Here is a 72,089-nt window from a genome sequence, read left to right on the forward strand (position 1 = left end):
AAATTCCCTGAATTTCAATTTCTTCTTAGCGACAGAAAAATTCAAAAGATCCAAGATGGCATCCGTGATCTTTTAAGCTCAAGTCTTTAATTTTAAACATTTACTAGAATCCAAATCATATAATGGATTTTGGAATAAGGATTCTAGATATATGGTTTAATAGCATAATTTTACCCAGTCTGGGACAGGTATTTTTCTGACATATACTGTGTGTGGTGTCGCTTATTATGTATAGAAATTTCAGATTTGTCATTTGCTCCATATACACGGGTCATACCAAAAACACAGCAACCTACTTTTTAACTCAAAGTTGAAGAGCTGCAAAGACGGGAGTAGAACCATTAAAATGAGCGACATTTTGTGCTTCAGAATTTATTTTTCTACATTGTAACTTTTGAAATATAACTTTCAAAAATCATAAAAATTAGTCAAGTATTTTGTTTTTTATTTAAGAAAATCAAATTTTCCAATTTATAGCGATTAAAAAGTTTTCATTATTTTGAAAAAAAAAAAAAAAAAAATCTCTAACCGAATTAAATTGTTATCCTTGAATGGTTTTAAATTTCAGATTTGTCATTTACTTCAAATACGAGGGTCGTTCCATAAGTAAAGCTGCCTATTTTTTAACTCAAAGTTGAAGAATTCCATATTGTCTAACTATCGTGATGTTTTTCCATTTTATACATTCCCTTATTAGCTTAGTAGTCCTTGTCTATTGTGAACGGTTTTATGACTATGGTTTTAATAAAAGGAGAGAAAAAAAGAAAAAACTACTTACAAGTGGCAGTGCATCTGTTTCGACCGACAGATGACGAGATTAGGAAGAGTAAAGAAGAAAAACGGGAGTTCATAGATGGGTTCTTTGTAAACGTAACATTAATTTGCATATGAGGGGAATAGTGGCTATAAGAAGGACAAATTGGAGAGGACAGTGAGTCGACTTTTTGACAGCTAAAAGAGTGAGCACAGATATTGAATGTTGATGTTGTGAAGTGAGTTGAGGAGTTCTGATTTTTTTTTTTTGCATAACAATGACGAAAGATTGTTTCCAAAAAAAAAAAAAGAATTCAATAAATTTTCTGGTAGTTAATGCTTTCTGTTCTGTTATTGTATTTATGTATTTGTTTGGATTTTCCAAAAAGTTTTGTAAATTATGTGATTTTCTCCCCTTGTTGCCTCGAATTGAACTCTTCCAAAAAAAAAAAAAGAAAGAAAAGGAACAACCAAAGAAAGCTAAAATGCAGGAGTCCCTCCACCCCCCAACAAAAAAAAAAAATTATCAAATGTTTAAGTGACTTGTTGAGTTAGATTTTTGTTTCAGATTAAAGAAAAGCCGGGTTACAATTTCAATTTGTATGAAATTGAGAAAAATCTGAAACAAGCAATTAAACCAGCACGTTACTGAGGACTCACCCCAAAGCATATTCACAATGTATTTTCAGTACTTGTAAGGAATGGCATCTAGGGGATTTCAGTTCTTATGGCGTCAATTCTGAAGTAAGTCAGTCCCGGAAATGACTGAAACAGTTTTGTGATGTTCATCAAAGAAGCAAGCAGCCACGTGTTTGTGCTTTGTGTGGCTCTACAAACAATAAATAAATAATCAACACTCACATCAGAAACATTGCGGGCTGAGAAGAAAGAAAAATCCAAAAGATCCAAGATGGCATCCGTGATCTTTTAAAGCTCTCTATCTTGCACAGTTCTTGCATGGTCACATGACATACCTGCTAATGAGGCATGCTGGGCATGATAAAAGCAGGTCACTGAGAGGAGTTGGGAGAGCGTTCAGACCTGTGTACAGTGAACAGTGCTCTGCGTCTCATCAGACCTTTTGATACAACCCGTGTAGTGAAATTTGCTTTGCGTCTCGTTAGACCTTTCTTTTTGTTTTTGCTACAAGTTTATGATTGTTGAAAATCAACAAAAAATAATAAGCAAGACAAGTAACACTAAGCATAAGAAAAGTTCTCCCCAAAGGGAGTGCAATCTTGGCGTTCGTCGGAAAACTTGCATGTCTCAGCAATCCCAAGAGCTAAGCCGGCAGGAGATTCGTCTCCTAGTAGGGCCACCTATGCCGGACAGGTCAACAGGTAGAGGCCAGACTAAAAACATGCCACCTACCTTCTGGGAAGGTTGGGCATGGGGTCAGCATTTTCACCCCGAAAAAAGAATTCCTCACTACAAAAGCATCTACCAAGACCCAAGAAGCTTCGGTCTTGGGAGAAGGTCCTGCACCTGCAGAAAGTATGATGTGTTGAGGTCAAAGCCGAAAGGATGCTTCAATGCTGAAAAAAGAGGAAAAGATGTTGACCAAAGAACACCTGGAGAAGAGACCTGGAGGAGGATGCCAAGCACACCGGCTCCTCCTGGGGAGAACTGGAGTGAATTGCCCAGAACTATGGATGTTGGCAGAATGTTATGGATGGCCTATGCTCCTCTAGGAGCTCAAGGCTATGATGATGATGATGATGATGATGATGATGAAAAAGGTTAGATCAGGTTTAAGATTTAAAATTTTTTTAGCCCTTCAAAAATAAAATAAAATAAATAAATACATAATTGAAAAAAACTTCGTAAAAAATATGTAGGCCTTAAAATCGTAAACTGTTTTGGTAATTTCCAAAAACAGACTCAGGATTTTCTATCAATACTCAGAACTGACTCTATAAGAAAAGAAATCCTTTATGTGTTCAAAATTTTTTTTTTTAAGGCAGACAATACTAAATCATTGACAGGTTAAGGTTCAGTTAATGTAAAGATTAGGGTTTCAAAAAAATGTTAGCCCTTCAGAAAAAAAAAGAAAAGAAAAAGCTTAAAACACTTCTTCAAAAATAAAAATATGGTCTAGCAATTTTCAAAAATGACTAAGGATTCTCTTACACTATTCAGAAGAGAAATCCTCTGTGAGTTCAAAAAAATCAAGTTTGAATAAGGTTCAAAGTTACAATTAGAGTTACAAAAAATGTTAACCCTTAAAAATAAAAAAAAAGCTGAAAATACTTTCTCAGAAAAAAAAAATAAATAAAAAATAAATAAAAATAAACTGTATCAGCAATTTCCAGGACTGACTCGCGATTCTCCATCAATAACCAGATCCAACTCCATAAAAACTTAAATACTCTGGATGCCCATTCCTAACAAGTATCATATATTTTTTTTAAGTTTAATGAGGAAAAGGCTTGGTTTTTATTTTATGGATCAAGATTTTCAAATCTCATCCAAAAATTATAATTTGTTTTTTTTTTTATAGTTTTTCTTTACATGTAATTTTAAATAGTATGTACATTTATAAGTGACAGACTCATGAATATGCCTATAAATCATAGGATTAAATCAGTTAAAAAAAAAAAAGCATAATTTTTTTTTTTTTTTGCTTGTGATTTTTTTTATATATATTTGATGTTTTAATATTTTTTGTAACTTTTTTTTGCATTTTCATGTGACTTTTTAATTTTTTTCTGACATTTTGATATCCTGTGATTTTTGTGTTTTTTAAATGTATATACTTTTTTGTGATATTTTGACTTTTCATGTGAGTATTCAGTTTTATTTTGTGACTTTTTGATGCTTTGTGTTACGTTTTTATGTTTTATGATTTTTTCGCTCTTTTTGGCTTTTTTTTTGTGACATTTGGCATTTTCACGTGACTTTTCAATTTTATTTTGTGACTTCTTAAAACCTTTTTTGCAATATTTGTTTTGAGAGTTAACTATTCTGTATTTTACCATTAAAAAACAAAAAATTACAAATCGTTTCAACATGTTGAAGCTAGCCAAAAACTTTGCTTGATGGCTCTAAGTATGATCTCAGCACATTTTATGTGTTACTTCTATTAGGAAATCCAAAGTTTTCTTGATTTTCTTGCCAAATTCATAGTAAATAGGTTACATTTTTAGTGAGACACTCAGTATATAAATGTAAACCTAATAAATAAAAATGAATTTAGTCCATTTCTTGTATTTTGCTTAAAATCTGAAAAATCGATATTTGATTCTACCTAGCTCATTTGTTTTTTTCTTCCTTCTAACATTGATTTTTTTAAAACTTTTACTTTTCAAATTTTATTGTATCTGCTATCAGGAAATCCAAATTTTTCTTATCTTTCTTGTCTGATTTATAAATTAGGAGATGAGTTACGATAATACTGAGACACTATAAATTGTTATAAGGGCATTATTAGACTAGATTGCTGTTCAAGAGAGATGGAAAGTAATTATAGGTTATTTGTGTGAGCATTAGGTGTGGTATTTTGCATGTGTATTGCATATGTGTACTGAGTTGTGTTGTGTTCGTAAGAATATGCAGTTCATAATTGATGGGAGCCTGCAATTGCCAATAGAACTCCTTGTATAACTGTTGCCCATGTGACGGAAGCTACCAATGGAGAATCGTTTGACTTTAGACATCTTTTGTAGACAAAACTCTCGACGTCGATACAATCGTGTTCGGGGTCGCAACAGTGACCTTTCTCCATGCACGACCCCCACTCGTCGGCGCAGCATCTTTGGTCGGGCCCGCAAATCAGCCGGTCGTTACAATGGTAATGGTAGATGCAGGCCGAGTTGATTGTGTTCTGCGTGCATCTGTTGTTCGTGCCAGGGTGTGCCTGCTCGCAAGATTTGCTGCAACATTCAGAGTCATGTGAGCAATCCTCATTAGACCATTTGCATTTCGCACCTGCAACGAAGAAAGTAAATTTTTGTTTTTAACAATGCAGATCAATGTTTGCCAAAAACAATCTAACTTTTTCTCTGAGGTCATCTATATATATAAAAGCGAAAATGTGTGTTAGTGTGTGTGTGTGTGTGTGTACATTTTTGTGTATGTCTGCCAAAGGCTTTTTTCATCGGGCTTCTCGGTCGGCTCACTCCTTAAAACTTTTTATATGCTATCTAACTCATAATATCTACAGCTTAAGAACGGGAGTCGTGGCTATCTTTAATTTGCGCGACTTTTACGTGCTATTTTCGTCTTCATTACGCTTTTCAGTATAAAAAAGCGAATGATGGAGCGGGGGAAACAGAAACTAGCTTGCAGCGCAAAACTAGCTCAAACATCACGTGACTTAACTTTCTTGCACCTGTCAATTTCACTTTATAAATGTTAACGCCGGGTACCCCCCCCCCCCCGCTAGTCTATTATATAAAAGGCAAAATGGGTACGAGCGTTTGTGTATGTCCATGAAAGGCTTTTTGCTTCAAGGTTCTTATACTTCCCAGATCATAATATCTCAGATTCACAAACGGACATCGTCTCTATCTTTTTTTTGATCGAGTTAAACAAAATTTCCACCGTGCTGTCATGTTGGCTGTTTGCTTGTTTTTTTTTTGTATAAATAAAGTGAAACTATTCAAACGTAACCGCCTGGCCTTCGCTCGAGTAGTATCTGTTCCGTAATTGATCTTTGGTCAATGTAGGGGAAACCCTTCATACTGAGACAATTACTATTTATTTGGATACTGCCAGAATGACCCCTTTTGGGGGGAGCTGCTTTTCCCTCCACATTAAAAATAACATCATGTCTAATTTGCTCTTGTGCAAAGTTTAAAAGCAATGCCATGTCTGCAAGTCATCTTTTGTTCGACTACGTTAAATTTTAATACTTTTATGCTTCTGGTCGCATTATGGAGTAGCGGTAAGATGCCAAATTCTCTTTCACTTTCTTTTCCACCTTCGCGTCACGGATTCGAGCCTGCCTGCCTGCCTACTACCACTTTTTTTTTTTTCTTCAACACACACCTACAAACCCCCGGGCTATACCGAACACCGAGGCTAGTCAGATCTAAACTTCACATTACACACCCATCATTCACATTCAAAACTTACATTACACACCCATCATATCATTTTTATACCAATTCTCTCCATGCAATGCATGTCTTCAACCCTAACTGGTCAGTTTTCATTTCTATGCATCATCACACTGCTAATGCTTGATGTCTATCCTGGACAATCCATACGGAAAATTTGGACAATGTTCGGAAAATTTTCTACTCTGACAGCTTATTTCCTGAAAGTGTTTGCCTGTGGAATTTCCTTCTTGTTCCCTGTTTCCTTCACTAATACTATCTAATCAGGCTGTTTGAAGATATCAAATTCCTTTAGTCAATGGTGATAATGCTATGCTGGTTAGTAATGACACATATTCCTTGAACTTAATGCATCTAGTACTAATTCTTGCAATCACACATACTCCTCTCTGTGCTTGTTACCTCATAAGATTGTCATCCTTATAAGTAAATGCAGCTGCCATTTTTTTCCCTTATTCTTCTTGTCTGACATGAACACTGCATACTGTACAGAATCAGGTTTGTACTAATTTTTAATCAAGCTCTTCTTGCTTCCCTCTTTGCTTCCAGATACACATACTTTTATCAACTGATTCTGTTGTTTGCGTTTTTCTTTGATACACTTCTCGACTTTCTCATTTCATTGTCATGTCACACTATGCTGAGAATTTCTGCAGATTGCTTGAACAACCCTTCATCATTCTTCATCTTATTGGCAGCTTTCTGTACCATTTCTATTTGTCTTCATTATTTTATTTTTTTTTTTAAGCTATCTTGGATACTTCATTCTTCTGGTCATTCCATTGTAGTATACCTGGAAACCAATCTTTTTTTTTTTTTTTTTTTTTTTTTTAATTACATTTTCACCCCAAACAAGGCACATTGCCACTTTGGTGTAGGGGGCTACTATCAGGGGCAACAACTACTGGGGTACTATGTAGGGATTTGGGCAGCAAGATGTTGGTTCACGTTGCACTTGAACTTCTGCACATCAGTACAGTTGGGGAAGCAGGGACCTGGAATGGAATTCCAAAGTCTAGCGGTTCTGGGGAAGAAACTATTGGAGTAGAAAGATCTTTTACATCTAGGGATCTCTACAGTGTGGGGGTGGGATTTTGCAGCCTAGAGTCTGTCTGTCGAGGGTGTTCACGTCGTGAGGGCACAAGTGCTTGCAGTTCGTCAGAGCATTCACCATTAAAATACTTGTAGAACAGGCAGAGGGATGCAACGTTTCGTCGATGGGACAGAGGCTGAAGCTTAGATGCCAGTTCAGGGCCTATCAGATTTGCGACTCTCTTTTGAACCTTGTCAAGGAGCGAGAGACTAGTAGCCGATGCACCAGCCCAAATATGACAGCAATACTGCATACATGGGCAAATGGTTGCCTTATAGAGGCACAGGATACTTTCGGGTGTTAGTAGTTTTCTAGCACGGTAGAGAGAGCCCACCTTCCTTGCAGCGGCCCTGGCAATGCTCTCGATGTAATTGTTCCAACTCATGTTTCCTGTGAACGTTAGGCCAAGGAGCTTGAAAGACGTACTCTAAGATAAAGAGTCATTGACCATTGCTATAGGTGATAGAGAAGGTTTCTTGTAATTATTGAAGGAAACTAGTTTAGTCTTGGCGGCATTGAACGTGACCATCTATTTTTGTCTCCATTCCACTACAGATTGGAGGTCATCCTCTAGTGTTTCTGCCATTTCTTTAGATATGTGTTCATTTGTTTTCCTGTTGTGCCTGTTATAGAGTGTGGTGTCATCTTAGACTTCTGCTTTTTTTTAGGATAGAAACATGAACAAAAGTGACAGTGACACACTTTCAGCACCAATTTTAAGCCTCTATAATCATGACATCATCTATAAATATAAAAGCGAAAATGTATGTGTGTATGTGTGTTCGCTTTTTGTGTATGTCTTCAAAAGGCTTTTTTCCGGCGGATTCTTGAGGCCGTCGCTCATTTTTAAAACTTTTTATATCTTGTGTAAATGATAATATCTATGACTTAACAACGGTGGTCGCCTCTCTATTTAATTTGCCCGATTTTGAAACGTTAATTATTCGACATCTTCGGATCTGCAAGTGTTGCATTCGTTTTTCGGTATAAAAAAAAAATCGAAACTCGATTCGAAATACTGGACCAAAGCCAGACCGGCCTGCGCGCCCTCCGGGGCCCGGGTGACATGATCAAAGTGTAGTATCTGTTCCGGCAGATACTGCAAGCTATGACTAGCTATGACTAGCAAAGACCAGATGTGGGGGCAACCCCACATGCTTGACCTTTAACCAGCTCCCATTTCCCACCTCTCGGGAGCTGGTCCCCTTTTTCCCTTCCCCCTCCCTTCACTCCTCACATTAAAAATCGGCCTTGTGCCTAATTTGCTCGGTGGGGGAGCAAATAAATACCATCTGTTCCGGCAGATGCTGCACTTAAGATAATTTGTACCAGTCAATGGAGGGGAAACCCTCTATACTGGGACAATTATTATTTTTGGTAACCAGAGTGCCCCCTTTTTGCCTACTTTTAGGGGAGCTGGTTTTTACCTCACATTAAAAACGGCCTTGTGCCTAATTTGCTCAGTGGGGGAGCAAATAAATACCATCTGTTCCGGCAGATGCTGCACTTAAGATAATTTGTACCAGTCAATGGAGGGGAAACCCTCTATACTGGGACAATTATTATTTTTGGTAACCAGAGTGCCCCCTTTTTGCCTACTTTTAGGGGAGCTGGTTTTTACCTCACATTAAAAACGGCCTTGTGCCTAATTTGCTCAGTGGTGGAGCAAATAAATACCATCTGTTCCGGCAGATGCTGCAAGCTATGACTAGCTATGACTAGCAGAGACCAGATGTGGGGGCAACCCCACATGCCTGACCATTAACCAGCTCCCATTTCCCACCTCTCGGGAGCTGGTCCCCTTTTTCCCTTCCCCCTCCCTTCCATCCTCACATTAAAAATCGGCCTTGTGCCTAATTTGCTCGGTGGGGGAGCAAATAAATACCATCTGTTCCGGCAGATACAGCAAGCTATGACGAGCTAGGACTAGCAAAGACCAGATGTGGGGGCAACCCCACATGCCTGACCCTTAACCAGCTCCCATTTCCCACCTCTCGGGAGCTGGTCCCCCTTTTTCCCTTCCCCCTCCCTTCACTCCTCACATTAAAAATCGGCCTTGTGCCTAATTTGCTCAGTGGGGGAGCAAATAAATACCATCTGTTCCGACAGATACTGCAAGCGATGACTAGCTAGGACTAGCTATGACTAGCAAAGACCAGATGTGGGGGAAACCCCACATGCTTGACCTTTAACCAGCTCCCATTTCCCTCCTCTCAGGAGCTGGTCCCCTTTTTCCCTTCCCCCTCCCTTGACTCCTCACAATAAAAATCGGCCTTGTGCCTAATTTGCTCGGTGGGGGAGCAAATAAATACCTACTGGCCCAAAGCCAGACCGGCCTGCGCGCCCTCCGGGGCCCGGGTGACATGATCAAAGTGTAGTATCTGTTCCGACAGATACTGCAAGCTATGACTAGCTAGGACTAGCTATGACTAGCAAAGACCAGATGTGGGGGCAACCCCACATGCTTGACCTTTAACCAGCTCCTATTTCCCTCCTCTCGGGAGCTGGTCCCCTTTTTCCCTTCCCCCTCCCTTCACTCCTCACAATAAAAATCGGCCTTGTGCCTAATTTGCTCGATGGGGGAGCAAATAAATACCTACTGGCCCAAAGCCAGACCGGCCTGCGCGCCCTCCGGGGCCCCGGTGACATGATCAAAGTGTAGTATCTGTTCCGGCAGATACTGCAAGCTATGACGAGCTAGGACTAGCAAAGACCAGATGTGGGGGAAACCCCATATGCTTGACCTTTAACCAGCTCCCATTTCCCTCCTCTCAGGAGCTGGTCCCCTTTTTCCCTTCCCCCTCCCTTGACTCCTCACAATAAAAATCGGCCTTGTGCCTAATTTGCTCGGTGGGGGAGCAAATAAATACCTACTGGCCCAAAGCCAGACCGGCCTGCGCGCCCTCCGGGGCCCGGGTGACATGATCAAAGTGTAGTATCTGTTCCGGCAGATACTGCAAGCTATGACTAGCTATGACTAGCAAAGACCAGATGTGGGGGCAACCCCACATGCCTGACCTTTAACCAGCTCCCATTTCCCACCTCTCGGGAGCTGGTCCCCTTTTTCCCTTCCCCCTCCCTTCACTCCTCACATTAAAAATTGGCCTTGTGCCTAATTTGCTCGGTGGGGGAGCAAATAAATACCATCTCTTCCGACAGATACTGCAAGCTATGACTAGCTATGACTAGCAAAGACCAGATGTGGGGGAAACCCCACATGCTTGACCTTTAACCAGCTCCCATTTCCCTCCTCTCAGGAGCTGGTCCCCTTTTTCCCTTCCCCCTCCCTTGACTCCTCACAATAAAAATCGGCCTTGTGCCTAATTTGCTCGGTGGGGGAGCAAATAAATACCTACTGGCCCACGGCCAGTGGTCTCTAGAAAGCTTTGTAATGTTTGGTCAATGTCGGCTTCGTCATATCCGACGGTTGCTTTCATTTCGAGACAAGACACTCCCTCCTCCTGTTTATTTCCAAAGTTAATTAAAAACAAACAAACCGGTTTATTGACCTCATTAAGAACTGTGCCGCAGAAAATGTTAACTGCTGAATAGCTATCACGTACCATCGCCGCATGTGCATTAAGCTTTTTCGTATAAAAAAAACTGACTCGTGTTTAATAAAACACTGTCCCGCACTCAAAGTTCACGTCAATAACTCGTAAAAAACGGGCACCTGTTTTTTTTTTTTTTTTTTTTTCACACTTTACTATTTTCCAACTGTGCGTCAAGGCTTCGTTTTTTTTTTAACAACCAACGATTTTTCTTTTTATTTACCAAAACCACACACACTTCCAAACACCCGGGACGCCGGGTACCCCTCGCTAGTCTAATATATTTTACCTATGACGTTTTGAAGTAAAATAAATGTACTCACCTGTCGCAACATGAAAAAGAAGGAATAAAAAAACAGGAATTTGAATCACTTTAGAATCTACCATTTTGCAGGAATTAAGAATATCCTCATCGTTGCATCTTGTCGCTCAAAGAATAAAGGATTTTAGAAATTTCAACCCGGAATCTCATTATTTGGTCAAAGACCTTTCCATCATTTCAGAATCTAAAAATAGAAAAAAATTAAAAAAATTAATACTGTGACACAATACATTGAAAAAGAAACGTCGGCTTTGTTTTGTAATAACTTGAATTGCAATACTTGACACTTTACGGTGGTTTTTACAAACTTTGAATGATTAAAAAATATGGTGTGTGACTTGAAAAGGGAAGTGTGCATCTTTTTTATTTTGGAAGTCACTCCAGAGAAGACATGAAGGTTTGTTTTTATGTCATATCAACCGTTTTCGAGTTTTTTTTTTTTAATGATGATTTCAGTAATGTTTATAAAAGTTTTTATATTTCAAATTCTTTATATCTTCAAATATTTGTTGATCGTGTTTGGTTTGGTTGTTTTGTTTTATGGCATATCAACCCCTTTCCAGGTTATTTGATAATGAATTCAGTAATTTTGATAAAAGTTTTTATACTTTGAATTCTTTATATCTTCAAATATTTGTTGATCGTGTTTGGTTTGGTTGTTTTGTTTTATGGCATATCAACCCCTTTCCAGGTTATTTAATAATGAATTCAGTAATTTTGATAAAAGTTTTTATACTTTGAATTCTTTATATCTTCAAGTATTTAGTCATAGTGCTTAGTTTGGTTGTTTTGTAGAGGCAAATTGTTTTTGGGCTTTGCAGAATATTATTAAGATTTGCAAATCTGGGGGAAAAGAAAAAAACCAACAACATTAACGTTTGGTGCATTTTAGATCAGGAAGCCAGTATCTTTCGACAGCCTGATCTGATAGCACTAGATATAAGGTATAAGATAAAATTTAAAACTATTATTTTAATCTGCAATTCACATTTCTTAAAATTGCCTTTTATAAAAGACGTTTCCATAATTTCAGAATAAAAAAAAAAAAAAAATTAATAATGAGTTATCTAAGGCAAAATGTGTGTGACCATTTCGTGTATGTCTTCAAAAGGCTTTTCTCACACATGCTCCCGGGGTCGTTACTATCGCTTAAAACTGTGTATATCGGTCCTAGATAATAATATGTAGGATTTGGGAATGCATGTAGCTTATAGATTTATTTATGTCGACTTTTACAAAATTATTGCTATTTTGGCTTCTCGCGTGTTGATTGGGCTTTTTAGTATAAATAAACTGAAACTAAGCTCAAACGGACATTCTCGGCATAGCGCCGGGAAAAACGTCCAGCGTGACTTCTATCAAATGGAAGCCGCAGAGTTAACTTTTATTGCGCACGCCTGTTTTTATAATTAAATAAATAAATTCAAACCTGCTTAAAGTTGTCTGTCGCCGTGGCTCAATGGTTAACGGAGCACTTTTCTTTTTTTCACACATTGATTTCCAACTCAAGGGTACGGGTTAGATTCTCATACTCACCTACCAAAACATTTTTTTTTTTTATTATTTAACACCCTTCCCCCGGAGTTTTGATTTACCTCAAGACACCCGGGCATCGCCAGGTATCCCCCGCTAGTACAATGAGAAAGCAAAGTTGGCTTTGTTTTGAAATAACAAACGTCATCGAGTCGCTATATAACTGGGTTGTGTGCCAAGTGAGGAAAGGTGCCTGTTTCTTTTTATTTTGGAAGTCACTCCAGACGAGACATTAAGGTTTGGTTTGATTGTTTTGTTTTACGGCATATCAACCCTTTTTGGTTATTTAATGCCAAAACTTAATGTATGTTAATTATAACAACATGTACCAAAATTTTAACATGCTGGAGGAGCTGTTTTGCATGAAAAATAAATATTTAGATCTTGGAATGTAACTATACTGTTATTCTTATATATATATATATATATATATATATATATATATATATATATTTGCATGGCTACCCGGAGTTGCCCAGGTGGAGTGAGCTTGTATACTAAGGTTATTAAGCAGAAAAAAAATTATTCAATCAAAATAGCAGTTAGTTCCCGTGCGACAGCAAAATGAAATAAAAAAAATAGCCGCAGTAGGCAGGCTCGAACCTGTTACGTGAAAGAGGAAAAAGACGTGAAAAAAAAGCTAATGTGTTATGATGTGACAGGCCTTCGAAATAACGTTTTATAAACGTACGTTGAGATTGGTAGGCTTGCAAAAATGTCGATACAAACAGTGACCCCTCCTTGTAAAAAAAACAAAAACAAAAAAAAACGGCCCAGTTGACTAACACAGAATTAATTTTTTTTTTTACCAATTTTTAAATATTTTTCGTCCGAGAGATTGATCTTTCTAACAATAGCAATTTTGTTACGTTGCGTCAATCAAAAGTTTTTGGCAGACATGCAAACACACACAAACACACATTTTTGCCTTTTATATATTAGAAAAATAACAGTATAGCTACAGCTGGAACAATAAAAAGGCATTCATTGAGTTTTGACTATTTTCCAAATTTACAAAAATTTTAATATTCATTGAGTTTTGACTATTTTCCAAATTTACAAAAATTTTAATATTCATTGAGTTTTGACTATTTTCCAAATTTACAAAAATTTTAATATTCATTGAGTTTTCACTATTTTCCAAATTTACAAAATTAAATAATTTACATATGAAAAAAATTATTTTTTTCATTATAAAAAACTTTATTTATCAGAAAGATTTTTTAATCCATTATGATTGGTATATAAAAACCGAATACATTTTAAGTAAATGATTAACTTTATATATATACATATATATATATATATATATATATATATATATATATATATATATACACACAGTTTCTATTGAACACTGTTATTACGGCGGACTCTGATTGTCCACCTACTTAGTATAAATATGAGAGGCGTTTAATAACTAAGGCCCTGACCCACTTCCATATTTCTGATTTAGTTGAAATTTTGCATGTGCAATGATTTATAACTATGTATTGTGTAACAAATTACTGCACTTGTGATTTCTGATTTACCAGTGTTTAAAATGGTATGAATGTAGTTTATTAAGTGTCACCTAGTGGTTTGATTTTTTAATTTGAAAGGATGCACAGAAGAAAAGTATGGTAATAACGCCCCATTATATGACCTTGTAAAAACGCTGGCATCATGAATTCAAACGCTGGCATCAGACATCTGTGGAAACAGGCCCCCCTTCTGCCATTGATGAGGCATCTGTCAGTCAATTTGAGGCTGCCATTTTGGAAAATCGACACATGACTATTTGCCAAATAGCCCAAGAGGTCAAGATTAGTACACAGTTTGTGGAAACTATCATTCATGACCATTTGGATATATATAAGATGTCTGACCGATAGATTCCGAGGATGCTGAAACTTTTCCAAAAGCGAAAACGTGTCGAGTTCTTGAGGATGAATTTGGAGATGTGTCACGAAGATGAGTTCAGGTTTTTTCAAAGATGGATCACGCAGGATGAAACCTGGGTCTATCACTTTGATCCAGAGATCAAACTCCAGTCTATGGAAACACTTGGACTCACCACTTTTTTTTTTTTTTCCAATGAAATCACCACTTATCAAGGCCTAGAGACCACTAGAGGATAAAGGTTAAAGAGTGTACATTGATCAAAAGGACAATATCATAGTAATCGTTAGAAGTGTAAATTTGGTAAATTGGATTACTTAAGAACTTGTTTATATAGCAAGAACTTGTTTACATTGGACTTGAAGCGGAAACACTTGGACTCACCACTTCTAAAAAAAAAGGCATGGGTACAGGCCTTTATTGGCAAGATCATGTTTGTAGTAATCTGGGATTAAGACAGAGTAGTAATGACAGATTTCCTGATAAAGGATACCACAATTACAAAAGTCTATTATGCTTCACTTTTGAGGAAATTAAGAGAAGCTAAGAAAATCAAGAAATGGGGTAAGATTGGCAAAGGTATCTTCTCCTGCAAGACAACACTGTTTTACAATGTGCATATTGCCAGATCAAAAGCATAGACATGAAATTCTCCCTCATCCCCCTACTCACCTGACCTTGCACCCTCTGACTTTCACTTCTTCCCAGCCATGAAGTTGTTTTGAAAGAAAAACATCTCCAAGATGATGCAACCTTGATTTCTGAAGTCACATCATGGTTGAAAGACCAACCTGGGATGTTCTACAAAAAACTGTCTCCAGAGCTGCATTAAACGATGGATAGAAATGTGTAAGTCTGTTATGTTTCACTTTTGTAGAAATTAATTAAATGTTCCTATTTAGTAAGACACAAGGTCGGTTTTTAATGTGGGGAAAATCCAGCTCCTCCAAAAAAAAAGTCCATCATTTGCCCCAACCCCCATTTAGTCCCCAAAGTCCCCAAGGCCTTAACATATTTAAATTTGAGTTCAGCACTATGCAAAACTGCTAATGTGTATGTCTATACACAGAAAATTTTGGACAAATATGGTAAAATAGTTCCAAAAATGGAGTTTTTTTATTAGCCTAAAAGAGCCCCTGGGGCACACCCGAGAGTTATCGCGAAGTATAGACAAACAAAATTATATAGAAATCAGTTAGTTACAACTTTTCAGAAAGTTTTATAAAAATCCAAAGCATCAATTTTTTTTAATAAGCACAAAAGTGTCAATTTTAGCCATTTTAACCCGAAAGGCACCCCTAGAGGAGCAACAGGAGTTTTTTTTCGGAAAATCCTTTCTGTTACATTTTTACTCATATCATGCTTAATGTTTGTGCAAATTTCAAAAAATTCTGAGGCGTAGTTATTGAGAAAAGTGCAGACAGATGAACGGACGAATGGACAAGGGTGAATTTACAGGTCCACTCTCCTTCGGGGGACAAAAATAAAAATACAAAGAAGTGGGCGAGGCAGTCCTTTCTTAAAGAGAATCAAATGCTTTCTATGGAAACATTAAATGGCTGCAGAATTTAATTATTAATCATTTTACTGGAAAGAAATATTGTTACATAACCACAGGTGTAAGGAGATACAGGATGGTTCATGAAATATAAAATATAAAAAATAAATTAAAAAATAATATACATTATAATTAAGATTTAATAAAATTTTACAAATTAGATTTCATAAAATTTTATAATTAAGATTTCATAAAATTTTATAATTAAGATTAAAAAAATTTTATAATTATATTTAATAAAATTTTATAATTTATATTTAATAAAATTTTAGAATTAAGATTCAATCAAATTTCATAATTAAGATTAAATAAAATTTTATAATTAAGATTAAATAAAATTTTATAATGAAGATTTAATAAAATTTTACAATTAAGATTAAATAAAATTTTCATAATTAGATTTAATAAAATTTTATAATTAAAGTTTAATAAAATTTTATCTTATTATTTTTTAATGAAAAAATGAAATATCAAATTAAAATGGAATTTTTATTTGAAAACTGAAAAGTGAAAAACAAATAATTTGAATAAAAAAACAGATATTACACTTTGATCCTTGCCCAAAAGCCAATTATTTTAGCATAAGTTTCACGTTCAATATTACAGTAGCTTCAGATTACGATTTTTTTCATTCCGTCTTCGATAATTGAAAAAAAAAAAAAAAATAGATTGCAGGGTGATAACATATGTATGAACATTAAATCACCTTAGCATATCTCTCATGTCACATAAAAGGAATTTTGTATGCGTGTGTGTGTGTGTGTGTGTGTGTGTGTGTGTATGTGTGCACCTATGTGTGTGCGTTGTGCATGCATGCGTGAGTTCATTCCCGTGGAATTGAAAACAGAATGTACTTTATGTGCCTGGCAGTGTTCTTAGAAAGATTTTGTGTTGGAATGTCTTCGATAAGTATCGATAATAGACGATCGAAAAAAAAATCAAATGAAAGAAGAAACACGCAATTTTAAGTAAAGTTAACACTTTACACAGCCTAACATTACAAGTGCATTTGAGAAGTTTTATTACCACACAAGCGGAAAGGCCTAGCATATAAAATTAATAGTAGGTTCTTCGGTATGACAGGATTTCATTCGAAATGAATGTTTCTGTTGTAGAGTATAATATACATATATAAAAATAGTTTTATAAAATCAACAGTAGGTTCTCTACTGTGCAATGTAAACTAAAGTCAATGTGGGGAGCCATGTGAAGCTTCTTCCCGGTTCAACATGGTAGGTCCCCAACTAGAGCAGGCGATCAATCTATTTGATTGAAAAAAATGGGCGATTTCACCGATTTCAATGGCAATAAAAATATGGGAGTGTGAAATATTCGTTGATCATTATTCAATCCCGGGCAACGTCAGATCTCCCTGCTAGTTATTATATACGTAGATTTGAATATTAATCTCCTCCCTTCTCCCCTTCCTGTCAGACCTAAAGCTGGACTGGTCAATAATACATGACTTTCCCCGCCCCCCTCATAGCGTGGATAATATGAGCGTTGCAGCTTTGACTCTTCCGTTCTGATAAACAATTAGAACAAATCCGCACTGCGTTCTGCAGTGTGATGGATCTTTCTGCCAATCTACTTACTGAATTTGTTTGAATTTTTATTTTATTGTTATGATAATTTGTTGATTGCCTTGTTTGCATACAAGGCCATTCCGATAAGAGTCCAAGCGATTGCGCAACTAAAGATTTTTACTGGTGTTATTTTCTCATTTATTAATGGCTGTATAAGGGTCTATACTAGCGTTAGGATGATTAATTGAAATAAAAAAATCGTAAAAATCAGAACTTTTGGGGGTATCGGAATCGGTATTAGAATCAGAGAAAAACTTGTGTCTACTTTCCGGTACCAAAAACGATTTTTTTTAATTGTTTTTATTTATTTATTTTTATTTACAAAGGAGCCACTCGAGGATAAGGGTTAATGAGTGTAAGGTGGTTAGTGAGACAACAGCTCAGCGGTCATTTTTAGTGGAAACTGAGCATAATTCGACTATTTAAGGGAGTGAGATAGCAAGAACTTGTTTACATTAGACTTGAAGACGACCATTTAAGGGATATTTAATAATTGATGTGCAATACCTATTGTTAAAAATTTACAAAAATCTGACGTATCTACATTTTCACGTCTCTGAAACTTAACCTCCTTTACATAAAATTCAAACTAAATAAAGCCTACATCTACACCTATGAGTTGTGTTCCGAAATTCATAATGATCAGTTAATTGGTTTAGGAGTGAATCCGGTATATACCTACGTAATTTCATAGAATTTGAGTAAGTTATATTCACACCAGTCAAGGGTTCTTTTTTTGGGTTTTTTTTAACAATGGAGTCACCACTTATCAATGTTCCTATTTACAATGCCTCCCCACGGGACAGAGTTAAACACCAGGGTCGTTTTTTTCACGTGGAGAAAAGGAACAAAAATAAAAATTGTCTCAGTCGTGAAGGACTTCTCCTCCACCGAGAGAAAACAAGAAATTGAAGTGTAGCATTTGAAGAACAGATACTACACTTTGATCTTGACCCAAAGGCATGTAATCGTTTTTGATCTATTCGTTTGAAGTAGCTGAGTGGTTTTGGGAACAATAATCTAGCAAATTGCTTTACTGAGCATTTGCAGTTGTGTTATGTAATTGCCGGGCAATGCCGGCTAGAAAGCATTATTCAGCTATCTATCTATCTATTTAGTGAAATAACAAAGTTGAATCGTGGGAAACAATAATTGAGGGAGCATTGCAGTTGCAGAAGGGTCACAGGGTCATGGTGTGACATGTATCAAACTCTGTGACCAATCAAGTTGCACTGGAAAGATATGCAAATGGAGACCAGATCTGACTTGTCAGAGGTTCCGGATTTTGGTAATTTAGTTAATTTTAGTTGAGTTGGGTTCAGGACATCGGAGAGAGAAGATGTATTAAAGCAAGTCTCCCCATAAGGCGGTGACGGATTACAAATGAAACCACAAGCCAAAGATCGCTATTCACTCCAGTCTGCCGTAACGAAAACACTTTGTCTTGTGTCCATGTCTTGCATGCGCCTTTGATTTGATGATTTTGAACCAGCTTCACTCAAGACGTTGACGAATCCTCCCAGAAGACACCAGCAGAAGACAGGTATGTTGTCATGTATATTCGTATTATATGTTCTCACAGACACACACACACACACACACAGATAAGACGAGCACACCGTTAAAATAGACATTTACTAGATGATCACAGGCCTGATAAAAAGAGTTAAACAAGACAGTAAAATAATAGAACTACACAGCTAAAGAAGTTACAGAACACACAGATAAGTAGATAAGAACAGACTCTCATTACATTATATAACATCAAGGCCTGAAGGCCACTCAAGGATAAGGGTTAATGAGAGCCACATGGTCAGCGAGACAATAACTCATTGATCGTTTTGCACCAGCATATTTTTCCCTTTCAAGAGACCCGTAGACATTCCTTGGTAATTTTTCAATTTTTATAAGGTTTAAAACACTTATTAATTGATGCAAAATTCACAAGGTGTTTCAATTATTTCGTTCAACTCCTATATATATATCGATGCCTCCATCCAATCTCGAAAGACAAAGGATACCCCCTGTAGGGGCAGCTGTATGTGTAATTGTGAGGCAAGAGTTGCGCAATCACCAACCACACCTCTCCTGAATCAGCACTGCTTGAGTCCAGTGGCAAAGAGAAGTCCAAGACGACTGGAAACAGTGCCGAGAATAAGCGGAAAGCACATACAGCCCTGGAAGTCCCAAATGGTCACCCATCTGGTACTGACCAGGCTCATTGTTGCTTAACTTCAGTGATCTGATGGGAATCAGTGTGTCAAATGTGATTATACCCGGATCCAGAAATCAAAGGGGCTGTTCCTCTAAAAGAAGAAAACAAGAGATCAGCTCCCTTCGAAAGGGATCCCTAACATGAAAAAGAGGAGACATACCGCCTGGCAAATGATGCAAGTGAAGGGGATGCTCCTTAAAAGGGTTGTGCCCCAAAAGAGGAGTCAACCTGGAAACAAAGCAGGCACAATACCAACCCCAAGAACTTTCAGGCGTTTCTCCCTAAAAGAGAAACTTTGTTACTCGGAGCTCCTCAAATGGAAGAGCTAAACCAAAGGAAGCCAAAACTAAAAGACTGTTACAGTAACATATATTCGGTGGGTTTCTAACAGTATTTTGTATAATTTTTTTAGTTTTAACTCATTTTTCCAAACTTCATTTATTTAACAGCTAGCTCGCTGCCATTTTTCTTGTTCATACTTATCAATAAACATTGCATGATTTTCGAACCGATTACACATTTTAAAGTGAGTAAAACCACTAAAAACTTTTCCAGATAGGTAGAAGAGTAACTTATCTTGCCTTTGAAAACATTTATTTGTGATATATATAATACGGCACAATCATATTGACACACTGGTTCTCACCAGATCACCAAAGTTAAGTAACATTGAGCCTGGCCAGTACCAGATAGGTGACCATTTGGGAAGGCTAGGCGCTGTATGTACCGTGCCAAGTTGTAGAAATTTCTAGGTTTGTATCTGCACACAGTCTTTGTTAAGACATGCATCTAGGAGTAGATAACTCTGATGTAAAAACCTGCGGTCTACTGTATACTCTGTCCTGTGACAGTCATCTGCACCAACAAAGATTAGTAGTGATACCAAAAAGTGTAGATGGTTCTACACAAAGCCTTCACCACCATAAACAAATCATTTATATAGATTTTCGAGCAAGTTGTTGTCGGAGAAGCTCATACGTTGAAATTGACGGGAGAATCCACTATATCTATATATATAAAAATGTAATTCTTGGTTCGTTCAAAGTCGATAGAACCATATTTCTACATTACCAATTTAATTGAAATTTTCAGAAAATTTATCTGTAAAGTCAAAGAATGTTTGCATGTTATTAAAATAAAGTAAGATCATTAAGATCGCAAATTATAAAAATATATTAAATAAAATAAAAATATTTTTCGTGACTGCGAGACTGTTCGTCATTTCGTTTCCTGTAGAAATTAGCCTTTCACGTGCACCACACGTGGACGACTTTCAAATTACAACATTTAACTATCTAATTAATAGATGGGTAAAAAAAAATCCCTATTTTTTAAATTATATATATATATATATATATATATATATATATATATATATATATATATATTTTTGTACTTTAACCTTACAATTGAATAAAAAAAAAACATATAAAACTTTAATTAAACTTGGAAATACGATTTAAAAAATAGCGCGGATCGGTAAGTGCACTAAGCATCATTTGTTTATCTAAATTTTTTATTTTTAAAAGCTTTCCTTGCGAAGCCTACCTAAAATAAATTTGTCTAATTCTTAATTTCTTATTTCATTGTGAAAAAAAAAAAAAAGGTAAATATGAAGAATTACTCCACCCTCGAAAATTCCTTTAAAATTACCACTCTTATAGGTTTTCGGGGTCGCTGAAAACGAAAATAACGTTTATAATTAAGGCAAACGAGTAGTTTCCCAGATATGAAAAATGTTAGTTTAAAAAAGTGGAGGATCACTTTTCCATAATAATTTAACGTAAAATGATCACCCACTTTGTGGCCACGATTTTTTTTTGGGGGGGGTCTTTCTACCCTTGGAAAATCCTTTAAAATTACCTGTTTGAATTGCAAAATGCAAAAGAAATCAAACAAAAAACTTTTTAACCAAGAAACACAGAAAAATTTTTAAAAATAGCATCCATTTTTTTCTATCGAATTTATTTGCTGTTTTTATTGAAAACTATTTTCTCCCGGATTTTTGATAAAATTTTCCATAAAGGGCCGTGCATCTCACGTTCGTATATAACAAAAAAATTTTGTTGTAGATTTCGGTGTGCTAAAAACGAATCTGTAAACCATTTCCGTCGCAAAAAAATAGTTTTTATGATATGAAGAAATTACTTTTTTGAAAAGTAGGCGATCACTTTTCCATGTAAATTTAACTTAAAATAAGCACCCACTTTCTAGCCACCTGAGAGAGGGGGGGATTTTTTCCCATGTTTATTGGCTAAACAGCATTCGTTTATGCTCACGCGTAGCATAAACGATGGCTACGGCTGTGAAATGGAAAATAGTCCCAGAGTTCAGGGATTATTACCATGCAAAAGAAATCAAACAAAAAACTTTTTAGCCAAGAAACACACAGAAAAATGCCCCTCTCTCAGGTGGTCAGAAAGTGGGTGTTCATTCTAAGTTAAATTTACATTGAAAAGTGATCACCCACCTTTCGAAAAAGTAATTTCTTCATATCATGAAACCTTTCTTTTTACGACGGAAACGGTTTGCAGATTTGTTTTTAGTACACCGAAATCTACAATAAAATTTTTTCGTTATATACGAACATGAGACGGGCCTTAAAGTAAAATAATACCGGATTTTTTGGGCAGATTTGCCATTTAGTTGTACAAATATCCTCAAACCAGATAATCACTAAAAGGGACTCTTAAAAGTCGTCACCTGTATCGAGCAAAAGTTTAAAACCACTGATTATATGTGAGCCTACGTCACAGTAACATATATTGAGTGAGTTCCTAACAGTATTTTGTATAGTTTTTTATTTTAAACTCATTTTCCCAAAATTTCCCCAAACTTAACGTGTCTGATACAGTCTGCCGCCATTTGTATTTTTCAGATATACCAATAAACACTGCATGTTTTTGAACCGATTGAACATTATACATTACATAAAAACACTACAATCTTATCCAGTTAGGTAGAACATTTACTTTTCTTGCCTTTGATAACATTTATTTGTTATATATTTATTTTTTGACAACTTCTTTGTATCTGTATTTAGTAATACAAACCCTTTTCATTTAATGTAACGTTTAGTCGGCTCGAAAAACAGTGTTTATCGGTGTATTTGAAAGATACAAATGGTGGTGGACACTGTTGATTACGTTAAGTTTGAGAAAGTGAGTTAAAACTAAAAAAACTATACAAAATACTGTCTCAAACCCACCGATTATGTCAGCCTATGTCATGGTAACATATATTCGGTGGGTTTGTACACTGTATTGTATAGTTTTTAGTTTTCAACTTACTTTCCCAAACTTAACGTATTCAACAGAGTCTGCAACCATTTCTGTTTTCGAGCCGATTAAACATTTTACATTACATAAAAACACTAAACAATTATCCAGTTAGGTAGAAACATGACTTACCTTACTTTTGCTTTCATTTATTTGTTTTTGGGCAACTTTTTCGAATTTGTGTATAGTACCCCCCCCCCACCCCCATCACTCAAATATCAATTACTAACTCACATTTTTGTATACAGAAAAAAAAAAAAAACATTTAGCGTTTCAACATTTTTACTACGTTCAGATTTATCCACTGATTGTTGGTCGAGCCCAAGCCATGATTGACGGTAATCCAGAGGATCAGGATCCAATTCTGCAAGAGTAACATATTTTTTCATTTTCGCCTTTTTTTTTTTTTTTTAACTTTTTGGAGTGGATTGCTGTACTAAGAATATAAGAAACATGCATTTTCTCTTTTTATTAGCATTTTCCATTACACCAAATTGAGCCACAGCAATGCGTGGCAGGGTACAGCTAGTGTGCGTGTGTGTGTATATATATATATATATATATATATATATATATATATATATATATATGGTGGACTATCCCGTATGTATATGGTAGACTCTCCCGTCAATTTCGACATATGAGCTTCTGTGACAACTGTATGTGAATGACTATAATGCTTCTACTCTTCAGTTGAGCATATTGGTAAGTGATAAATGATATATCATTGCCGTATTAAGCGATGCTCTTTGTGTAAACAAAGTAAGCTTAGGTATTCGGACGATGTCAAAACATCGTTAATTCACTGCTTGCACAGCAGCTGCTGATTGGCGTAGTGATTCAAAACCTTGACTGTCATACGCACGGTCGGATTTTGATCCTTGCTTGAGGTAGTTGCCTATCTAGTCGCACTGATGAGCTGTGATACAGCGAAACAGTACTTTATATAAGAAGGAATTCTCACAGACATCAACTTATGATATACAAACACCAAATGCATTTTAAACACTGTTACGTACTTACGTTTCATGTCGAAATTAGTAAAAACTATATAAGAAATTACAAAAAATTATCGCATAGAAAAATAATTACAAGAAAAAAATAAAATTTATTGAATAATGCAGTTGTTACAATTTAGGAGTCAACAGATCAATTAAAAAGAAAATGTTGTTTTAAGCAAAAATAATATCACGTAATTAATAATCATGCTGAAAAGAGTAATATATCCCAAAATTATGAAAAATCATCAACTAAAAAGTTATTTATAGTTAAAAGTACTTTTTACGGAAAATTCCATTTTTCTTAGACGTTATAAAGGAGACAGTAGGAGTCTACACACAGGGGACGTAAATCTGAACGAATATTGTAGATTACTTGCTTATGGCTGCAATAGCAGTGTCAGAAACCGACATTAAAAATGCGTAATAAAAAATTGAATAATTCGACCTCCTATCTTTCCAAGCTTATAACTACTTGAAAAATGTAATTCAAACCCTAATTTTTTTTCAATTAAAGGAGCAAAGACCAAATTTTAAAAAAATAATAGGTTTAATAGCAAATTATGCAATATTTGTTTTTTTTAAATCGGTTTTCTTTAAAAAAGATTTGAAAAAAATCAACAAAATTTTACTTACTTTGATTATAAGAAATATATATTAATTCCAAAAAATCACTCACCTATAAAAATACTATTCAATGGGTACTTCCATTCTTCATTAGTAAGAATTTATCCATATTTATATTTTAAATTCCATGTATTTTTTAAATAAAATAATTTTTTTGAACAACTATTTGAAAAGGCCGCCATTACATAAGCATTTTTATGGTGTTAGCGAAACGGCGAACCGGTGCTTCTTCTTGTTTTTGAACTACGGATGAACAGAAGGACGTAAAAAACACACGTTTGCGTTAGCCCCTTGTGCGTGAAGAAATATGTGTCACCATAGGTGAAAAATAGTCAAATTTTACTTATAAGTTTTTGCCTTAAAAAAAAAAAAAATACCAGCCAAGGAATTTTTTTTTTTTTTTGTCAAAGAAATACATGAGTTTTTGATTTAATATTTTTTATTTCTTCTTTATGGAGAGAATTTTTTTTTTAATATCTAAAAAAAAAACCCAAAAAAATCCATTGAATGAAATAGAAATAATTGTAATTAAATGAAACTTTCTGTACAATATAAGAAGATTATAATATAAGGTTTCACTTAAAAAAAAAAAATTCAACATGGTTTAAAAAAAAAGGTTTTAAACTTTGGACTTTACAGGTAAATTTGCAAATAACTGTTTTTTTTTTGTTTTTTTTTGTTTTAAATTAGCTTATTTTATTTATTGATCTTTTATCTTCAATTTTTGATATATAAATTTGAGGTGAGAAAATTAATTATTTTCATTTTAATAGACATTTCAAAATGGGGGGGGGGATTTTTTTTTAAAAAAAAAACCTTGTCTAGAATATTATATTCGGTTTATTGGAAAGAGCATAAAATTTCACATTGAACCTGAAAATATCGTAAAAATTGAACCTAAAAAAAAATTTGATAGATTTTTAAAGTGAAAAAATTGAAAAAAAAATTAACTTAAAATTCATTACGTAAACAAAATTGGCTGTATGAAGGCGCACAGGCACTTTGTAAACACTGTTTTTTAAAAAAATAAAAAATAATATTCCTAGTTCGATCTGGAGCTTCCAATAAATGTCACGGTGCTTATTAATACTTCTGCTACAAACGGATGGATGAGCGCTTGAAAAAGCGGTGATTTTAGAACAGAAAATCCATTCACGTGATGCACTGCAGTGCGCGCACGAGAGAGAGAGAGAGAGAGAGAGAGAGAGAGAGAGAGAGAGAGAGCAATACAAATCATATGAGGTGTATCGCCAAGCACAAAATACTTCATCCAGTTATAAATGATTATACAATTTTTTTAATTAAAAAAAAAAAAAAAAAAAAAAAAAAAAGCAGGAACAACACACCAAACTAAACCGAAAAGAAATTAAGTCTTCGGATTAAGATTCAAGCGTAGTATCTGTTCTGATGCCACACTTAAGTTAATTCGTTCATTTGTCAATAGAATAAGGCATTTTTTTTTTTTTTTTTTTGCCTACTTCCAGAGTGCCCTTTTTTGGGGGGAGCTGTCCCCCACCCCCCGCACAATAAAAACGACATTACGTCACATTTTGCTTTCGTGGGGAAGAAAATAACTAGCAACAGAAAAGAAGTCACATTGGCAAGAATAAGAATGAACCATAACTCATTTGAGAGAAAACAAGACCAACCTATGTGTATGTATAACGCGTCAAACTCCACTTGTAAGAAAACACATTTGACGCCTCTACAGAATTGGGACGAAATTTCGGAAATCGTAAAACTGAATTTCACATGAAAACAATGGTATCTACATATTCCTCACATTTTTAAGATGATTATATCCAAAAATGACGAAAATCGATGAGGTAGAAAATTATTTATTAAAGAAAAAAAAAAAAAACTATAACTTATTAGAATTGATAAAAAAATCAGTTGAAACTTGTTTTTTTATCTGAAAACTCTGTTTATCGACTACAAAATCTCGTTCCAAGAGTGCAGAAGCGCCGAACTTCTTATATAATTTTATATCACTTTACTTTACTGGTCTCCATGAGAAAGTGTTTCACACAAAGTTTTCAACTGGTTTGGTGGCCACATCGCCCATCGTCAATTACCTGAAATGCTTCAAAGTGTATCCCATATTGATGGTTGGTTGGTTGTTTTTGTTTTACGGCATATCAACCCTTTTCAAGTTATTTAATGCCGAATCCAGTGATTTTGAAGAAAAAATTTTTTAATAGATTTTTTTTTTTTTTTTCAAGTCGGTTTCTATTTAACCCGTAGTTGGGACCCTAACAGGTACTACCACTCCGGGTCAGAGTGGACCTGGGAGCAATGGCAATTAAGGGGTGGCTCCACACTCCCCAAAGCCCGCAGCTGGGGCCTCACCATCAGATATAGTTTCAGGTCATATCCAGAACCATCCCATATTGATGTTGTTGGCTTAAAACCACATGCTAGGCTGGTTGAGACAAAAACAGGATCAGTTGATGCTTCTGGTAGGCGGCTCAAGCGAAATGGCAACGACAGGACAGGAAAAGTTGGAAGTCATTTATCTGCAAAGGTTATCAAAAGAGGTAGAGAGTACTAGAAATCTGGGGAGACTTCTTGTCACTCAGACTCCAGAATACGCCACAAATTGTTTTCAAAGAAAAATCTTTGATGATAGCCTGTGTTAGCTGAAATAATAGGGAAAACCCTTGAATGTGAACACTAATACACGAGCCACATGCACGGGCCAGACGAGCCAGAAACAAAACACGAAGCGGTACATGGAACTAAGAACAATGAAGCTGCATATCTATAAGCTCTCCATCCCCTTTCCCCTTATCCAATCACCCCCCCCCCACAAAAAAAAGGGAGAGAGTGCTAACCAGATCTCTGCTGAACAAATGCCAAGAGAACTGGTACCTTGGGGAGACTTATTGCCACTCAAACTCCAGTAGAGACCAATGGCTGCTGCTAGTGAGAAATCAATGGTAAGCGGCCGTTGTGATAATGCAAATTCATTTGCAAATGTTATCGAAAGAGGTGGAGAGTACTGGAAATCTGGGGAGACTTGTTGTCACTCAGTCTCCAGGGAACACCACAGGTTGTTCTCAAGGAGAGATCTTTTATGACCTGCATGAAAGCTCCTTGTGAGCCAATAATAATAAAGTATCACTAATAAGATACTCTGGACCGTTCATAGAACTGAAGCATCTCGATCAGAAAACTAGGAAACTTAGAACCATGCACAAACACCCGTATTGTCTTATAGTTTAAACTAGCATAGGTGCCTGGCTTGCCCGGGTGTTTGGAGGTGTAAAAAAAAAAAAAAAAAAAAAAAAAAGTAGTAGCAGGCAAGCAGGCTTGAACCTGTGACACAAATGCAAAAAAGAAAGTGAAAGAAAACGTGATTTCTTACCCCTACTCTATGACGCGACCGGAAGTGTAAATTGTTCAAATTTAATGTAGTCAATCAAAAAGATAACTTGCAGAAATAGCGTTGCTTTTAAATCACCAATGAAGGTCGTCTTTAATGTGGGAGAAAACCAGCCCCCCCCCTCAAAAAAAAGGGAGAACTCTAATAGTATCCAAATAAACAGTAATTGTCTCATTATGAATGGTTTCCCCTACATTCACCAAGGACCAATTACAGAACAGATACTATCCAGGCAAAGGCTGGGAGTTGGCGTTTGCATTTGAATAATTTCGCTTTATTTATACAAAAAAAGACAAACAGCCCACATGAAGGGACGGTGGAAAATTTTTAAAACTCGATCAAAAAAAAAAAAAAGATAGACACAATATCCATTTTTGAATCTTAAATATTACAAGTATAAGAAAACTTCTCCCGGAATCTAACCAGCCCGAGAACTCCAACACAAAAAACCTTTCGTGGACATACACAAATGTGAGTTGCCTTTTATATATTAGACTAGCAGGGGTGCCCGGCGTTGCCTGGGTGTTTGTAGGTGTTTATAAAAAAAAAAAAAAAGGGGGTGGAACCCCTACTGCGAACGAGAAAAAGAAGGTGAAAAAAGAGTTGGTAATCAACTTTGGGTCGGGTGACGAAAAAAAAAAAGAAGCTAGAGAAAGAGAGATCTTTCTCACTACCCATTATGCCATAGCGGATAGCGAAATGAACGAATTGGTAATTAAGTTAAGAATCACGCACTTAAATCTGGCTGTAGGCCAGTTAAACTTTCTGCTATATTTGTATCCCCACAATGTTGGGGAAAACCAGCTCCTCCCCCCCCAAAAAAAGGAGTAACTCGGGCAGTGTCCAAATGAATAGCAATTGTCTGATATGAAGGGTTTCCCCTCACATTGATCAAACCTGATTGCTTATAAAATGTCCCGGCCAGGAAGGTCAGGCGGATTCCTTTGCTTCAATCAGTTTCACTTTATTTATATGAGAAAGACAAACAAACACTGGAAACGAGGGATTTTTCTTAAAACTCGATCAAAATAAAGATAGAGACGATGTTCGTCTGCAAATCAGAGATATTATGAAATATAAGAAAACTTCTCCATAAATCTAACTGACATGAGAAACCTGACGAAAAAAGCCTTTCACGGACATACAAAAACGTGCGTGCTCATTTTGCCTTTCATATTATAGACTATCCTGGGTGCCCAGCCTTGCCCGTGTGTTTGGAGGTGTGTGTTGAGCAAAACAAAAAAAACCCAAAAAATGGTAGTAGGCAGGTAGGCTTGAACCCATATCGTGAAGGAGGAAAAGAATGTGAAAAAAAAAAAATATAACATGTTTGCTGTTGCGTCCATCGCCAAACTGGAAGTGACGTAGGTTTAAATTAAGGCTAGACAATCGAAAAGAGCGGATGACTTTCAAAAATATCCGTGAAAAGAACGACCCCTCCCTATAGAAAAGTGTCCGGTTGAGGGTGAAGGAATTAATGTTTTTGGCCTATTTTTCAATATTTGTTGTCCGAAGGGTTGAGCTTCAAAATGATACTGATCTCGTGAAAATCCGTCACCTTTGTCGGAAGTTTTAGGCAGGTATACAAACATACATACATTTAAACAGACAGGTGAATAGATGATAGTAAAACCTACTTCTTCAACATAACACCACTAATAGAAGTCCAGCAAAGAAAGAAAGAAAAACAAAAAAGAAAAAGTCATGAGTTAATTTATTTTCTTTTCGCAACGGGGGAGGGGGGTGCTATTCATCCAGAGAAGAGACAACACACAACAACCAAACAAAAACTTGAATGTTAAATTGCTAATTTTATTCACCCGAAAGATATTGGTACTTGATGCGTATGGCATACAGTTATAGTATTTGCACTTATGCAGTTGTTGCACAGCAAAGGTGTGGTTAGATTGTAGAAAGACAGAGAAATAAGTGGCCACGATTAGCATGCATCAGCTGTAAGGAAAAAGTGAGACTCGAACTTAGAACCTTGAGTACAAAGTGAGGATAATATCACCTCCTTTCTTCAGCATTATTTAAGAATACATACATCCAGTTATGATGAGAAAATGACATTCTTATATAATTTTATGACACTATCTACAAAAGTGTACAAAAGGATCCCTTAAGCATGGATAATAAAACGCATGTGAATGTACAAAATACTCGGCAAGATTATCAATTATATACATAACAGAGATTAAAATACAAAGAGGTATCTTCCAATAGGGATTACATATCATCATTACTGTTCATCACAGCCATGGTGCCCCTTAATAATATAAAAAGAAAGTGCCAAGTCGGATACAAGTTTACTAATACAGATTAAAGAATGAACCACCTAATGTACATGGACGACCTAAAACTTTTTGCAAGAACTAAAAAAGAACCAGAGATGCTAATAAACAAGACCAGAATCTTCAGTCAGGATATCCAAATGGGATTTGGTATAGAAAAATGTGCACTGCTAGTTATGAAAATGGAAGGCATGGATCGACTATAAGAAAGCGTATGACAGGATCCCTCAAGCATGGATCATAGAATGCCTGAGAATGTACAAAGTACCAGGCAAGATTATCAATTCGATCGAAAATGCAACGAGAACATGGAGATTTGAACTGACAGCTGATGGATAACACATAACTTAAATTAAAATACAAGGAAGTATCTTCCAAGGGTATTCCTTGTTACCCCTGCTGTTCATATGGCACAACCATGTTAACACACTGGTTTTTGCCAGATCACCAAAGTTAAGCAACGATGAGCTTGGCCAGTACCAGATGGGTAACCATTTGGGAATGCTAGGCACTGTATGTACCGTGCTGAGATATAAAAATTCTTAGGTTGGTATCTTGTGGCATGTTTAATCTACTGGGAGAGATGCACCCCCAGTCTTCATTAAGACATGCATCTAGAAGAAAGAAAAAAACAAAAAAAAACTCTGATGTAAAACCTGAGGTCTACTATCCGCTCTGTATTGTTGCAGCCATTGCACCGACTGAGATTAGCAGTTGTACCAAAAATGTGTGGTTGGTTCTACACAAAGCCTTCACTACTATAAATAAATCATGTGCGGATTCCTGAACAATTTAATTGTTGTGGCAGATCTCATACATCGAAATCAACAAGAGTATCACATGCACTACTGTTCATCATAGCTGTAATGCCCCTTAACAATATACTAAGAAAATGCCAAGTCGGATACAAGTTCACTAATATAGATGAAATAATGAACTACCTAATGTACATGAACGATCTGAAACTTTTTGCAAGAACCAAAAAGGAAACAGAGACTAGTGATGGGACGATTCCAATATTTTTCCCAATTCAATTACCAATTCTGTACTAAATTCCAGATTCTAATACAATTACCGAATCTGATTCTTTATAATCTCTAAATATTTAACTATATAGTTGTATTTTTTCTCCGCTTACTGTAAAAACACACGTGTTAAATGTGCAGAACCTAAAAATATACTTGTGGATGTCAATCTATCGATTTTAGCTTCACTGGTCGTTTAAAATCAATAAACATTTATTATTTTATCATTATTACCAGCAATGGAAGATTTTGCTTTAAACAAAATAAAATTAAAAAAATTAATCAAAAAAATCGTTTTGGCATCAGAAAATAGGTACAATTTTTTCCGATTCCCGCAAATATGCCGATTGTTCAAATTCCCGATTCCGATAAATCGTCTGAACACTAATAGAGACGCTAATAAAACACAACCAGAATCTTCAGCCAAGATATCGAAATGCGTTTTGGTATCGAAAAGTGTGTACTGTAAGTTATGAAAAGAGGGAAAAACTGGAGACAATGGAAGACATGGAACTACCTAACCAAGCAAAGATGAAAGCACTAGGTGAACATGACATCTATAAATGTTTGAGAGTTTGAAAGCAGACACTATGAAAGCAACAAAAATGAAACAGAAAATTGAAAAAGAACAAACAAAAAAACTAAAAACTATATAGTACAAACCCAATAAAATGTATAAACACATGGGCAATGTCACTAGTTATTTTATAGGGTGGACTATAAGAAGAACTGAGACATCTCGATAAAAAGACTAGGAAACTTATGATCATGCACTGCACCCAAACAATGATGCTGACCAATTCTTTTTTTTTTTTTTTTTTTTTTTTTACACAGTGATCACCACTTATCAAGGCCCGGAAGCCACTCAGGGATAAGGGTTATTGCAAGTACATTACGTTAGTGAGGAGATTTGCTGAAGTGTTTACTTAAGGGGGCGGTTCATTAGGAATTTGTTAACATTGGACTTGAAGACATCCAAGTTGTAGTCCGGAGGGAAGCAGGCAGACGGAACAGAGTTCCACAGGTGTGCAGTTCTAAGAAAGAAGCTTTGTTCATGGAATCCGCGTTTTGATTTAGGCACAGATATAGAGTGGGAAATATGTGAAAAGGAAAGATGGAGGAAGAGGATTGACTTGTATAAAAGACTGTGTGAATTACACGGAAAAAAAGAATTAGAAAAAATACATAATGCAGAATACTGAAAGTATAATCATTGCAGCAAGAGACACTAAAAAAAAAAAAAATGAACAAGACAGAAAACAAAGAAGCAAGGGATAAAATGAGAAAAGAAAAATGAGAAGAGAAACAGCTACATGGACGATGCATAAGGATGACAAAAGATGAGACTAATGAAAATACTTGGACAGGGCTACGAAATCGAAACCTAAACAGAGAAAGTGAATCTGCACATGATAACATGATTAGAACAAATCACATCAAAACAAAGATCAACAAGACACAAGAAAACGACAAATGCAGACTCTGTGGACAAAGAGACGAAACAATAAGCCATATAAAAAGCAAATGCTGCAAACTATCCCAAAAAAGAATGTAAGAGTAGATACAATCAAGTGGGGAAGGCAGTACACTGGGAATTATACAGATAACTGCAGACAAATGATTATAAGCACAAATCGGCAGCAGCACTTGAAAACGAAAATCACAAAATCCTATGAGACATGGACGTACAAACAGATAAACCTATCCAAGTAAGAAGACCAGCTATCATAACACGTAATAAGAAGGAAAAGTCCTGCCAGATTGTAGATTACGTTGTTCCGGCAGACCACGGATTGAATATCGAGGAGACAGAGAAGCAAAGCAAATACACAGAGCTAGACAGAGAGCTGAAAGGGATGTGGAAGATGAAGAAAATATAACACTAATAATAGTAGGAACAATCCTGAAAAACTTTGAAAAAAAAGAATGGGAGAAATTGGAATCAGGGGGATGGCTGAAAAGGTACAGTGGATGACAATAGCGAAAACATCTGAAATATTAAGGAAAACTCTTGAATGCGAAGACTAGTAGACATGAGCTACAGGCGCTAATCGGACATATAGGAAACTGCTACAGAAGTAAAACACAAAGAAACACCGCATGGAATCAAGAAAACTGAAACTGTATAATTGTAAGTTACTCCCCCCCCTTAAAAAAAAAAAAAAAGAAAGTGTCGCCATCAACTGATATCATATCGAATCCAGAATATTGAAAATTGGAAAACAGTGGGTGATCGCTTTTTTGAAAGAATTGGGAGCATCCTACTAACCTGCTCCTGAGTTTTGTTTGTTTGTTTGTTTCTTTCTTTCTTCATTGTGGAGTAGCTAAGTGGTTAATGACACCTATTGACAACCTGGTTGTTCCAAGTTCGAATCCAGTGCGCTTCACAGAAACACTTGCACTTAGGATGTTGGCAACCTTTACATGTGCTCTCCTGTAAGTATCTGATGTCTTTCTAGGAAGATATCAGGGAAACCAATGCCAACAATCCAACCATTTGATTTGTATGAAATGAATGAAAAATCCTTTTATTTTGTGGTGTTTTTGTCCTCCATTTTTCCATCATTTTTTTTTATCAAATTGTAAATATTATTTTGTAAACAAAATCAAGTTAATTATGTTTTTTTTTTTTTCTTTGGAAAGAAGATATCCATAGAGTAAATGTGGTATTATGGTGACTGCTGATGTGAAAGTGATGGGTAAACGATTGTTGAATATGGAGACATGATAATGCTGATCAAATCCGAGGTATGCACACATGCACATTCCAGATTGAGTTTGATCTGCATTCTTGTGTCCCATAAAAATGACCAGAATTGTAATTATCACAAAAACAAAGAAATGTTTACATTCCAAGTCAGAAGTTACGAATTATGCAATGCAAAATAAAAAAAAGAAGAATGTAATATCTTAATATTTACATTCCTAGGAATGTCGATTGATATCCATATAAAAGATAACATAAATAATAGGGACAGAAAAAAATAGCAGACTGATAGCTGGCGAGTGTGACTGACATCTCTCAATCGTCGTGCCACACACCAACCAACTCTTGCAACTAACATCTCTCTTTTTATTAATGGACAAAAAGCTTAATTGTAAATAAAACTTTATATGTTGATAAACTCGTCTCTATGTTGATTTTGAGAATAACAACAAAAGAATTGTCAGGTGTATATATCATTTTAGCAAGCATTAGAAAGTGCAGCTGGAAAATTATATATACATTCAACGATGCAACAGATCCAGTCAAAATGCAAAAATAAACATATTTGTTTATTATATATTATTTTATTTTTGGAGAGAGAGAGAGAGAGAGAGAGAGAGAGAGAGAGAGAGAGAGAGAGCGAGAAGACAAAAGACCACCAGCTGCCGAGCATTGCCGTCACACACAAACAAAACCCTACAACTAAATGTCTCTTTCTTTGTCGATGGACAAAATGTTTAATTATAAATAAAACTTTATATGTTGATAAATTCGTTTCTGTGTTGATTTTGAGAATAATGACAAAAGAATTGTCAGGTGTATATATCATTTTAGCTCGCATTTGAAAAGTGCAAGCTAGAAAATTATATATACATTCAACAAGGCAAAACGATGAAATAATAAAAAGACAATACTTGAATGAATGGGTCAAAATGCTTCTAGTTAAGTATAGAATGGATAGAGGATGATGGTGGCTAAGTTGTTAATGGATAAACTGATGACTTGGGTGTACTAAGTTCAAATCCTGTTCATTCCACAGAAACGCTTTCACATAAAATGTTGGCAAGCCTTCATGATAACCTACCCAATACCTTTCTAGAAAGAATTCTCACTAGGAAGATATCGAGGTAACCATTGCCAACAATAAAATCATCTGATTAATTCATACAAGATGGATAAAAAAAAGAATTTTTTTGTCATCACATTTCCTAACCATTTTTCATCAAATTGTAAATACTATTTTGTAAACAAAATTAAATAAAATGTTTTTTTAAAATAAGATATCCAAAGAGTAAATGTGGTATTTTGGTGATTACTGAAGTGAAAGTAATAGGCAAATGATAAGATAATGAAAAAGACAATACTTGAGCGAATGGGTCACAAATGCTCCCAGTTAAGAGAAGTAGAATGGACAGAGGATGACCAACGAGTGACTAAAGTCAGGAACTGATGACTAGAGTGTACCAAGTTCGAATCCAGTATATTCCACAGAAAAACTTTCACTTATAATGTTGGCAACCTTCATGTGGTCCCTCTTGTAAGTATCAGATATCTTTCTAGAAAGAATTCTCATGAGAAAGATATCGGGGAAACCATTGCCAACAATAAAATCATCTGATTCATTCATACGAGATAAAAAATTATTTTTCTTTTGTCATCACATTCCCTAACCATTTTTTTTTTTTTATCAAATTGTAAATATTACTTTGTAAACAAAATTAAACGAAAAATTTTTGAAAAGAATATCTTTCGAGTAAATGCGGTATTTTGGTTACTGACGTGGGAATAATGAGCAAATGATGAAATAATAGAAGAGATAATACTTGGATGAACAGGTTAAAAATGCTTCTAGTTAAGAGTAGGATAGACAGAGGATAACCAACGAGTGAAGATGGTTAGATGGTTGAACTGACAATCTGGGTGTGCAAGCTCGAATTCAGTTCATTCTATAGAAACACTTTCACTTAAGAATATTGGCAACCTTCATGATATACAATTATCCACAATGTAGAAACTATGCATAAAAAGAATTAAGCATAATAGTTAAATGAAACCAACTACCCAATAAGAAACCATAAAAAAATGAATAATTAATAAATAAAAGTTCGTTTTTCAAAAGAATATGCCAATTAGTTAACCTTTACTTAGTAGCTCGCATATCTATGGCTGAGTATATTAAGAAGTTTGTTTTAATAATTTTTAAATAGAAAAAGTAGGCTTTTAATATCAATGTCAGTGCAATAAAAAAACTCAACTTTATATATAGACTAGTGGGGATGCTCGGCATTGCCCAGGTGGGTTTTTTTTGGGAGGGGGGGGGGTAAAAAGTGGTAGTGGGAGGATCAAAATAACAGTAGGCAGAGGTGTTAAAAAAAAAAGTGCTAGTAGACAGGCAGGTTCGAACCTGCAACGTGAAGGAGAAAAAAAAAGGTTAAAAAGAATGTGACGTCTTAGCCAATGTTTCCATCGCCTGACCGGAAGTTCGGAACGTTGAAATTTAGCGTAGTCAATCACAAAGAAGACGATAACTTGTTAAAATGTCAGCAAAAAAAAAAAAAAAAAAAAAAAAAAAAAGGGGACCCCTCCTTGTACAAAACTTCAGTTGAGAGCAAAAGAATGAATGATTTTGGCCAATTTTTTTTATATTTGTCGCCCAAGTTTCGAAACAATACCGAAATCGTCAGGATCTGTCGTCTGTGTCGAAAGTTTTTGCAAGACATCCAAACACACACACATTTTGCCCTTTATATATATAGATTGACATACAAGATGAAGTTCGTCATTAGGATTCCCAAGTTTAACAAGATGCACCTGAAGAAGGTCGAAAGTTACATCAACCAAAACATTGTGAGAATAACATTCAAGATAAGGGTGACGTTGGCTAAGTGGTTAACGATACAGACTGAAAACCTGGGTGTGCCAAGTTCAAATCCAGTTTGTTCCACAGAAACACTTTCACTTAAGGATGTTGACAACCTTCACGTAGCCATCCTGTAAGTACCTGATGTCTTTCTAGAAAAAGATCTAGGTTATCTTTATGATTAAAGTTTCCACTTCACTTCCGGTTTTAACTGAATTTTTACAGTATCTTTTATTTATTAAATTGTTAGGTGAAAGTACAGAATAGGTAAAAGAAGCCTCCTGCCATGTTAAGAATGGCTTTTCTAAATAATAGTGGAAACTTGAATCGTAAAGATAACCAAATTCTAATTAGACAGATATTGGGAAAACCAATGCCGAGAAATTTTTACTTTCTTTCCACCTTCACACCCACCTTTAAAATTGACGACTTTTGTAGGGTTTCGAATATGCTGAAAACGAATATCACATTTAAATTTTGTGCAGACAAGTAGTTTTCTGGATATTAAGACATTTTTTCCAATGTATGACTTAACATGGAGAGGAAGGGGGCGTTATGTAAGACGCATGCGCATTAGTACTTGTTCAGTTGGGAAAAAAAAAATCATGGCCACCAGTAGGATTACATTGGATGATAAATGTCTTAATATCTAGAAAACTAGTTGTGTGTGGGTTGAGCAAAAAAAAAAAAAAAAGTAGCAGGCAGGCAGGCTCGAACTCGTGACGCGAAGGCAGAAAAGAAAGTGGAGGTGTGTGTAAGGGTGTTAGTTGAGCAAAAAATAAAAAATAAATAAATAAAAATTAGGAGTAGTAAGAAGGCTCGAACGCGTAATGCACCAGAGGAAAAAGAGTTGAAGTTGGAAGATTTAGTGACCCCCCCGAGCCCCCCCCCCAAAGCCTTTGGCGGACATAAAAAAAATGCACACACACACACATTTTGGCTTTTATGTTATAGACTAGCACGGAGGATACCTGGCATTGCCCGGGTGTTTGGCGGTGTGTGTGTTGGTGGTGGGGGGGGGGGGTTAAATCAAAACAACCCTGCTTAAAAAAAAAAAAAAAAAACCTTGGCCAGGTGTTTGGAGGTGTGTGTGTTGGTGGGGGGGAGGGAGTAAATCAAAACAACCCTGCTTAAAAAAAAAAAAAACGTTGGCCAGGTGTTTGGAGGTGTAAAAGAAAAAAAAAAAGTTTTATTAGGAAAGTAGGCTTGAACCCCGAAGCCTTAACGCAAAGTTGGAAACGAAACGGGAAAAAACCCGAGACCTAACCATCTCAGCCACAAGGCTGAGATGGTTAGGTCTCGGGTTTTTTCATAAGTCGCGTGATGTTTGACCTAGTTTTGCGCTGCAAGTCAGTTTTTGTTTCACCCGCCCCATCATTTGCTTTTTTTATACTGAAAAGTGTAACGAAGATGCGGCGATCGAAAAATATCTTGAAAATAACGCGTAAAAGTCGGGCAAATTAAAGATAGCTGCTACCCCCATTCTTAAGTCGTAGATATTATGATTTAGCCAGTATATAAAAAGGTTTAAGAAGGAGTGAGCTGACCGAGAAGCCCAGCAAAAAAAGCCTTTGGCGGACATACATAAAAATGCACACACTAACACACACACACACACACATTTTTGCTTTTATAGATATAGATTATATTCTAACCTGAGTGCCCGGGTGTTTGGAGGTGTGTGTTGAGCAAAAAAAAAAAAAGTGGTAGTAGGAAGGCAGCTTGAACCTGTACTGTGAAGGAGGAAAAGAACAGGGAAAAAAACGTGACGTCTTTGCTGTTACGACCACCGGCTAACCTGAAGTGACTTAGGTTTAAATTAAGGCTAGACAATCAAAAAGAGGGGATGACTTTCGAAAATATCGGCAAAAAAAGCGACCCCTCCATGTTGAAAAGTACTCAGTTGAGGGTGAAAAAAAATCAATGTTTTTAGCCAATTTTTCGGTATTTGTTGTCTGAAGGGTTGAGCTTCAAAACGATACTGATCTTGTGAAAATCCGTCGCCTCTGTCGAAAGTTTTAGGCAGACATGCAAACATAACATACATACATACATACATACATTTATATATTGGTAGCTCAAATTTTCGACCCAAACCAATCAAAAAGCTTGCCCTATCTTGTTATAACCTTTATGTAAAATTTCAAATGTTTAGATCAGAAATTGTCTGAGTAATTTGGTAGAGAGCGCAGAGATCAAATTTTTTTAAACTTTGACCCCTATTATGACCCCTTAACATCTATTGTTTTGGGCTCAAATCAAGTTATTGAGAAATTTGGCGTGTGGCATACTTTTTAGCGTGCTGGCGCCCAAAAAAAGAATTACCGGTTAATATCTTATATGTTTTTAGATAGAGTGATGTCACTGATGTGGTTCCCGATTGATTAACAGTGTCTAACTCTGTCGGATATACACTCGAGAGTCAAAACAATAATAATATCCTCTTGTCATAGCCCTTATGATAACGTAGCAATGTCTTCTCTACTATTATATAAAAGGAACTTTGTCTGTGTGTCTAAGGGTTAGTTCCCAATGAACTCGAAAATGGCTGGACCGGTTTTGATGACATTTCAAACAAAGGTAATTTATGTGCCTGACAATGTTCTTAGATAGGTTTGTGTCGGAATGTCTTCAATAAATATCAATTATCGAAATAATCCGATGAGAGAAGGAACAGCAATTTTGGCTAAAGTTAACACAAGCAGAAAGACCCAGCATATAGTATCAACAGTAGGTTCTTTGATATGACAGAAGCGCGTTCAAAATGAATGTTTCTAAAGCACAATTTCTCAATGATACTTGACATTTTCTTTTAAACTTAAATTCAAGCCATTATCACCGTCCAAGAAAAAAGGCCAGGCATATAAAATCAACAGTAGGTTCTTTGGTATGACAAGGGCGCGTTCGAAATGAATGGTTCCGTTTAGTGCAAAATTGAACCATGATACTTGACCTTTGCATTTTAGACTTTAATTCAAGCCATTACATAGTAAAAATAATTTTATTAAATAAACAGTAGGTTCTCTACAGCACAATGTAGACTACAATGTAGATTAAGTCACTGTGAGGAGGCATGGTAAGCTTCTTCCCGGTGCACCGCAATGGGTTTCCAACTAGAGCAGGCAATCGATCGATTTGATTGAAAAATAGACGATTTCACCGGAAATAAAAAATATGGGCGTGTGAAACATTCGTTGATCATCATTCTATCCTGGGCAACGTCGGGTCTCACTGCAAGTATTTAACCTATTGTGACATGACAATTAGATAGGTAATATTGTTTATTGTTGAAATTGATAAAAACAATAAATAGTTTATTTATTTTATTTAATGAAAACTCATTTTCTCGACTGTCGGGTTTCACTACAATAACGAAGAAGAACAGAAAAATCTTTCTGATTTACGTACTCATCATGGAACGAAGATGTCATATTTCAAAAATTAGGTAAATTGATGAGGTAATTTTATTTTTAACTAATAATTTTATGAGGAGCAAAAAGGGGGTGTCTCGTGTCGCCATCTTGACAAAAAATAGAAAACAAAATAACAAGGGCAGATAAATCTATAATAATTCAAATTTACGAGATCAGCCTTGTAATGCTACCGAATTCACATTACTCGTTTCAAATCGTTTAAAAAATGATTTTCGGGTTTGTATTATTATACACAGAGGTACAAAAAAGTTGTCCAACCCCCCCGCCAAAAAAAAACAAAAAACAAATATTTAACAAAGGCAATATAAGTTAATTTTATACCTAACTTAATAAGTTTTTAGTTTTTTTTATTCAATGTAAAATACTTATTCGATTCGAAAAACAAGTAATACTGAACGCTGCCGGAGAACAAGTAAAGATGGCCGCAGTGTCTTAGAAGTCTCGACAAAGTCTTGAAAATAAGAAATAAAACAAAATGGTGGTAGAAACTCACCCAATAAATGTTACCGTGACATTTATTGGGTGGGTTTTTATCACCATTTTGTTTTATTTCTTATTTTGAAGTCATTATCAAGTCTTCAAAGACATCGCAGCCATTTTTTCTTGTTCTTTCGGCAGCGTTCAACATTACTAGTTTTTCGAACCAAATAAACATTTTACATTAAATAAAAACAGTTAGGTAGAAAATTAACTTATATTGCCTTTGGTAACATTTATTTGTTATATATTTGTTTCTTTTTTGACAATTTTTGCGTACCTCTTTTCTATATAAAACAAAACTATTTACGTGATTTTTGGAATATGACATTCCGTTTCATGATTACGTACATCATAAAGATTTCTCTGTATTTTTTAAAAATTAGTTTGAATTCTGAATAAGAACCCTTTTTTTTTTTTTTAATGGGTGCTAAATGAAAATTCACTTACTGATCCGCGCTATTTTTTAAATCGTATTTCCAAGTTTAATGATACGATTTTTTATTCAATTGTACAGAATAGGTACAAAAGACTCTCCCCTCCCAATGTTAAGAATGGCTTTTTAAATAATAACGTTATTATTTCAGCAAAGATCAATAAGTGCACTGCAGTAGTGGTGCACTGCATGACTGAGTACCTTTTAATGTGTATATTCTTAAAAATTTAGCGCTGTAGGTTTTTATTTTCGCAGAAATCGAATCGTCGAATATTACTATTTTTTTAATCTGGAAAGAGTCGTGTTTGGAGTCAGTGTTTATTTTAAACGAATCAAAACGCATCGTCGGTCGCTTGGTCAACGTTTCGGGTTGATCCGTTGCGGTTAAGTGATTAGGAAATTACAACGCGCGGGGATTTCAGAATAATTCTCGCTGTTATCTACGGAGAGAAAATAAGAGGATTTTTTTTTTTTTTTTTACCTTAAAAATCAGAGAAGTCCCGTTTCAAGATTGTATGTTTGTCGCAGTGTTTGTAGTTGCGGTGTTTGCTCCTTCAGTCAATTCTGCGTTAAATGTTAGACGAAACAAGAGCGACGAGAATCCATCTTCACTTGCCTTTTTTTTTTTCGCGCAGTTGCTAGAAGCTGACTGACTGACTGAGTGACTCTCCCTCTCTCTCAACACTCTTTTGTTGATCCTCTATCTATCTCTTTTTCCCCCTTTCTCTTGTTAACCAAACATTACACCCATTGTCTCTCTCTCTCTTTTTCGCTCCCCTCTTCCTCTCTTGTTAAGCACACATTACATACTCTCTCTCTCCCTTCTGAACCACGCAACGTCGCAACTCTCTCTTTCTCTCCTTGCTCTTCTCTCTCATTTATTTCTCCCTCTGTCTTTCTCCTTAATCACGCACCCTTTTTTTCTCAATTTCTTCTCCCTCCTCCACTTTCTACATCTCTCTCTCTCTCTCTCTCTCTCTCTCTCTCTCTCTCTCTCTCTCTCTCTCTACTCCCCCCTCTCTGTCTTTAACCACGCATCATCACACACATGTAGCGGAGGTGGTAGAAAGAGCGAAGAGCAAAGAATATAAAAAGAATACAAACTGGAGTTATCGAGGTTAAGTGGCGTCATGCCGGCGAGCCGGGTTCGAATTCTATTAGGCTTAACATTCACTTTTAAAAAATTATATCTAAATATTAATACGATAGCGTGTGTGTTATTTTCTGTGTCACGCTTACATCCGGGTCGTTTAATTGTTATGTACTTCCATTTCTTGTAATAAATAATTTTATCAAGAATTCTTCATTAGGCCTAAGTTTCGGTTTCTATTATAACTAATGGCACTCCAATAATCCATTTTTTTAAAATAATTTTATCAAGAATTCTTCATAAGTTTTGGTTTCGGTTATAGCTGAAGGAACTAAAGTGTTATATATATATATATATATATATATATATATATATATATATATATATATATATATATATATATATATATATATACTAGACTACCCGTGACCCGTTGGGTCAGTATGCTATATTAGCTATGGAATTCATGTATGAACGTGACACTTGTGACGTGAAGAAAATAGTTTTTTTTTTGACATAACAGAAACATTTCTATGATAGAAATGTTTCTGTTATGTTAAAATGAAAAATCTCTTATGTCAAGATATTAAAATGAAAAATCCGTTATGTCAAAATATTAAAATGAAAAATCACAGACGGATCACTCAAACATGAAAAAAAAATCCTCCCTATTTTGATCTATTATCTTACACAAGTAAAGTTGCCTATTTTTCCGAATAATTGCTCAAAAATCGAAAATTAAACATGATTTTCCTATGAATCGAATGCCGACAAAAGTCATATAGCAGCAAAAACGCACATGAACCTACCGATGAGAAATATAAGAATGAAAAACCCATATTGGAATCCTTCAACCAAGTTATAGAAACTTAAAATCTAAAAAAAATAAATAAATAATTAATAAAACCTGAAGCAAAAAAATAAAACCTAAATAAATAAAATAAAATAAAACTAATACTGAAACAGATTAGTAAATGTGTCAACAAATTCACCGTTCTCACACAACTATTTTGTATCTAGAAATGTAAACAAAAAAATAAAAAAAGGAAGGAAGGAAGAAAAAGGGACGGATACAGAGTAGTAGTAGTAGTAATAGTAGTCTTGGCTTTACTACAATTGTTCTTATGTTTGTCAACGGGTTAAAGTTGTTTAGTTGTAAGAAAATAGCGACAGTACAGTTGTAATAAAGAATAGTTGCAAAACACCCCCACTCTTCCCATATTAAATAATAATTTCGAAATAATAACGTCAATATTTCAGTACGTAGGTCAAAATCTGCAAAAGAAGCGATTTGTGTTTATTTGTTTACGTTGTTATGGGTTAATGTTTATGCGCGCATGCGCAACCGGATATCGTAAACCGGAAAGTGGGTTACATCACTCGTTACAAGGTCATTTGAGTTTTATAATTATATATATTGTAAGAAATTATTTCTCACATCCCAATTTCCTCCCGGCAAAAGCAAAAGAATCCACAAATACAAAAGCTATATTTTTTTAAACTCAAAATTTATTCACAAGTAACAGCAATGAACGTTTATTGGTTCTGGTATTGTCCGTTTGCAAAACGGTGGCCCGATTTGCCTCCATACACCTGGAGCCATTAGTATGAATTCCTATTGTTGGAATGTTAGTTCATTGTTCCTCGGAAAGATCCATGAATGTTCATGGTAAACTCGGTGGGAATGTTGGCGCCTATAATTAGGCATAATGTGAGCCGCTTAGGACTCAAGATGAATTGAGATAAGATCCAATATTTGGTAAATAAACATGCAGAACAGTTCTTGAATGTCATTCTTAATTTGGATAGATTCAGCAGGATAAGTTGTCTCTGCTTGTAGAGATGTGGTTCCTCGTTCACCAACGGTTTGGTGTTCATGAAGGAATTGTCTTAGCTCCCTCCAGTGGGAGCTGCTGGGTTTTGAGTCTATCCCAATGCCGAGTTCTGTGTAGACTAAAAACGAAAGCATGATACAAAAAGCGTGCCAAGCAAATCACCTGACACATTCAAATTTAAACCAATGTAGGCCGACCACTAATGCGTGGACGGCTGCACAAAAAGAAAGCTGGCGACTGTATATGGAATTTCTCACAATATATATATATAAGTAGGTTGTCGTTTGCTTGAAACATTGTTGAAGAAAATTATAAGGTGAAATTAAAGCCAAGAACAATGCGAGATTTTTTTTTTTTATATAGAGTAAAATTATTTCAACTCTAAACAACAAGCAAACGACAACCTACTTATATCCCTCAGTCTCGGCCAGACAGAGTTTGCACTCATGAAGAACACTCTTCCGCTGTCTTCTCTTGAAAAAGGACTAATAAGTCCGAAATATATTGAGATTTATAACACCATTGGATACAACAGGAAAAAAAAAAAAAAAACTACCGTTGTTTAGAGTTGAAATAATTTTACTCTATATAAAAAAAAAATCTCGCATTGTTCTTGGCTTTAATTTCACCTTATAATATATATATATATCATAATTTAGGAATTTAAAATTTGTGATTTGAAAAAGTTAAATTTCAAATATGGAAATTTTATTGCATGCAAGACAAAGAATACAGTATAGTAAAATATATTTCCTTAACCCATGAGTTTTCGATGTTTATACATCTCCTCAGAGGAAAAATATTAGCAAATATTATAAAAGGTTTCCACCTAATTTGCTAAAGGTAATAAACATAGAAAATTAAATGAAATGTTTTTAAAGTTTTTAAATCATTTTAGCTACATAGAATAAGGGAATTGGATATTGATGCAGCAAAAAAAAAAAAAAGAAAAAAAAAAAAAGAAAAAAAAAAAAGAAAAAAAAAAAAAAAAGGATATCGAACTTCATATCAAAAGTGTAAGCTAAATCCTGTAATGGAAGTTCTTGGTATTCGGCAGGTAAAAAGATCCAACGCGTATTGTAATAAATTCAAGGAAGCTGGTGACAATCCAATACATACATATTTCCACAGTTTTTTTTTTTTAGTTTGATTGATATCCGGCAAATCTTTGATTATATCAATCCGGTAAAAAAAATTTTCTTCCTTTCTTTTCTTCTTTTTTTCTCCCTTTCTTTAACATTACTAGGCCTTTTCTTTTTTAACATTACATTACATATATAAATAAGTTTGGGATTTGGTTTCGATTCAAGCTGATGAACCCAAGTAGTATAGATATTTTTTTTTTTTTTTTTTTTTTTGAAATCGCAACTTTATAATATATAAAAATCGATAGAACATTAACTCTATAATAATATATACAAAATCTGCGAGAATTAAAATATCATATTTAAGGGTATCTTATGACCTGGTTACGCCGGGCGTCCCTGCTAGCTTGGATAAATATTTTTGCAGTTTTAACAAAATAGCTACAATAATATCAGAGCGTCTCAATTTACGCTGAATATTTACAGAATGCCAACATCAATATATTACATATGAATGAGTTCCCTGTGGAATTTCCACAGATCCCGCGAGTTAAAAAATATTTTAATTATGAAAAGCGATGCTTGTTAAGATAAGAGTCGACAGATCGATAGTTTTAAAAATGTCGTTTTAAGCAAAAACAACATTACTTAATTGTCATGTCGAAAATAGTAATATATCCAAAAATTGTGAGAAATTCCAGTTACAATGCCATTTTCATTTTTTAAGCCGCCTATACACATTTCTTGCAGACAGCCTGTGATTGGTTAATTTGTATGGGCCAAGATAGTTACTTGGGCCTTTTTGTAAACATCCATTTTGTTTTTTAGTCTATGAAAATCTCCGGCAAGAGCGAGACTCACCAAAAGTCGTCTCCGAGAAGAATGCCTTATCGAGAATGGAGCTGCAACAACTTCTTCATATTTATATCACCTAAATGTTTGGTGAAAAAGGACTTGAAATCTCTACAAGCAGAGACACCTTTATATTGTGCCGAAGATATCCCAATTAGAGGATGGTGTCATTTGAACATTTTAATCATGTTCATATCACGTAAATGTTTTAACTTTTCTTAATTCAATTAGGGTCCCAAGGGACTCGATTTATGCCTAATTAAAGGCACCAGAACTCTTGCCGAGAACACCATGAATTATCATGAACCTTTTTGAAGGAAAACCACGCTACTACTCCTACAAAGGGAGTTAACTACTGACTCCCAATTTGGGAGGCAAAACTGACCCACCGTTTTGCAAGGACTGTACCCGGACCAATTAACTTTCTTTGATGTTATAACTGAATAAATTTGAGTTTAAAGGTATGGTTTTATAATTATGGAATTATTTTTGCCTCAGCCAGGGAGTATTGAGTTTGTGAGATGAATTTCTCACAAAATTACGAAAATCCATCGAATAGAAAATTATTCATAGTTAAAAGTAATTTTTACAGAAAATTGGGGGAAACGGCATTTTCCCTATATATGAACACGTTGAAGATTGAGAATACAGGGGACATACTTATCTCCCTTTTCGTAACTTTAATGGGTGATGTTTTGTTTTAGCCGATAGTGATAGACTTTTTTTTTGTTTTTACTAAAAACACAAAAACAGCTGTTCTACTTAATGAACTTTCGTAATTTTTGGATATATTTCTATTTTCGACACGACGATTAAGTAAGTACTGTTGCTTGGACTTAAAAGCACATATTTAAAAAATCGATCTGTCGACTTTATCTGAACAAGCACCTGAAAAACGGTTATTCAGAATTTTAAAATGATTTTTTTTTCAATTATTTTAGTAAAATAGAACAATATTCTATTTTACTAAAATAATTGAAAAAAAAAATCATTTTTTTCTTGCAATTACTTCAATGATTTGTTTAAGAAAAATTACAATTTCGTTGCATTTTACATTTTTTTGTTTTGTTATTAATCTTATAAACTTTTGTTACATTAAATGAAGTGCAAAAAAAGTCGTTTTTCTTACAAGTCTTAGTAAAATAGAGTTATCTCCCTTCCTTATAACCTGAAAAAAAAATGTGTAAGTAATTTAATGGGCGTTTTTTCTTTGTTTTTTTTTTCTTCCTGTTTACCCACAACTTGTTGAGACATTTTTTTTTACGGACCATTTTTTTTTTTATTTGTTTCAGTGCACACTTATTATGTCGTTAAAATATTTTGATTGATTTTTTTTTTACTCACTATTTTAGAATGGGGATCACTTTCCTATACAAATTAAACATAAAATGATCACCCATTTTTTGACCATAACCAATTTCAGAAAACTTTACCTTCACATTCTCCACCTGCCCCGTGGCAGTTGCCATTGGTTCGCTACAGATAACCTGTCAACCAGTCCTCTCCTGTCCTCTACGTGTTTGAACACCTTGCTCAGTTTCAATCTTGTCCATTCCGTGATGTTGTCTTCCCATCTCTTCTGTCTTCCTCTCTTTCTTCCTCCTCTAACTAGTCCATGGAGCACTGTCTTAGCGAGCCTCTCTCCTTTTGCTATGTGGTCGAACCATTTTAGTTTGCACCTCCTGATTGTGATGAGATGTTCATAAGACCAATCGCTTGTCTTATTCTGTTTTTGACTTCTCTTATTGGTTATGTGGTCTTTGTAAGAGATGCCAAGCAGTCTTCTGAAGCATCTCATTTCTGAGGCCTGAATCTGCTTCTCTAATTCTGTTGTAGGGAGGGAGAGAGAGAGAGATAGTGGAGGGAGAGAGAGATATAGTGGAGGGAGAAAGAGAGAGATAGTGGAGGGAGAGAGAGAGAGATAGTGGAGGGAGAGAGAGAGAGAGAGAGATAGTGGAGGGAGAGAGAGAGAGATAGCTTGATTACTTTGTCCTTCCAAATAATGTTCAACTTAACCAGTGTTGCAGTTGTCATTGCAATTCTGACTAATGCGTCAGAAACTATTGCTCCAAGGTATTTGAAATTCTTCACAGTTTCAAGCTTTTTTCCCGTCGGCAGTGATGTCAGTTTTGATTCCATTGTCATTATTTGTCATCAGTTTTATTTTGTTTGGGTTTGATTTCCATGCCATAAGTTGTGGAAGATCTGTATAGTTGCCTGATCAGGTTCTCCAGTTCTTGTTCTATGCCTGCAAATGTCAAGAACTAACTAAGCAGGACCTTTGATGCAAGGCTAGCGAGCATTACGAAGACCAAGTAGTTAGAGCTAGGCTTAGAAAAGTAGCTAACAAAGCTGTGAACTCTAACGCAAACATGCATAGGGAAACCTCGATGCATGGATTAGATAAGTATATATTGCAGGCATCAAGCACCCAGATGGATGTACCCAAGGTCAACTCGGGAGCACTGTGACGGATTTCGGGAACATTTCGTAGAGCATTTCACGCAATAGCCTGATCACCCTGTTCATGAATTTGGTGACTATTTAGCCGACTGTCCCCACCTTGAGGTGGCGAAAGCAGCTAGCTGCAAGGGCAGAGTAACAGAACAGGAGGTCCTTACTGCTCTGAAGCAGGTCGGTTGAAACAAATCGCTGGAACTTAATAGTCTGCCCTATGAACTGTATTTGAAGCTGTAGCCCATGTTGATACCGATTTTGACAAAATGTGTTTAACCATTGTTTTGATGAGGGTTCCATCTCAGGTCAAGTCATGAAAGGAGTGATCACATTGCTGCGGAAAACTGATAGGCAAGGCAAGAAACTTTAGGGAATTTCCCTAATAAAATAAAATAACACAATTCTATGAACAATGACAAACAACTTCTTCAACTTAACAAGGGAAAGGTTTATTTGCAAAGCGTACTGAAGGAAGAAAGTAGAGTCGGGTCTCCACTGCCTTACGAGGTAGTTACAACCCGCGGCTGTCGTCAATACCTTTAGTAGGAGCAGCGAAGAGAACAGGCGTCTAGCCCCGACGAAGGCTGGTAGCGTAAGAGAGGGTTTTCTTCTGGGACCGGAAGCTGTCTGGTCCCTAGGGGTCAATTTGTATTCGTGCGCAAGTCCTCAGATTGGACAGTCTAGCGCCTCATCACTCACTCAGAGGAAGCGAACGCGCGAGAAGAAAAGGGGTCCATTTGTGTCTGCTACATAACCCCCTGCTTAGGCTGAAAGCCGACAGAGAGAAAGGTAGCATAACAAATAGCAGAAAGAAAAATACAATAAGAAATGTCCGTCTCTTTAGGTTATTTTCTTGCAGAAAAAAAATGTTCTTACTTTTCTGTGAAAAGTTGGAATATTTGCAGAAAACGTTCTGCTCTAAAAAGGAGAGAAGAAAAAATGTTCTTTTTCAACAGAAATACACTGTTTTGCAAAGTCTCTTCGGCCAATGTACCCGTCGACCACTACGTGTAGTGGTCACATAATTGTTCTCACGTGGAACATTTACCTCAGGTGTATGATTATGCTGTGTGTATGTTGGAGGAATGTGTGGCTCAGGTGTTAATGTGTCCAGAAAGGCTCTTTTTACCCTATCTACCGATACTGTCTCTTTTTTACCACTAATGTCTAGGATAAAAGTTTTATCAGTGCGTGAAAGCACGCGATAAGGGCCAGTGTAAGGTGGAGTTAGGGGGGCTTTTACTGCGTCCTTTCTAAGGAATACGTGAGTCCATGTCGCTATGTCCTTCGGAACCAAAGATTTAATGGTCTGTTCCCTAGGGTGCATCGGCGGTAGCTCACTGAGATAAGCTCGTAGTCTGTTGACATATAGAGCTGTGTCAGTTGATATATCCTCTATCGGGGTCAGCATCTGACCTGGCAACGATAGAGGTGCTCCATAGACCAGTTCGGCTGCGGAATATCCCAGGTCCTCCTTGATTGATGCCCGACAGCCAAGAAGGATGACCGGTATGTACTCGCTCCATCGCTGTTGATCAGGGTAAGCGTGTAATGCAGCTTTCAATTGGCGATGGAAGCGTTCTATCATCCCATTTGAAGCAGGGTGATAGCTTGTTGTCCGAATGCGAGTGATCCCGAGGATCTTGGACAGTTCCCAGAATAGGTGGGATTCGAATTGTGCACCACGATCAGTGGTGATTGTAGTGGGAACTCCGTAGCGCGATATCCAGCCTGATATAAGGGCTCGCGCTACAGATTCAGCCGAAATGTCACTAAGTGGGATGGCTTCTGGCCACCGTGTGAAACGGTCTATGCAGGTCAGGAGATAAGTGAATCCCTGACTGACCGGCCATGGTCCAACCAAGTCAATGTGAACATGGCTAAACCGAGCGTCTGGGGTGCTGAATGTTCCAAGGGGTGCGCGGATATGCTCGTGCACCTTTGATTTTTGGCAGGATACACAGGAACGTGACCAAGCAATGATGTCACGCCTCATGTTAGGCCAGAAAAATCTAGCTGTAATCAGCTTTACTGTGGCTTTGCGTCCGGGGTGTGCCAGGTTGTGTAGGGTGTCGAAAACAACTCTACGGTGGGTCGTTGGAACGAATGGTCGAGGTGAATCCGTTGAGGTGTCACAGATGATCTGCGTGTCAGAAGTAGGCACGGGCAGATATGCGAATTTGCAAGTCCCGAATTCAGGTGACGATGGATCCAACGTGTCCAGACTTGGCTGGTCTAAGGCCATCTGTTGCAAATCGATATCCGATGGTGAGGACAGAGAATTGATGGGCAGGCGAGACAATGCGTCTGCTGCTGCGTTCTGCTCACCCGCGATATGTCGGATATCACTAGTAAACTGCGAAACAAAGTCCAAATGACGTGTTTCGCGGGGAGAATATTTGTCCGGCTTAGCACGCAGTGCGTATGTAAGCGGACGGTGATCGGTGTAGATCACAAATTGTCGGCCCTCGAGTGAATGTTGGAAGTGTTTCACTGCGAGGTACATTGCCAGTAGTTCGCGGCCAAACGTGCTGTAACGTTGTTCGGCCGGTTTCAGCTGTCGCGAAAAGTATGCTAGAGGTTGTAACTGTTGTTGGTGCTGCTGTTGCAGCACTGCACCTACAGCTGTGCCCGATGCATCAACGACCAGTGAAAACTGGGCATCGGGTACAGGATGTGCCAGCAAAGATGTCGTCGCTAGTTTATTTTTCACTTCCGCAAATGCTTTAAGTTGGATCTCATTAAGTGAGATCTGCTCGTTTTTCTTCTTCCTGTTACGTAACAGGTCGGAAAGAGGAGCTAAGAGATCTGCACAGTGTGGGATAAAGCGTCTGTAGTAATTCAACAGACCAAGGAAGTGCCTAAGTTGGCGAAGTGAAGTGGGCGGTTGAAGGTCTTGTAGAGCCTTCACCTTTTCCGGCAACGGAGATATACCGTCTGGGCTGATAATGTGGCCCAGGAAAACTAGTGACGTAACACCGAAAACACATTTACCAGGGTTAATCCTCACTTGGTATTGCTGAAACCGTTCAAAAAGTAGGCGGAGGTGAGTGACGTGTTCCTCAGGTGAGGCACTAGCCACGAGAATGTCATCTATATAGTTATAGACGAAATCTAAATCACGCACTACTTCATCCATAAAGCGCTGAAAAGTACTGGCAGCGTTACGTAGGCCGAAAGGCATAGTAAGAAATTCAAACGCTCCAAATGGGGTTGTAACCGCAGTCTTGGGTATGTCGGCCGGATTCACCGGGATCTGATGGTAAGCCTTAACCAGATCTAGCTTAGAGAAAGTCTTACAGCCATGCAGAGAGGAAGCAAAGTCCTGAATATGCGGGATTGGGTAACGATCAGGTACCGTCATGGCATTGAGTCGTCTATAGTCCCCAGTTGGACGCCAATCTCCGTCTCGTTTTGGAACCATATGCAGAGGGGAAGCCCAAGGACTGGACGAGGGGCGTATAATTCCCAACTGTAGCATATGATTAAATTCTGCCTTCGCTGCTTTAAGTTTATCCACAGGAAGGCGACGAGGGCGTGAGAACACAGGAGCACCTGTGGTCTCAATATGATGTTTTGTGGTGTGCGTGGGTTTGCTCACCACAAAATTTAAATTGGTTAACTCCGGGTAGGAGTGTAGCACCTCATGGTATGGGTCATTTGCAGCGGCAATGAAAAATACCGGGCTGATAGATGGGGCATTAGATAACGAGCCAGGGACGGAAAGTTCCGTGCTAGCGTCTATCAGCCGGCGTCTGCGCATGTCGACCATTAAATTAAAATTATGCAAGAAATCCGCGCCTAGTATGGGGTACGGTAGATCTGCTACAGTGAAAACCCACGTAAAGTCTCTCCGTAAATTCAAGTCCAGAGAACGTGAAATTTGACCGTACGTGGGGATAGGTGAATGGTTCACCGCTTGCAGTGTTATCAATGACACTGGTGGCCTTTCTTTAAGTAGCCTAAGTGGCCATATACTACAAACAGCGCCAGTGTCTACCAAGCAACGTGCTTGAGATTTTACGTCAATGACGAAATAGGCACGGTTATTTGCATTTTGTGGAAAGTTTGCCGTGCTCGTCTTTCCACAATTTAGTTTCCCTGGTTGTTAAAAGTGCAGGGCATTTTACAATTCCGTGCTTCAGCGCCATAGCGACTATGATAAAAACATAGTCCCGGCATGTTTGCACGGCGACGGTGGTGCGGGGAAGATGAGCGGCTTTTGTAGCGGCGTCTGGGTGAGTGCGACCTGCCCATATTGAGCTTGCTCACCTCTCTAGTGAGGCGTTCGATGGCCGTTAGTATAGCCACCGATGTAGCATCCTGTCTTACATTTGCGGTGCCTGCGGGTACCTCAGCAGGCTGTTGTGGAATCGCCGCGGTGGTAGGCCCCCTCACAAAGTCCATGACCTTGTCCGCCGATGCTGCTACTACATCGACGGTGTGTTTTTCAAACATTGGCGCAAGTATGGCCTTTACCTGCGGCGGCAGCCTTGAGAAAAAGAGCTGCTTAATTAAGGCACTGTCAGGAGGGACGTCCTCTGCCAGTTCCCTCATTCTACGGAGTAGTTCCGTCGGCCTGCGGTCACCTAAGTGCTCGTCATGGACCAGCGTTTGTAAACGCTTTTCCGCCGACACGGACGTCCGTAGTAGCACCTCCCGTTTTATGCTATCGTAAGTGGAGTTTAACGGGGTGTCCGTTATTAAGTCCTTGACCGCAGGAGTCAATGACGCGGGGAAGGCACTGAATAAAATGTGCAGCTTCGTTTGCTCTGACACGTTGTTCGCCGCAAAATAAGACTCGAGTTGAGCAAACCAAACCCGGACGTCCCCAGCGAAGGCAGGCAACGTTGTCATCGTCACTACCGAAAGTAGATACCAAATATTTTTAAAAAAATATATATATATAATGTATCCGAAATCTGAAAGGACGCCGAATATGGACCACGTGGAGAAGAAAGGAGAAATATGGAGAAAATCTTTAAACAGAGACAATACAAAAAAAAAAAAAAAATTTAACAGGCTAATGGGGGAGGAGAAGAAAGAAACAAAATTACCATGAAATAAAGATAAAACAAAATTATATCAGGAAGAGCCGTGAAGCAAAAAAAAATGTGGACAATATGGGTTTTTTTTTTTTTTTTTTTTTTATAAATGTGTGTGAACCTGAAGATAAATGAACTCTTTAAGTACTTACATTTTGGCCGAAGAGTGCTAATGCGGAAAAACTTCGTGAAAGTTATTTTTTTTTTTTTTTCTTTTTTTTGTTGTCGAGTTTTTTCTTTTTCGTACACCAAGAAAGTGTCACCTCTTTTTGTAGGTTGGCGTTCTTTTTTTTTATGTGTAGCCCGCCGTTGTGAAAGAAAAGGGTGTTTTTTCTTTGTTTTTTTTTTTTTTTTTTTTTTTTTTTGTATGCTCCTTAGTTTATAATATATATATATATATATATATATATATATAACGGGAAAAAAACGATAAGGAAGAGAGGGAAATAACGTCTTTTTTTTTTTTAAGTTTTAAATGTGCTCTCCCGAATCCGTTGTCTGTTTATGAGTGTGGTTGGAAACCATGTGCTGGTTTTTAAAATGCGCGCCTTACCCTGTTAAAAAGCGAAAGAAGTGTCTGTTCGGAAATGTGTTATCACGTCGGGGTCACCATTTTAGGGAATTTCCCTAATAAAATAAAATAACACAATTCTATGAACAATGACAAACAACTTCTTCAACTTAACAAGGGAAAGGTTTATTTGCAAAGCGTACTGAAGGAAGAAAGTAGAGTCGGGTCTCCACTGCCTTACGAGGTAGTTACAACCCGCGGCTGTCGTCAATACCTTTAGTAGGAGCAGCGAAGAGAACAGGCGTCTAGCCCCGACGAAGGCTGGTAGCGTAAGAGAGGGTTTTCTTCTGGGACCGGAAGCTGTCTGGTCCCTAGGGGTCAATTTGTATTCGTGCGCAAGTCCTCAGATTGGACAGTCTAGCGCCTCATCACTCACTCAGAGGAAGCGAACGCGCGAGAAGAAAAGGGGTCCATTTGTGTCTGCTACAAAACAACTTGATCGAACTCGAGCAGAACTATGGTGTGAAGGGAAGATCAATTCAAAATAACTTGCCCCTGATCCGTACGATCTTAGAGCGAGGGATAGAAGATGACATGGAAGCTGTGCTGATCAATTTGGATTAGTCCAAAGCAAAGGGTCGACCATCGCTTCCTGGCATCTGTTTTAGAGACTGCCAGATTCAAACCTGGCTTCCACAAATAGATTTCCGTACTGTACTACAGTGCAACCATGGCGTGGTTAGGGGGCTTGCATGTCTCTAGGACTTGGATAGCTATGCTTGTGGGAGATTCGTCTCCTGGTAGGGTCACCCAAGCCAGACAGGTTGAAGGGTAGAGATCAGACTAAGAACACTCACTGGTCCTCCAGGTTGGGGATTAGAATAGGGCCAACAACCCAATTCTGTAAAAGAAAGAAAGTTATAGAAACTGCAACGACATCATCTGTGAACTTCTTGGTCTGGGAAGGATCCTCTCTAGTAGAGTTTATGATGCGAGCAGGTGAAAACCTCCGGGAAAAAAAGCATTGAGACTGAAACCAGGGCTGCTGGAATGACATGGGCCGAACTGAAGGGGACCAGCCAGAGTCGGGTCTGTTGGAGGAGTGTTGTTGCGGCCCTATGTTCGCCAAGAAATCAAGAGGCCTAAACTAAAAAAAAAACAAAACATAAACTGTACCGTATACGAACAGCTGTGGTACAGGTAAATGGAAAGTGCTCAAAATCTTTCACTATCTCTTGGTCTATGCGTCAGGGCTGTCCACTTTCGACCCTGCTTTACGTTCTTGTGTTGGAGCCACTACTTTGCAAGCTAAGGCATGAGGAGGGTCAGGTTCTGCGTGGATCGCTTTGCCTGGAGGATCGAGAGCCAAGGTCTCCGCGTTCACCGATGACATCATTGTCTTTGTGTCATGCTTCCGAGACATCAAAGTGGTGACAGAGGCGCTCACACAGTATGAAAAGATTGCTGGGGCCGAAATCAACCGCATCAAGTCAACTGGTCTGCAGTTGACAGTCTGGAGAGGCGCCGACACTTTTCTCTGCTTCGTTTCAGCTGGATAGATGGCCCGGTTCAGATCCCTGGTGTATGATTTGGACTGGGTCTCCAGCTCGAAAAGAATTGGTCAGAAGTAAAGTCAAAGGTCAAAGCTACGGTCAACTCATAAGTTCAAAGGAAACTATCCTTGTAGGGTAGAATAGAGGCATGCACCACCTATGTTTTTCCTCTCATACTTTACCGCTTTTTGTGTATGTCTGGAAAAGGCTTTTTTCCAAGGAGCGATCGGTCGGCTCACAACTTCTTAAAACTTTTTATATCACGTCTAAATCATAATATCTACGAGTTAACAACGGAGGTCGCCTGTCTATTTAATTTGCTCGACTTTGAAAAGATAAATATTCAACATTTTTCACTTGGCATGTGGATTAGGCTTTTTCGTATAATAAACGTGACATTAATCCTGGCGGTATTTTTCCGGTCGCGATCGCCGGAAATGTCCAAAAGCAATCAGATTTGATCAATGTGGAATTTTTCCTTATATCAGACAATTGCTATTCAATTTGGACAATCCCCTTTTTATGGGGAGCTGGTTTCCCCCCAACATCTTGGGGGAAAAAAAAAATTAAAAAAGCGTTCCTGCAGTAAATAAAAAACTATCCCGCAGTCAAAGTTGACCTCATTAAGTAATTAAAAACGGGCACCTGCTAATTCTAAATCTATATATATAAAAATTCAATGTTTGGTTCGTTAAAAGCGAATAAAACCATATTTCTACGTTACCAATTTAATTGAAATTTTCAGAAATTCTATTTCCAAAGTCAAGGAATGTTTGCATGTTATTAAAATAATTTAACATTGCGAATTATAAAAATATTAAATTAAATAAAAAATATTTTTCGTAACTGCGAGATTATCGCCATTTTATTTCTGGTAGAAATTAACCTTTCACTTATTGAGATAAATATTATTTGTATTAATTTTTATGATACTCATGCAGAGAGTGATCCGTGCTGAAATAATGTTATTATTTAAAAAGTCATTCTTAACATGGGGAGGGGAGGATGTTTTGTACCTATTCTGTCAATTACAACTGAATAAAAAAAAAGCATATCGTAAAACTTTAATTAAACGTGGAAATAGTATTTAAATAATTGCGCGGATCGCTCTCTGCATTAGCACCATTTTTATTTATTGCGGACTATTATTCTCATCTTTATTAGTTGTTCCACGACTTTTCGGCCAACTATTCCTCTGGCCTACATGAAAAGAAGTAAGTCCTTTTATAAATGTTCAGTAACTTTTTCCTTTTATTATTCTTAAAGAGTAAAACTTTTCTTATTCATGAAAAGAGTTAAGCCTACGTAAATAAATAAATGTTTGTACACGTGACAAATTATCAATAAATGGTTTAGTTACTTTTTTAAAAAAATTATTTATGAAAAGAGTTAACGTAAATAATGTTTATAAAAGTGCAAAAGGCGACGTTGTACAACCATCACTCCCATGCTTAATTTCTATACTTATAGGTTTTTGGAATTTTTTTTTCACTGGATTATTATTGATTGGACACTAATTAAACAGATTATTAAAAAAAAAAAAAAAAAATTAAAAAGAAATCATTATTTCGACATTTGAAAGTGGTGCTCACTTTTTAGTTACAACGTTATGATAAATCAGTCACCCATTTTGTAACCAATAAAAACGCGGTATATCAAAACCATAGAAAGTAAAAATAATATGAGCCTCTACCGCATTTGTAAGTCAGAAATATATTTGTTTCTCAAAGAAAAAAAAAATAGATTGAACATGACTTTTTTTATTGTTTTTATGAAAATAAAGTTTCAAGTTAAAAAATTTTTTTTTTTTTACTTATTCAGTTAAAAGTCAGTTTGTGGGTGGTTTTTTTTTTTTAATTATTTTATGAAAGGTGAGTTTTTTGGGTTTTTTTAAAAATTTTAAAAAAAGTATTATAAATTTCACTAACATGCTGGAGAAATGTTTAATAATTTGGTATTTTTTTTTAGATTAGGTCCACCTCCACAATTTTCCTTTCAATGATGACATTTATAGGTTTCCGAGTATGCTGAACACGCAAATCGCATTGAAATTTTGCAGAAATAAATAGTTGTATTATGCATTGTATTCTTCGGCGGCCATCTTTTTATGTGCACACGCGCCATAAACAAATACATGCACGTAAAAAAGATGGCTGCCAAAGATTACAATGCATAATTCTTGATAACTACTTATTTCTGCAAAATTTCAATGCGATTTTCGTATTCAGCATAGTCGAAAACCATTTCAAGTCGTCATTTAAAAGAAAATTGAGGAGGTGGATAATAATTTTTCATCCCGTACGCCTCCCGATACATTGCTTCGTCAACATGCGACCATTTTATATCTCCCAAAGACACTTCCGTATTTAGAAAAAAAAAAAAAAAAATGAGTGACGATTTACCAGAACGTGGTAACTAAAAAGTGAGTACCCCTTTCAAATGTTGAAATGATTTTTTTTTTTTTTTCAATTTTTTTTCATAATCTGGTTAGTGTTCAATCAATAATAATCCAGTGAAAAAATTTCAAAAAACCTATCAGTATAGAAACTCCACCACGTAAGTAAATAAATAAAAAAATGTTACGTGCGCATGCGTTAGCCTTGACAAGGGGGGGTATTAAGGGAACGACCATTAAATAATTCTGCGGGTCGCCATGGCACTCAACGCCCAAGGAGTACCAAAATAGTTTTCATGATCTGAAGAAATTTTTTTTTCGAAAAGTGGGTGATCACTTTTCCATGTAAATTTAACTTAAAATGAACACCCACTTTCTGGCTACCTGAGGAAGGGGCATTTATTTTCGTGTTTATTGGCTTAAAGGTTTTTTGACAAGGCAGTTTGGTACGCGAATGCATATTTAACAGTTTTCGTTTATGCTCACGCATAGCATAAACAAAGGCTACGTCTGTGAAATGGAAAATAGTCCCAGAGTTCAGGGGTTAATACCATGCAAAAGAAATCAAACAAAAAACTTTTTCGCCAAGAAACAGAAAAATGCCCCTCTCTCAGGTGGTCAGAAAGTGGGTGCTCATTCTAAGTTACATTTACATTGAAAAGTGATCACACACTTTTCGAAAAAGTAATTTCATGAATATCATGAAAACTTTCTTTTTGCTACGGAAACGGTTTGCAGATTCGTTTTTAGCACACCGAAATCTACAATAAAATATTTCGTTATATATGAACGTGAAACGGGCCTTAAAGTAAAATAATACCGGATTTTTTGGAGCAGATTTGCCGTTTAGTTGTACAAATATCCTCAAACCAGGTAATCACTAAAAGGGACTTTTAAAAGTCGTCACCTGTATTGAGCAAAAGTTTAAAACCACCGATTATATGCCCGCCTACGTCATGGTAACATATATTGAGTGAGTTCCTAACAGTATTTTGTATAGTTTTTTAGTTTAAACTCATTTTCCCAAAATTTCCCCAAACTTAACGTGTTCGATACAGTCTGCCGCCATTTGTATTTTTCAGATATACCGATAAACATTGAATGTTTTTGAACCGATTATACATTACATAAAAACACTAAAATCTTATCCAGTTAGGTATAACATTTATTTTTCTTGCCTTTGATAACATTTATTTGTAATATATTTATTTTTTGACAACTTCTTTGTATCTGTGTTTAGTAATACAAACCCTTTTCATTTAATGTAACGTTTAGTCGGCTCAAAAAACAGTGTTTATCGGGGTATTTGAAAGCTACAAATGGTGGTGGACACTGTTGACTACTTTAAGTTAGAGAAAGTGAGTTAAAACTAAAAAAACTATACAAAATACTGTCAGAAACCCACCGATTATACCAGTCTATGTCATGGTAACATATATTCGGTGAGTTTCAGACACTGTTTTGTATAGTTTTTAGTTTTCAACTTACTTTCCCAAACTTAACGTATTCAACAGAGTCCACGACCATTTCTGTTTTTTGAGCCGATTACACATTTTACATTACATAAAAACACTAAACAATTATCCAATTAGGTAGAAACGTAACTTACCTTTGCTTTCATTTATTTGTTTTTGGACAACTTTTTCGAATCTGTGTATAGTAACCTCCTCCCCCCACCATCAACCAAATATTAATTACTAACTCACATTTTTGTAAAACAACAACAAAAAAAACATTTAGCGTTTCAACATTTTTGCTACGTTCGGCTTCATCCACTGATTGTTGGTCAAGTCCAAACCATGAATGATTGACAGAAACTCCCGAGGATCCAGATCAAATTCTGCAAGAGTACCATTTTTTTTCATTTTCGCCTTCTTTTTCACTTTTTGCAGTGGATTGCTGTACTAATATAAGAAACATGCATTTTCTCTTTTTATTAAATTTTTCCATTACACCAAATTGAGCCACTGCAACGCATGGCAGGGTACAGCTAGTAGTTAAATAAATTCAAACCTGTTTCCATTAGTGTTTTGTGGTGGCTCAGTGGTTAACGTTGCATGTTTTTTTTCACACTTTAATTACCAACTTCTCTCTCAAGGGTTTGGGTTCGATCCTTCATACTTACCTACCAAAATTTTTTGTTTTATTTTACCCCCCCCCCGAAATTGTACTGGAATTTCGGATGACAAATATCGAAAAATTGGCTAAAAACATTAATTCCTTCACCCTCAATTGGGCACTTTTCTACAAGAAGGGGTCGCTTTTTTTGCTAATATTTTCGAAAGGCATCCCGTTTTTTCGATTGACTAGCCTTAATTTAAACCTTCGCCACTTCTGGTTTGGCAATGGACACAACGGCAAAAATGTCATGTTTTTTTGTTCACGTTCTTTTCCTTCTTCGTGGTACGAGTTTGAGCCTGCCTGCCTACTACCACTTTTCTTTTCTTTTTGCTCAGCACACACTTCCAAGCACCCGGGCAACGCCGGGCACTCAGGCTAGTATTATATATATATGCAAAGATAATTTAAAAAAAAAAAAAAAATGTAACAAACTTCTTAATGTGTTCCCTTTATGTTTAAAATCCAAGATTTTGATAAACTCACCATTAGATTTTATATTTATATTTTTCACTTGTGTCCACAATAAAAAAATATATATATATATATATATATATATATATATATATATATATATATAAGTAAAAAAAATCGTTTTTGGAATCGGAAATCAGGCAAAATTATTTTCCGATTCCAATACCCCCAAGAGTTCTGATTTTTCTGATCATTCGTCCCAACACCGATAAAAACACAAAGACCAAGTAATGATAGATATTAATAAACAACTATGAATGGTTTTCACTCCAGATGTGAAATGGAAGGCATATATCCAATCTAGATTGCTGGAATAATAGTTTGTAGTGACCTGCTACATCTGGCAGGAATAAATGATAGACAGGAACATTTCACAGCGATTACCACTTTGAAACACCTGCACATAACACGTAGGGACATGATGTGATGAGATTACACTCATACATCAAAGAAAAGGAACTATTTTACGCTCCATTGTGCATGAATATGGTGATCAGTCCTGAAGCAATAGGCGGGCACTATAAAAGCCATTTATCCGACAAAATCAAACCAGTTTCTCTCCAAATTTTCAAGTGCAACATGTATTCGAGGAAACTCCATCTTTGTGAGACGTTAAAACACTCGTCATGGTTTTACATGCACTGCAGATGAACCAGATGGAAACTCACCACATCCAGCAAAACCTCGATCCTCCTTTTAAGCATTCTATATGGATTACAGATTGTTTCCACCAGTGTTAGGGTTAAGGTTAGGGTAAGGATGATACAAAAGTATAATGCAAAGGGGAGCAACTCTTTATTTCTTTGTGCAAAGTTGCCTCCCCTTGTCCGTAGTCCTAAACTTTAAAGTCTCATGACTTCTCGCAAGATCAACAACTGGAAGCAGAGATTGGAGAGAAAAAAAAAACAGAGTGACTTTCAAAATGTTGTCCCAGTTATCATACTTGGACTTCTAACTTTTCATGTAATATGTTTGAATTGTCGTTACGTGTGTGTGTGTGTGTCTCCATAATAAACGTATATCGTTATGTAACAGCTAGTGATTTTCTTATTTGTTCATAATTGTTCCATTCTTTCATCATGAGCTGCAAACATACCCACAAGAAGACCCACGAGAAGGCTGGATGCCCTGCGGTAAGATATTTTATGTTATACTCATCCTAAGGCATCCTACTGTATAACAACCAGAAAATAGCCATATTGATGCCAAGCCCTCGTGCGGCACACCTATCATAAAAACTAGTCCTTTCAAGCCTTGTGCCATACTCACAAAATCCTTACACCAAGAATCATTCATTTGTTTAAAACATTCAAACACAAGAAAAGACTTTATTTTAATACATCTAACACATAAATTGTTTATTTCATATAAACTCAGCGATTCCGTGTTCTTTATCAAATGCCGTCTTTTCCTGAATTTATTTTTATTTCTTCATTTTGGGATGTAAATTGGTAACCTTTCCTATAAATTGACGACCCCATTTAATTTATCTTTAACAGTCTTCAATCCCAATCCTGGGAAAACAAAAGTTTGTACTTTCCACCTTAACAACCACATAGCCAACAGGAAGCTGAAGATCCAATGGGAAGGTAAGGAGCTAGTAAATGAACCATATCCAGTCTACCTTGGCATCACACTGGACCGAACTCTCTCCTTCAAGACACACATAGACAAGCTCCGAAAGAAGATCGCGCCTCGAATTAACTTAGTCAACATACTGGCTAACTCGAGTTGGGGAGCAGACCCACACACGCTAAGGACAATATCATTAGCCCTATGTTACTCCACGGCTGAATATGGCGCTGCAGTATGGTCTCGCTCAGCCCATGCTCACCGCATTGACGCAGATCTCCACAAAGCTTGCCGGATCATAACCGGAAACTTAAAAAGCACACCTCTACCAGTCCTATACCGATTAAGTGGCATACCACCACCTAAAGTCCGCCGGGATATAATTGCGAGAGTTTAGCGTACTAAACAACTCGAAGACCCCAGACACCCTTTCTATGGCTACTCGGAGGTGGCTAGATGACTTGTGTTCCAGTGAAGCTTTGCCACAGTGGAGGAACTACCGGACACTCATACATCCTCTTACCGGCTGCAGATGTGGAGAGAGGTAGACCCTCAGTCTACAAATATAGCACTGCCAGAGCCCAGTGAAACCTTACCACCTGGCACACACCTGTCCCGTTCGGAGTGGGTCACTCTGAATAGGGCAAGGGCAAAAGTTGCAAAAACTGGCGACAACATCCTCATGTAGGGTTACTCTACAACTGCTGAATGCCCCTGTGGTGCCAAAGTTCAGACCATCAAGCACATTTTAACATCTTACCCACTGGGGCCCAACTGCACGGACGAAGACCTCAGTGTTGGTAATGAAACCGCACGCCGCTGGTTGAAGAGATGGAGCGACAAGATACGAATGAATACAGATCCTATAGATTGGTGAACCTCGACTTCAGTAATTTAGCAACACGCATCCTATAAGTTTAAGCATTCTATCATTTCAAGAAGTACCAGAATTCTATCTTCTAGCTGTATACTGGAGAGGGGATGGGGCACTCGACTTTGCCCGGTCGTAAAATATGATTAAATATGATATTCTAATTTGTCCAGAGTTCGAATATATTATTATTAAGTTGTGATTTTAAAAGTAAAAAAAAAAAAAAAAAGTATTTGGGTGCCATCAGCTAGAATCGAAACCTGAAAACAAAACTAGCATTCAAAGCTGGTGATGTTACCACTGTACCAATGTGACATACATATGAACTGATTAAAAATCAAAAATAAACCAAAATGTTTAACGAGTTTTTCAATTTTGACCCATTTTTGACCCCTTGAAAACAATTTTAGCCAGCCATAAAAGAATGGCCTGTAAAACATCCAATCATTGGCGGTCCCTAGCGCTGATTTGCAACTTTTAGTTTCGGAGGAGATAGAGTTTGGAAATATGGACACTGACAGACAGACAGGCAGACATATAGCTGTTTATATATTAGATGATCCAGATACTTCCTAAGAAGGAGTATTACTGCCACACGTAGGGGGTTGCCGTTCTGAGTACTCTTGCTTACCATAAGTTTAAAAACTAATTTTGAAATCTAGTTAGAGATAATCTATAATAAGCTTATCTCGGCATTCTAGGCACTGTATGTGCTCTCCGCTTATCTCGGCATTTGTTTCCCGTCGTCCTGTACATACAGTACACTTGCCACTGGTATTTAACAATGTCGACTCAGGAGAAGTGTGGTTGGAGATTGCGCATCTTGTACCACAAAAATTTCACGCACAGGCACCCCTTCGTGGGTATCCATAGTCTGTCAAAGACTGAAAAAGCCTCCTGTATATATATATATATATATATATATAACTATTTTTTAATTACTTAAACTCTTCAGCTTTATAAAATTACGAGCCTGGGTGCCCGCCGTTGCCCGGGTGTTTTTAGGTGTGTGTTAAGCAGGCAGGCAAGCTCGAACCCATGACGGGAAGGCAGAAAAAAAAAAAAAATGGAGGTGTGTGTAAATGTGTTGGTTGAGAAAAAAAAAGAAAAAGAAAAAGGAAAATTGCGAGCGCAAAAAAAAAAAAAATAAGTGGTAGCAGGCAGGCTCGAACCCTTACCGCGAAGGAAGAAAAGCAAGTGAAATAAAAAAGTAATGCTATACTGTTGCGCCCATCGCCAAACCAGAAGTGACGCAGGCTAGACAATCGAAAAGAGCCGATGACTTCCAAAAATATCGGTAAAGAAAGCGACCCCTCTCTGTAAAAAATTGCCCAGTTGAGGGTGAAGGAATTAATGTTTTTGGCCAATTTTTCGATATTTGTCGTCTGAAGGGGTAAGCTTCAAAATGATACTAATCTTGTAAAAATCCGTTGCTTCTGTTGAAACTTTTAAGCAGACATACAAACATACATACATACAAGCAGACATACATACATTTAAACAGACAGTTGAGAATTATATTATAGAGTATGGAGTTAAATTTATTTTGTTTAGGTTTTGTAATATGAAATATGGAGGAAGGGGTGTCAGAATAACTGAAAAAAATATTTCCCCTCACAGAACTGCTTTCAAAATATAAGCATAACAAAATATATAACAAAAACTGCTGTCAAAATATAAGCAAATTTAAAACTGAATGCGTATTTAAAATTTCATGAAAATCTGACTTTTAGTTGATTTTTGCTAGATTTTTCAAACACGGGTGTGTTCATGCCTTTAAAATGATCACCACATAGGAATGTTGTTTTAAGGTGTCAATAATGTAAACACGATTTTGTTCTTGCATTTTCATCATTTTCGTATGCTGCAGGAAATTAAAAAAAAAATCTTACTACTTTATTTGAAGCTTCTTTTAAATGGTAAAAAAGTTAGGATGATAATATTAAATTAAATTACAGTTACATCGTGTTACATGTAGAGGAGGTTAAATCTGTGTCTCGCGTTGGAGGTACCTAGTTCTCTACAGCATCTCTATCGTTACGTCCATGCAAGATACTCGGCTGAGCTCCAATCTTTGGTCTTTCTGTGTAAGACATTCGCAAGAACTCGTCTTCCTATCACAACGTAAACTTCTCTACCTTCCTATGTGACAAGCATCGATCAAAATTTCCATGAACAGCCTTGATAAGTGGTGACTCATTAGTATTAAAAAAATCCTCTCATAACATTCTTCATCATTCAACTGACAATTTATCCATCTCACTAATCTTTATCCTCGAGTGGCTTTTGGCCTTGCACATAGATTGTCAAGTACAAATGACAGTGTTCGTCACAAAATGGCTGACACATCATAAGATTTCAAAACAAATAAGACAATCAACATCTCGACAAGATCTCGAATGAGCATAAAAATCTTTTACAAGACATCTTGATTATTTCTTTGTTTTTTGGTCCCCCCACAAACGGAGGGTGGACCTGTTAATTTGCTCTTGTCCGTTCGTCCGTTCGTCTGTCCGCACTTTTAATAACTCAATAACTATGCCTTGGAATTTTTTTGAAATTTTGCACAAACATTAAACATGATACGAGTAAAAAAAGTAACAAAACGGATTTTCAGTCGATATCAGCACAATTAGAAGATGGGTTCATCGATTTCAGAGTGGTGACAGATGTGAGTGATAAAGCACATTCCAGACTTTTATAACTGAGACATCAAAAGCAGCTGGCAAGAGTGCACTGAGAATGGTGGTGACTATGTAGAAAAATAAATTCTGGAGCACAAAAGCTCACTTGTTTAAATGGTAACACTCCTGGCTTTGCAACTCTCGAATTCTTTAGTTTTTGAGTTTAAAAAAAAAAAAAAAAAAAGTTGGGGGCAGCCTTACTTTTGGGACGATCCTTGTATGTTGAGGATATGGTGCCTGCCTGTGAAACAGCGGAAGATCTCACAATAAAGTTGGAAGTTTATAAAACAGCTATGACAAGTAAAAAGGTCTGAATGTAAATATCAAGACGACCAAAATATTAATCAATACAGAAAAATTTGTATTATATATGTACCTGCCACGGAACGAAAATGTCATATTCCAAAACTCATGTAAATTCATCACAGTTTTTTTCTTTTAACTAAGAAAATCAAATTATATGACTAAACTACACATGTTTATATCCACCATATTTATAAGGGAGACAACTCAAGTCAAGCTACAGAAAGCAAAATCAACTTTATAATAGACTAGCGGGGGTACCCGGCATTGCCCGGGTGTTTGGAGGTGTGTGTGCTGTTAAATAAAAAAGAAACCGGAGGGGGGGGGTAGGATCGAACCCGAAGCCCTGAGGCGAAGTTTGAAAATAAAATCGGCCAGCCAGAATGAGTTACTGAAAGATGTTTGAATTTATTTAAGTAAGAACCAAATTGACAGGTGCGCGCACGGAAGTCGTTGAGCGTTACGACATTCAGCAAATGAGGTTAATGACCAGGTTTGTTTGTTATAAGCGAAGTAAAAAAAGAAAACATAAAAACGAACGTTAAAACTTAAGCGAGAGGGAAGTAATTAAAACATCGAAAAGAAACACACAAAAAAAACTAACGTAAGGCAAACGAACGATGTTAAATGTAAAAATCGAAAAAACAAAAAAAAAAACCCCAGAAAAACGAACACGTGAAAAACGGCTTAAATAAGCCCATTTTGATATTAAAATTTAAAAAAAAATCGGTGGGTACCCGGGTGTTTTTGGGTGTGTGGTAGGGGGTGGATAAGCTAAGTAAAATGAAAACAGAAAAACGAACGTTACGTGAAAAATGGCTTAAATAACACTGGTTCAATATTTAAATTTGAAAAATGGAAAAAAAAAAAAAAAAGAAGACATCCCACATCACGATTCGAACCCAAAACGTTTCGATAATGAACCAACACGCTGACCAACTGAGCTAATGTGACGTACATGAAATTTAGTCAGTTTTTCAACTATTTAAAGTAAATCAGGTCATGACGTCATCTGACGCATGCGTAGAACCGGTCGTCGTCACCAGAGGACCGTTTTTTGTTGACCCCCCCCCCCCCCCACCTGTCGAAAATTGTTGATTTTGGAGTGAAAAAATGAACGTTTTTGGTCAATTTTTTGAGTGAAGGATGGAGCTTCAATATGATACCAAGTTTGTGAATTTTCGTCGTGTCTGTCCAAAGTTTTTAGCAGACACACAAACATACATATTCCTGGTGAACCAAGTGCAAAAGAGATTCAGACAATTGCACTTAAGGGAACAGCGAGGATACTAAAAAGAGCTCTCGGTTGGTTTCAATAAAAAAGCGGGGCAATGTTGGCAGCTGGTTTGGTTGCCCCATACCCAGCATTACAATCTTCAAAGGAAGAAATAAAAAAAAAAAAACCAAAAAAAAAAACATACATACATACATTTTCGCTTTTATATATATAGATTAATTGGACGCCCAGCATTGCTCGGTTGTACAATACGCTTAAACATGATATTTTAATTTATGCAGGTTGCGTATGTATTATTATAGAATCAATCCTCTATTGGTTATTATATATTTCAAAGAATAATTTGCCCGGTGGAATAATTAAAAAAAGCAAAAAAAAAAAAAAACAACAAAAAACAAATGATAATGTCGTTCATCAAATTCTGTCTGTTTGTTTACAATATCACGTCAGCTGATATTTGGGCTTGACGATAAATGCCCTGGAAACTCACTTGTGATTAATGTTTAGTTTTAAAATATGCAAACGAAGAAATGATTTACAGCGATTTTAAATGGTACCTCTTCTTTTATCGTAAATTCAATCCATTAATTAGAAAAAAATTACAATAAAATGGTGAGGTACACCCAGGCTTGAACACGCCATCATTTGATCTGTAGTCGAATGCTCTACCACTGAGTTTCCAGATGCCAACAAACCTGTTTGTTTTTTTGCTAAAAAGAAATAATTTTTTGAGATTTTATTATCTTCCTTGGTGGTGCAACGTAAAAATTTTCCTCTGTAAAATTTCTTTTTTTATCTACAAGAACAACACTATTTTTAGGATCAGATTTTTTTTTCGATTTTCGATACTTATCAGAAGAATTTCTGTACAAAACATATCTAAGAACACTGCCAGACATATAAATTACCTTTGTGTGAAATTTGCAAAAGATAGGCTCAGCCATTTTGGAACCTGTAGGGAACTCGCACACAAAGTGACTTTTATATAATAGTAGCGATAAAGATACAATTAAACTCCAAATGATTTTTTTATTATAAAACAATTTACATGCTTTTTAGAATAGGCAGTTTCATTCCATAACGAGTGCATACATTATAAAGATTTTTCTGTATTTTTGTTTTTTTAATTAGGTTGGGCTAGCTAAGGACCAACAAATCCCATGTTTCATGTAGTGAAAAACGGAATTACAAGCAAGTCTATCTTTTGTGCAACTTAGAAGCATTGCATATGCAAGAAGTGCAATTTAATTTCAGTTAAGTCCAGCGATGATAACTAGTTTGTATGCAAGAAGTGCAATTTAATTTCAGGTAAGTCCAGCGATGATAACTAGTTTGTATGCAAGAAGTGCAAAAATTCATCAGAACGTACATTGTCCTTACAACTCAGATTGCACATCCATCGTATTATTTCTCTCCATGCTCTGCATAACCTCAATCCTCACTTGCCAGGTTTCACTTTCGTACAGCATCACACTGTGCGCACATTTTTGATTTGGTCGACATAACATGCAAGGCGATTCCTTTTTTCGGTCTGTGTGAAAATATATCAAGACTCACAGCGAAGCAAGATTCTGCTGAAATTCTCAAATATCCTCTTTTTAAACAGCCTTATCGAATATACGTTTTTTTTGGAATCCTTTGAGATGAGTAATTTGTGTATTTATTTATTTACGGACTGTTATCTTCATCGTCATAACTGTGGATAGAGGCGTTGAATCTCTACGGTTTCCAGGCGAGCATTGTGCGAAGTGAAATAAACGCTAAAAGTCTACGTTAAAAGCACTGTTGATATGAAATATATATCGGCGTAATTACGTTGACACACCGGTTCTCATTAGATCACTGAAGTTAAGCAACGTTGAGTCTGGCTTATACCAAATGGGTGACCATTTAGAAATTCTAGGCGCTGTATGTGCTCTCCGCTTATCTCGGCATTATTTCCAGTCATCCTGAACCTCCACTTGCCACCCGTATTTAACAATGTCGACACAAGAGAGATGTGGTTGGAGATTACGCATCTCCTGCCACAAAAATTTCATGCGTAGGCACCCTTACAGTGGGTATCCATAGTCTGTCAAGACTGAAGGAAGCTCTCTTCTCTATGAAATTTAAAGTTTAACAATTTAAAAACCAAACAAGTGCAGAACTTTTTTTTTTGAATAAACAAACATATTTTATTAAAATCAAATTTGATATTTTGATGCACAACAGAATCTTCATTGAGGAATATACTTTAAATTTCATATCAACGATGCTTTTAGCACAGTAGACTTATCATTTACAACACACCCCAGATCAGTATCCTTCTACTAAATCGGACATTACCCTCACCAAAACATCTGAGAGAGACATGCCAGGCATTACCACCAACAGCATGATATGTAAAAAAAAAAAAATCAAAAAAGAAATCTTATATTCTTTGATGAAGATTCTGTTATGGATTGAAATATTGAATTTGATTTTAAGATTTTAATAAAATAATGTTTCTTTATTAAAAAAAAAAAAAAAAAAAAAAAATCTGCACCTGTTTGGTCTCTAAACCGTTAAACTTTAAATTTATAAGTGAAATAATCGTTTTTGGGAACTGTTGCAATACTTTTTATATAAGCAGGAGGTTATGATCACCAAAAATTGGAAGGTTCTACTCAAAGACACTGGCGATAGGAACTGACGAATCAAATGGAGTCACATTCTGCCAGCAACTAATCAGAAACCAGAGATGCTAAAAAAAATAAATTTAAATATCGAATCCTTAACATCCCAGCACACAATTTTTTCATGTCAACATGAGAGAGATATTTTGCTCTTTGCCTGCAAAATTATTAAGTCTAGGACTTGTACTGAATAACTACCCATCAAAGACTTCTGAAATTAAACATGGCTTTCAATTCAAGAGAATCGAAAAAGTGTAAACGGTAAGATAGACGGATTAGAACTAGGTAAAGTTATCTAGAAGTTTTGTTACCTAAGCGATAGTATTGGCGTAGAGGAAAGAGCTTAAAAGGGTTCTGTTTAAAATTCTGCACACATTCTCAACAGAAAAATCCCAAGTTTGACAGTTCTATGTGACACTTTTCTGGAAAACAGGTTTCAAAAGTGTCGCCAACCTGATAGGTCATCTAGGCTTCAGCCACTGTCCCATCGACGAAATGTTGCATCCCTCTGCCTGTTCTACAATGGTGAATACTCTGACGAACTACAAGCACTTGTACCCCCTCGACATAAATATCCCCGACAAACCAGATAAGCAGTTAAATCCCACCCCTACAACAGTAGAGATCCCTAGATGTAAGAAAATCTTCTAATCTAATAGTTTCTTCCCTAGAACTACTAGACTTTGGAACTCCCTTCCGGGATTCTGCTTTCCCAACTGTACTGACATGCAGAAGTTCAAGTGCAATGTGAACAGATATCTTGCTGCTCCTCTCCCTTCATAAATACCCCTGCAACTTATTTCCCCGATAGTAGCTCCTTATTTCAAAATGGCACTGTGGCTTGTTTGGGGTGAAAATTGAATATAAAAAAAAAGAAAAAGAAAAAAGTCGAAAGTTCAATCCTCAGTGCAGGCCATACTAAGATTAGAATTGTGAACTTGGATGATTTCTATCCAGTCATGACTGACTGAACAAGAGTATACTATCACTGTGAATTAAATAAACGGTTCTGTTTGAAATTCTGCGCAGATTCACAAGTCCAACAAAAAGATTTCCGGTTTTGACAAGATAAACCTGAAGGTCGGCGTTTACATCGACCAAAATGTTGTGAAAATGACACTCAAGATGAGAACAATAGTCTGAAGAATCCAAAAAGTACAAATTACCAATCCTTATCTCAAAAATCCATAGACAAAAAGAGACACTAAAAACTCAGATGACCTCAGAGAAAGATTAAATTTGGACAGTATAAGGAACAAAGTTTTATTACCCTAAATGATACTATTGGAGCATAGTGCTAGTGAGATAGCGAGATGATGAAGTAAATTCAATGAGCTTTAGTCATTACTAACTAGCAGAGCATTGACTTCAGACGACATTCACGTAGGATGGGTTGAGCCTGCTCTTCCCATAGAATACACAGCATTCCGAATGAATGTAGACCACGCATGATGGTCCACAGCAGTCAAGATATTGATGGGCAGCCAGTTTCAAAACCAGCGGCGAACACTGTAAACCTGAGGAAAGTATCATGGTGGTTGGCTTTGATGGAGTGTAGTCACGTCTTCAGCTGGCCTCCCAAGCGTCTTTGGAGTAGTTCTAGAGTTATTGCTTCCTGGATGAACTCTCCTGAGCTGTAACGTGGCTGAACCAGCAAAGTTTCCTCTTTAGAAGCGTTACTGCTGTCAATCAAAGTGACTATGGAATATGTATACATATATACACATTTTTTTTTTTTTTTTTTTTTTTTTTTTTTTACACGGTGGTCACCACTTATGAAGGCTTGGAAGCCACTCAAGGATAAGGGTTATTGCAAGTACAGTACGTTAGTGTGGAGATTTAATGAAGTGTTCACTTAAGGGGGCGGTTCATCAGAAATTTGTTTAGATTAGACTTGAAGACATCCAGGTTGAGGACATGCATTGCATGGAGGGAAATGATATGAGGACATGCATTGCATGGAGGGAAATGATATGAGAATGATACGATGGATGTGTGTGTGTGTATATATATATATGAATGCAAGTGAAATCTGGCCAGTGATGGGTGCGGACACATGTTGCATGGACAGAAATGATACAAGAATAATTAAACAGTGGATCTATGACGGGAGTTTTAAAGACGGGCTTAGAGATCTGGTGACCTCAGAGGGAGATTACATCTGGGCGGTTTAGGGAGATGTGTGCAGAACAGGAAACTTTGATGGTATGGCACCATTCGAAAGAATAGATGGGAGATTTTCGTTGGATGTTGAGCCGTTAAAGTATAGTAGGGGGTCTT

The 72,089-nt window shown here is 36.5% G+C and overlaps 1 protein-coding gene across 1 annotated transcript; it reads right to left on the bottom strand.

The window, feature by feature from the left end:
* Positions 1 to 3,424: 3,424 nt before the first annotated feature.
* On the bottom strand, positions 3,425 to 42,012 carry LOC145267070 (uncharacterized). Its single transcript, XM_080123027.1, has 3 exons — positions 41,555 to 42,012; positions 10,781 to 10,963; positions 3,425 to 4,680 (listed from the first exon to the last, which is right to left on the bottom strand). The coding sequence occupies exons 2-3, from the start codon at positions 10,842 to 10,844 to the stop codon at positions 4,310 to 4,312; spliced, it is 435 nt and encodes a 144-aa protein (XP_079979153.1). The 5' UTR covers positions 10,845 to 10,963; positions 41,555 to 42,012; the 3' UTR covers positions 3,425 to 4,309.
* Positions 42,013 to 72,089: the final 30,077 nt, after the last annotated feature.

This window comes from Euprymna scolopes, chromosome 42 (assembly GCF_053919585.1).
Source record: "Euprymna scolopes isolate OS-2025 chromosome 42, ASM5391958v1, whole genome shotgun sequence".
Taxonomy (NCBI): Eukaryota; Metazoa; Mollusca; class Cephalopoda; order Sepiida; family Sepiolidae; genus Euprymna; species Euprymna scolopes.

Excerpts from the sequence above, each read along its gene's own strand:
- LOC145267070 (XM_080123027.1), bottom strand. The coding sequence starts at position 10,844 with ATGGTAGATTCTAAAGTGATTCAAATTCCTGTTTTTTTATTCCTTCTT. Across the intron at positions 4,681-10,780 it reads TCTTTTTCATGTTGCGACAG|GTGCGAAATGCAAATGGTCT; the intron begins GTGAGTACATTT and ends TCTTCGTTGCAG.